The following is a 71,189-nucleotide window of genomic DNA, read 5'->3' as shown; positions in this document are numbered from 1 at the left end:
TTTGAAGTCACACTTTAAGAAGAGATGCTGCATCTAAGAGAAGAAATGGGGCTTGAAATAATAATGAAAATGAAAAAAATGATTGGTATCTGTTACATGTAGTATTTGCACTTCCCTGATATCCCAGTTCTGTAAAGTTATACAAGTATTCAAGAAATGTGCTGATGTGGCCCTGTGGCACTTAGGGACATGGTTTAGTGGTGGGCTTGGCAGTGCTGGGTTAATATTTGGAAATGATGATCTTAAAGGTCTTTTCCAACCTTAATGATTCTGTTTGATACAGACCTGACACTGGAGAGGCCCTGCACAACTGGGAGGGAGGAAACGGACAGATCTCTCCTCTTGCTGTCTGTAACAGCTTGGAAAGATGTCACTGGTCACGTCCTCATTGATCCCCACAGGGCTGCACTGTGTATGTAAAAGGGCAAAACAACCTCATGTGCTCTCCTGCCTGCCATCACACCATTGGCAGCAAAACACCTCCTCAGGCTTTCCTTCAGCTTTGACATCACACTCTGAAGGTGAGTCTATACCTCACCAGCTCCTTCATGTCTGGTTTTCACCTTTTCCTTCTTCTTCCTTAGACAGAGACACATCATTCACCACTGTCTGCTTTGGGGCAGCATGCCTGAAAAGCAGTGCTTTCCCCCAGTCCATGATGCACATGCACCTAGAAACCCCAAAGCCACAGGGACACACACTTCTCAATCAGACACTGCAAGTCCATCATCACCATGAGGAATTTTGGGGGACTTATGCCTTAATTGAGATGCAATGGTTTTCTTGTCACAGCTGAGCAGATAACATGACAAGGCTAGTGATTGTTTCTAGGAGGGAATGATTTAATAATACAATCTGCAGTGCTTGCAGAGGCTCCTTGATAAAGGGCCAGGCAGAGCTGGAGTGGTTTGGATCCATTTCCTCACCACTGCTGAGAATGAGCATTGCAATATGTGTCAGGAGGGTTGAATGGAAAATAATTGCCTTTATTATGCAAGTTCAATGTACAGACATATGTTCCTGGATAAAACACTTTTACAGCCAGCCAGGGCCATGTCGTTTATTTTCCATAAAATAGGAGGAGCAGCGTTTTCTACAGGTTTCAGTCAAGTATTTGAAGCAGGCACAAGCTGATTTGTCCTGCAAAGCACACACACGTTTCTGAGCTCACAGGCACGTAGGTTTATGGCTTTTTACAAGAGATGCACGTGTGGGAATAGGTCTTGTAGAGGATGTCTGAACATGCACCAGGACTTTGGCATGGCCAAGGCAGTGAGAAACTCGAGACATGGATTTTATAGGAGACATAGCACATTGTAAAGCAAGATATCTTGGGCTAAAATCCAGTTCCTCTTCTTTAGGTGAACTGAGCTCTTGATTTTGGTGGGGCTTCTCACTCAGAAAGGGTCAACAAACTCAGCTTTGGGCATTGACGGGAAGAATCAGAGAAGTGATTTCTTTGGTGTGATGCAATAGGAGTTTGTATTCCCATTAGCCCCAAGTGCGTGGAAATCTGGAATTCAAATGAAGCAAAACCTCACTACAAATAAAGATTTTCCTAAAGCCAGAGTAGTTTCCACCACTACTTTAAAAAGCAGAGTTGCCAGCTACTGAGAAAGTGAGTAAGTGATGCTCTGGCCTGGGAGGATTCCAGTAGGATTAGTCTGGCAGTCCTAACACAACCAAGACAGACTAATTTCTTCATTATTAGTTTTTGATTCTTCTAAGTCTGCTTTTCACAATGGTTTGGCACTGTCCACACTCATCACCCTCCAACTCTGAAGCTGGCAAGTGAACACATTTGCTTCTTTTATTACAGCACAGGGATGGGCTGATTTACTCCAGGAGCCCAGCGTGCTGGCAGAGCCAGGAGAAGCAGGAGGACAACATTCCCTCCTCCAGCTGCTGCAGGAGAGATGCTTCATCCATGAGCAGGAACAAATATTTATCAAATGGGCTTTCCAGTCATATGGTCCTAATCCTTGCAGTAATGTGAAACTCCCTGGATGAGGTCATGGTTGTTGAATCCCAGACTCTCCTGTTTTTTCTAGAGGCCAGTTCAGGTAGGTGGAAGATGGAGCACACTTATCCCTGCCTGGGGCTGGCCAGGAAAAAAAACCACAGGGGTTTAGGGACATGATGTGCAAATACACACCTATGAACACGCACAGGGACTTGCTCCAGAGCACATCAGGGCTGCCAACACTGAATTTCCAGCACCAACTCTGGGCACCTGTTGCTCTAACTTTCCAGAACTTGGCAAAATTCAATTGTCAATCTCCCTGAAAGCTCTTTTAAGCAAAAATTCTTTTCAAAAGTGAAGAGTATGATCAAAACATATGATAAAGCATTTTTTAAAGGTCATTTAAAGGCTCTCGGAGCTGATTACTGCTGGGAATATTTGCTTAGCTGGCTAAAGTATCTTTGTCTTGCTCACTAGATTTCACTGGCCTTTGGTGATTTACTTTAAACTGAAGAACCAGGGAATTCCCTGACCATTTTCCTCCAGTGACTCTTTGAATCCAAAATTGTCCAAATTAGGAATTGTATGTGAATCCTACTGAAGTCTGAGCTCATGGGTCCTGGACAGACCCTTATTATTTTAGCCTAGATGGTACTAAAAAAAGATCATCTCAAAACCATGAGACATCCAATGGTATATTTTTGGAATGCCATGCTTAAGATAATAGTCCAAATAATGTGTCATACTCCTAGAAACAAAATATGTTGCTCATCAGTACACAATGTATAGCAGCACCATGTCTAGGCACGAGGTTATCTTGAGCAGGACTGAACCAAGGGAAAGAACACAACCAACTTATTGTGGGTGGCAATTGCAGCTGGAAGTTTTCCCAAACCTCAGTCAAGATGAAATTTGAGTCACTCAGGAGGACCTGACAACCAAGTAGTCAAGGAGATTGTAAAGGCAGATCATGTCCCTTGTTTTGAATCAGATTTAGCTGTGCATTTTTCTGTAAGACTGGGTGATTTCTGAGCATGACTAACCCAGAGCAGCCCCTTCACCTGCAGCCAAGCTCAGGTCTCCCACAGAGGAGATCTGTCCCAGCCACCAGCCACCAGATTTGACTTTGGGAAATCTCTCTGCCAGTTTTTGCCATAACTCTTCTTTCTTACATCACAGGAAGATGGAACCAACAGTTAAAACCTCTGGGTCCCCGTGTCTCTCCCCCAGGTCTGCAGCAGTGGGAGGGCTCCCACGTTTGTCTCAGGTCAGCAGTGGGGTCTGCTGGGGTCAGCCTGCACAAAGGCAGGGCCACAGGCTGAGCCTCAAAACTACTCACCAAATCTGGGTGAGAGTTTGTAGCAGGAGGTGGCCTGGGGTGTAGCTCAAGCTCTGCTCACCTACTCTGTAGGGAAACATCACTGAGCCCCAAACACTGTCCAAGGGGGGAAGGTGGCTGGGGAGTCAGAGAGGGGGGAGTCCCTGAGCTCCACTACCCTGCAGAAACCCACACCCTGTGGGTCTGAGTGAGTTTTGCTTTTGGCACATTGTGGTTAACTCCAATAAATAACTGGGGGATGGAAAAGCAAGAGAAAGTGGTTGTTGCTGCAGGATGCTGTTGTTTACCCTCTTCCCTGAGCAGGTCCTTTATTTATTTCACATGTGGGAAGAATCAGCCCTTGGATCTTCAGTTTTCTCCTTCTACCTCATTCCCTTCAATCCATCAGCCAGGGAGATTAGCAGTGTCACAGGATCCAGACCTTTCTGCTAAATCCCTTCCAGATGTCCAGAGCCACAAACATGTCAGTCACTGACAGGAGCCTAATGACAAGTGGCTCCCTGTTCATTAGTGATGGCTACTGTTTCCTGGCAGAAAAGCTTTCTCTGCCCTGCCTCCAAAAGCAGGGAGGGGTTTGCAGGGAGGGTTTTTTTTCTTTCTTCCCCAGAAAGAGGGCTGTTGTCTGATGGGTCGTGAGGAGATCCCCATCCCAGCTGGTCTTGGGACCTGCCCTAGAGCTGCTGCTGGAGCACTGGCACAGGGCACCACATTGCACAGGCATTTTAGGGTCTGTAGAGAGGAAACAAGCAGCAGATCTGTCTCCAGCCACTGGGGTTTGACAGCCCCAGGCTGTGAGGTTCTCCAAAAGTTTGGTGGCATTAGACTTCTATGTTGGTAATGCCAGCCCCAGGGAGCCAGGGAGATTAGCAGTGTCACAGGATCCAGACCTTTCTGCTAAATCCCTTCCAGATGTCCAGAGCCACAAACATGTCAGTCACTGACAGGAGCCTAATGACAAGTGGCTCCCTGTTCATTAGTGATGGCTACTGTTTCCTGGCAGAAAAGCTTTCTCTGCCCTGCCTCCAAAAGCAGGGAGGGGTTTGCAGGGAGGGTTTTTTTCTTTCTTCCCCAGAAACAGGGTTGCTGTTTGATGGGTCATGAGGAGATCTCCATCCCAGCTGGTCTTGAGACCTGCCCTAGAGCTGCTGCTGGAGCACTGGCACAGGGCACCACATTGCACAGGCATTTTAGGGTCTGTAGAGAGGAAACAAGCAGCAGATCTGTCTCCAGCCACTGGGGTTTGACAGCCCCAGGCTGTGAGGTTCTCCAAAAGTTTGGTGGCATTAGACTTCTATGTTGGTAATGCCAGCCCCAGGGAGCCAGGTAGGAACTCAAGCAGGCACTGAGGTCAGGATGGCTTTGGAGAAAAGGAGCAGGTGGGAGGGCTGGCTGGGAGCAGTTCAGGACAGAAGAGAGGGGAATCTTCTCACTGTTCCTTCCACACAAGCAGGGACAGCCCTGTGGTGGGGTTCTTGTCTTGCTCAAGGAGAAGGCTGTGACTCTGTGACAAGGGGCTCTCTCAGGCACAGAACACAACAGGATTTTGTTTCCAATCCTGCCTGCCGCTTCTCACTGTTCCTTCCACACAAGCAGGGACAGCCCTGTGGTGGGGTTCTTGTCTTGCTGAAGGAGAAGGCTGTGACTCTCTCAGGCACAGAACACAACAGCATTTTGGTTCCAAGCCTGCCTGCCAGGTCCTTTTCTTTGCCCAAAGACATGTCCTGGTTTTCTTGACCTGTTGCAATGCATCAAATTTCATCCCTTTCTTCAGTTGCGTTTTGATCAGTTTGTGACTGCTGTGTTGGATTTGTCTTGTACCTCCATCTCCACACAAGCTCAAGACGTACTTTGTCAAGCTAAATTATCCTCAAAAAAAAAAAATCAATATTATCCATTGTGGAGATTTCTGAAGGTTTTATTTTCCCTTCCTTTCATTGCAGTTAATGGATAGAATTTTTGAAGTAGAGCTGGACAGGAAAGACTGTTTCTTCCATGGAAAGTGCCAGTCTCCTTACTGGGATGGGCAGGCAGGCAGGACTGATGCAACATCCTTTGCCATGCTCCCAACCACAGCACCACAAGGAAATGTAATTCAGCAGCCCATCCCACCTTGGCACAGAATCTGCAGTGAGATGCCAAGCCAGAACTTGGGCTGAAGTCTCTGAGAACTGTTCCTTTAGTGCAGCTGCTTATTAACATGACCCTACTTGGGGAGATTTCTTCCTTTATCCTTTGAATTACAAAAACCATTCCAAAACTTGATCCCCATGAAGGCTGGGCATTGTGTCAGCTCTAAGAAGCTGAAAATAGTGATGGGTTCTTTGCAGTGAACAGAAAAACCCACTTGGAGTCTGTCATTTGGATTTATGAATACGAAGTCTGCTCTTTTGACATAATCTTCTTGATTTAAGCTTGTGGTTTCTGCACACAGTTTCCATTAAAATTAATGTAAGTCATCTGAGCAAATCTCTCCCAGGTTGACAGGATGAAATGTTCAACTCCTGGAGATTTATTCCTTGTCCATGGGCTTCAACACTGTGCAGGACCCAGCCCACAGCCTGTGCTGGAACTCAACAGGACCCTCAGTGGCAGGGTACAAGGTGTCCAATGGGGACACACAAAGCACCAGGGAAGGTGGGCAAACACTTCTGAGTGTGTGAAACTGGGTGCAGCCTCAGAACAAGCACCAGACACTTGCTAGACAAACCAAGAAGTCAGCCCTTCCTCACCTCTTTGTGCTGCAGGCTGGTGTGAAACCAGCTTCACCACCAGCATCACTTCCACTGCAATGTATCATAAATGGGTGAAGCAGAAAATAGAGAACTCAGCAAAAATCCCAGACAACGAGGTTTGGTTGCAAAACAGCACAACCATGTGCTGTAAAAGAACACAGATACCTCCTCAGAGACATTAGTGCCTCATTTTAACTCAAATCCACTAATTTTGCAGAGGATAGCTCACATCACATCCATTTGAAAAGCAGCTGGAGGCTGAACCCTTCCCAGATTCACATCAGCCAGGGGAGCCCAGCATGGCCAACACTGCTTGGAACCAGTCCTCCAAATTTCCTGACATGAAACCACTGGAAGATGTGTCTGTGTGACCCTGAGCCCACAAGTGCTGACTCAGCTCATTGCCTCTCACACAGTTCCCAGTGATGATTTATTTCCTTTTTCCTCCACTGCTATCAGATCCTTGGCCCTAGGAGAAGACCACTGGCTCTCTCCAAAACAAGATCACAGAAGCTGGGTGCTTCAGGTTTTCCCTGAGGAAATTTGGGGAAACCTGTCTCCCAGAGCCCCATCCCTCCTCTTCCCACCTGGAAGGTGGGTTTGCTTTCCATCCCCCCACCCTTTCCCATGCTCCCTGTTCCCTTCCCCAGTGCCCTGGGGAGCTGCCTCATAGAAATTAAGTAAATGGAAATAAAGGAAATCTCACCAAAACCCCAGAAATCTGCAAAATTGAGGTCCCCTGTGCTAAATAACAGCATGTCTCCTTTTCCTTGAGCCCTGTGCATCCCCAAGGCTGCACCCAGCAGATGCCACCTGCTGGGCATCTGCACCCAGCAGATGCCACCTGCAGGCTGCCTCCACCTCCTCCCACAGCTCATCTGGGTGATGGAGACTCTGGAGCCTGACTGAAACTCTGCTGAGGTGCACACAGTGTGGTGAAAAGCACAAGTGCCACCTCATTCCTCCCCCATGAAGGACAAAACCAGGCAATTATTTTCCAGTGAGTGACGGGATTGGTCCAGAACACCCAGGACCCCCCAGGCACTGGCTCCAGCCTGGGAAGCAAGGTGGGATGGAAACAGAGACTTTGAGGGAAAAAGGAGATGGGTGAAAGTGGGGAGCAAAGCAAATGTTTAGTTTTGTCACTCATAACAGTGGTTATTCATTTTCCAGTAAGTCTATACTGCTCTCAGCCAAAATAGTCATTGCAAAAAAATGGCATTATGAGCCCTGGAGGATTTGTGTGAAGTGTTTATGGCAGAGCACTCATGTGTGGAGTGTCCTGCAGTGGCTGTGACTGCTCCATGGCCTGGGGACTGCCTGCAAATGGGGACACTGCCCCCAGGAATGGCAGCCCTGGGGGGAGCCTGACCACAGCCCCCCTGATTTGCACCACACCTCAACACTGAAAACAGGGCTGGTAACCTCCACCAGGCCTCCACAAGGTTTTGGATTGCTTGGTTGTGGTAAGAAGAGCTTGATGTTCCTATATATCCTGATCTGTGGATTAATGGTCAACTCCATTAAATTATTATTTTTTAAAGAATGATTAATTTAATATTTCCCTAAAGTTTGGAAGACTCTAAGTAAGATAAAGGAAGAAAGGAGGATGTGGAGCAATAGTGATTTTAGTAGAAGGATAGGTCCAATGCTATCTAAGTACTGAATTTAAACCAAAAATCAGAGAAGGAAGCAGGCTCCATACCTGCCATGGGCTATTTAGTTCTCATTGCCATGGGCTTTAGTTCTCATTTCTCTGGTTTCCCTGCTGTCCTTCGCTCCCTTGGCTTTTCCAGAGCACACACTGCACTACTGTCCCATAAAAGCCTTAGATCAGCAAACGAGAACTAGATTGCAGAGTCTGACACTATCACAGGCCGTGATCCACCCCATCCTGCTGCCTGCAGAAGGCTCCTCACTGCCATCGGGGCTCCTTGGCATTCCCAGCTGCCAGCAGAGGGGACCTGGGGCTGCAGCTCTGAGTGTCACCTGTGGGAAGATGAACTCACCAGCAGGAGCAGTGAAAGGAGCCAGGGGAAAACAGCACAGCTGCTTCTTGCTGTGCCACATCTGGAATTAACCTGTCTCATCAAGCTGTCACCTGCAAGCCTGGAGCTCTCCGTGCTCCCCAGGCTGTAAATCCCGGTGTAATCCCAGCACCAAGGAGCCAGGGATGTCTCACTGCTGCTCACAGATCCACACATCTAATAGCTGAGACCTGGCCCATGCACTGCATTAAGCCCTTGGGCATCTGCACTGAGGGTTTTTCATATTTTTCAAGTGAGAATTCGACTTTCCTGTTTTGTCTGCCCACAGGGAAATGTCTGGCACTAACGTTAGTCCCCAGTTCTATTGCCTCATTTCTGCTCAGTCTGTAAAAAGCAGAAAAGAAGGGATGTCTCACTGCTGCTCACAGATCCACACATCTAATAGCTGAGACCTGGCCCATGCACTGCATTAAGCCCTTGGGCATCTGCACTGAGGGTTTTTCATATTTTTCAAGTGAGAATTCGACTTTCCTGTTTTGTCTGCCCACAGGGAAATGTCTGGCACTAATGTTAGTCCCCAGTTCTATTGCCTCATGTCCTGCTCAGTCTGTAAAAAGCAGAAAAGAAAGAAGACAGAGTCCTTCCCATTTAAAGGAAAAAAGAAAAGAAAGGCAGAGTGGAAAGAAGAAAATACAAATCATTGAAAGAGTGAAATCTAGTCTGTAAAAAAAAATCATCAAGAAAATTTCCTGCCAAGTCATAGCTCCAATTTCTGCTTATCTAGAAAAAAAACCCTGTTTCTTTCTTTCAAAGGCTATCATATTTTTTCAGAATAAAAAGCCAATAAAGAGCCTAATGTGAGGAACTTAAGCTAATGTTATAAACCCTGTAAGCAATTAAACAATTAGAGACCTTCACTGGTATTACATGAAGATAAATGATTCCATACAATCCAAAGCTGAACCGTACTCCTGCTAAATACCTTAGTCTTAACTGCAGGAATATAGGAATATCATACATAAATCTCTCCATCATCTTTTCATGTGGAAAAATGAAGTGCAGTTGGTTTTGAAGATCAGTTGCTGTTTTCATTTTACTTTATTATGCAAGCATGCTATGTGGGAATTTTGGCAGCAAGTGATCCAATAAGCCTAAAAAATCCGTTTGTTGGCATTAGAGTAATAAGCAGGATTTTTGATCAGTGATAAGGTACTATTTGTTCATATATATACACACATGCATCTGCACATATATTTTCACCATGTTGCCATAAATCATGTGAAAACACAGAGCAGATGTGCTGTGCTCGTGGGGCTGTCGTGCCTTGGTTGTGCTTTCCTGGGAGCCGACCCACAGCAGGCTCAGCAGAACATGCCTGGTGGATAAAGTCATGGTGCTACTGGAAAAGAGCAGTTATACATGGGGCTAACCTGCTTTTGAAACAGGAGAGGTGGCTTGTCTGCTTCGTCAGCTCCTGGATGAGTCAGGCTGCACGCAGATGGTTTCATTAGAAGAGTGATTTCCAGTAACTGCTCATTTGTAATGGTCTGCACATCCAGAGGACAGGTTTCCTCAGACATTTCCTGGCCCATGCAGGGGCATGCAGCAAAGCATGGTCGTGTTTGAAACACTGCTGGACCCAAAAGGTGAGCAGCCAGAACAGAACGAATTAAAAATGACTGGTCAGAAAAACTGTTTACAGATTGTGAAGTCTTGAGGTTTCCATCTTTCTTTCTCATGGGGAACTGCACATGGGGTGGAAACCGGGTGTATTTATCTCCACTGTGCCCAAGCCAAAGGATTTGTGTATCCACATCCCAAATATGCAGCCTGAGGCAAGATCTAAATAACTGTTTTTCTGAATAAACTGTTTAAATTCTGCTTGGCTCACTGCCCGTATTTCTAAGGGCAACACAGTGACTGCTGCAGAGATACACTGCTTTGCCATCCCTGTTTCCCTACGCCAGAGGTTGTAGGGACTCAAATAATAATTCTCTCTATAGATACATAGCAGTTTATTGGAAACTGAGGATTAATGCAGCAAAATCCTCAGCAGCAGCAAATAAAATACAGAAACAAATGCATCTTTAAGCAGCATCAGAAAGACTGTAGCACAAAGCAATTCCAGAAGTATAGATACCTCATAATACACATTTCTTAGATTTTTCCAGTCTAATCTGCCAACACAGCTTCCATGTTTGAAAAAAACTATTAAAAAACCACCATAACAGGGTACTTGTGAGGAACTAGGCACAGCAGGAGACCAACAGAGAGGTCCAATATAAAGATTTATGTATAGGAAGAGGAGTGATGGGCAAATGAATAGGTCACACAGGGCCAGCTGATTGCCAGTTTGGTTCTTGGCAATATTTCCAGCAATGTTTCCCACATATCTGGGGACCTTCCCTCAGGACAGGTGACTCTGGGGACATCAAGAGCACATTCTTGCAGGGGGCAGGGGGACACCTCAGCCCAGAGCCCAGGGAGAGGCCAATCCAGCAAGGTGGGCAGGACCACAAGGGAAATGTGGCAGAATTTGCAATGCCCCTGCAAGCATTTTCCACTTCTCAGAGCAGGAAGTCAGCAGTGAATGAAAAATTAGAAATGTCACATGCGCAGAGGGGTTTTTTTTTAAAACCCAAACCCACCAGTTTCTGTGCTTGCCAAGGGGCAGCTCTAACCATCTCGGCTGAGTTTTCCTCTCTACAATTTGCCAAACAGTGGGATTTCCATGGTTACCACAGCTTGCTGTGGACAGCACTCAAACACACAGTGCATTTTTGCTGGGGTGCAGGCACCCAGAGCAGAGCAGTGGGTGCAGCTGAGTCCCCAGCGAGCCCTGCGAGGGCACAAAGGGGGTGCCAGGCACTGACCCAGGCCAGAGGTGATGGGCAGAAGCTGCTCTGTCCTTGCTTCTCCCTGCTCTGGGGGACAGACATGATGTGGCCACTTGCTGTGCCTTTAAACATCTGGCAAGGCCACAGGGCTGACCCTCAGGGCCCTGCTCTGGGATTACCCCTTGTGCATGCAGCACCTCCAGCCAAGGCATCAGCACAGCTCAGGGTGGCCAACTGCCAGCATCCAAATATTTTTCCCCATTTTTTTTTTTTTTTTTTTGGCATATGCCTACATAAACAAACACAGACATATTGCATCAGTGGAGGGTTCATAGGAAGGAATTGCTATGCTAAATTCAAATATTTTTTTTAAAACCAAACCAGTGCAATAATTATTTTCCACCAAGATCATATATTTTCCTACTTTTGATGTCTAATAAGCTAATTTCAATCAAAGGTGGTATAATTTCCTGCTTTTGAAGTCTAATGAGTAAATTGCATGGAAACCTCCATAAAACAGAGAACTCATTAATAAATGTATAGTCTCTTTGTCCAAGACTTCCAGCTTTAAATCAAACGCACAACAACCAGATGTTTTTCACATTACTGCATTTCAGGATTTTACTGGAAGTGATCTCATCATACATACTTAATGTAGGTATCCAACTGTGCGTGTTATTTGTATCACGAATCAGACCTTGCAGCTTTAGGACACTGTGTGGCAAACACAGCAATTGTTTAAAGTGGATAAAATTTATGCTAAGCTTGCCACAGGGAGATGAAGGAGCCCATACTGGATGCAATATGCTGATTTTGATAAGTGTCAGAAGTGAGGAAATTGTATCACTCAAATGTTTGAACTTATTTTTAGGAAACACTGAGCCACTGTTTCTGGAAAAGATATTGAATTTAGACAATCTAGTAAATCAAAGACATTTCTGTTTTTCTTTGAAGTAGAAAATTAACTGCAAATGCAAAAAAATTGAGACCAGGACAAAGCTGAAACAAGATGTACTTTTTTTCAAGAAGAGTGAAAATGAAGGCTCACTTGAAGGGGAGGGGAGGTGGAATAACTTTTCAGTAGGAAAATACTGCTTCATCAGTTCTGAAAACATATATACAGCTAGGTTACGATTTGAACGTTTTGCTAGGAAGCATGTCAAGCTGGGGGAACAGTTTCCTTCCCTGAAGGGATGCAGAGCACAGGATGCAGCTCAGCTCGCACACCATGGCTGCAGCTTGCTTTGGTCATTAGGGAAATGCCCTAATGGAGCAGGGAACTCAATACCCTGTTGGAAACACTATGGAATCATATTAATTGGTCACCTCTTAATTGCCAGCAAGAGCTGGCTGGAAGCTTTCCAGGAGTGTTTATCACCAGAACAGGGCAGTGGGCAGCTGTTTGCTCAGGCCAAGCTCACAAGTCCTGCTCATTGCAGAACAGCCTGAGCAACTCCCCTTATCTTCCCCTCAAGTCCAAGTAAGACTTTGAATTTACTCAAGAGTTTAAGAAATGCCACAGGAAGGTGTCTCAGGAGATCTGATTTTTTAATTCTTTTTTTTATTCCTTTTACTCCATTTTTATTCCTTTTATTCCATGCTTTGTTCCTTTTTTTTTTTCCATTGGAAATTTGCTGAAACAGAGCAGTTGAGTCCCTCACCCACCATGTCTCCAGCCTGTACCAAGGGGCCACTGGAGACAAGCAAGAAGGAAGACAAGGAGGAATAGCTTTGAACTGCCAGAAGGGAGGGTTAGATCAGATAATAGGAAGAAATTCTTCTCTGTGAGGGTGGTGAGGCACTGGCACAGGTTTCTCAGAGAAGCTGTGGCTGCCCCATCCCTGGAAATGTTTAAGGTTAGGTTGGATGGGTTGAAGCAACCTGATCTAGTGGAAGGTAGCAGGGATGTTGGAACAAGATGAGCTTTAAGGTTTCTTCTAACCCAAACCATTCCATGGTTTAATTTCAGAAATATGTGAAAGGATCTCATCTTGTCCTCCAAATCAATCCATCCCAACCTGCACTGACACCACCCTCCTGCAGAGAACTCTTCTGCTCTGCTACTGCATTCCAGGCCACCCGCAACAGCAAATGGGGGATCGCAGCCCTTCCACTGAGAAATTACCTCCAGAAATGAAAATGCTGACCTTCACATAGGTCAGCTTTGACCCACAGCACAAGTAATGGGGACATTGGAATCCTGACCAGCACCTGGGTGGTATCCACTTTGACAGATGTAGGAAGTTTACCCAATTTCTCAGACCATTCATTGGGATGGGGAATTTCTCATTTTCTCTTTCTACCAGGAGAACAGTGACAGGGAATTGCTGAATTTGTGCCTCTTACTTGCAGCTGAATCATCTGACCCTGCCACATCTGAACAGGTTCTGTGGAAACTTTCCAAGCCTGGTGTAAAAACAAGGATCATTTTGGCACACAGAAACACAAAGAAATGTCACATTTAAATGAGGGAATTTAGAGAAATAATAGGCTTTTCAAACAAATTAGCAAGCCCTTTAGTGATGCCTAGAGACAGCTCAGAATAAAGAGATCAATCAAAGAGCAGGAGGAGCATGTGGTCCCAGGCTGTACCCAGACCTGAGCTGAGCTGTCCATGGGAGCAGCAAGGCTGAATATGGAAGCTGAAGTGCTCAGTGTGGCTCCTGCAGGAATTAGATCACTCTTTGGCCCTCATTAGATCAATGCCCACGCTGCTGCAGCAGCCAGGCAGCGAGGGGGGCTCTGCCTGGGTGCACCAGCACAGCACTGTCGAGGCCTTGGCTCTCCCTGCCTTTGCAGGAGGAATAAATCTGGTGCATTGCTCACAACACACACACACTGATATCCCATCAATAATCTCTGTAAGATCTGTAGCTCATTATGAAGAGAATATAGACTTAAATGAGGAGGCTGAATCCAATTAGGCTGCATTGAGTTGCCATGTTCCAGGTCTTACAGAGACCACAAAAGCCCCACCCCACTGGAGATGTACAGTTTATATGCTGGGTGTTCAAAGAGCAGATTTTGCAATCCCACTGATCATTTCTGCAGCAGTCCTCATTATCCCCATGCCAATTCCTGTCAATCATAACTGGCACTGTGAAATAAATAAGCCCCCAGACCGCTGCAAAGAGGTTGGGAACCTTCTGGAGACTTGGCACTCATGTCACACTGCCCGCCAGTGGGGGAACTTGGCACAGAAGCTCCTTGCTATGAGAATATCAGGGCCTTGATCAACACAGCCTGCAGCCTCAAGCCCTGGTCTGTAATCCAGGGAAATGATCCTCTGCCCCCTCTCACCAGGCACCAGCACAGAGGCCGCAGCCCGCCAGGCAAGTGTGTGGTGAGGCTGCCCAGCCCTCACCATGGCTGCTCCCTCCTCACCAGGGCCAAAAGGCCTTCAGGCTCTTTGGAGGACCAGTGCTTGGAGATTTTTGTTCTTTTGTTCTTCTTCTTTGGTTTTTTTTCAATTTAAAAAAGCATATAACCAGACTTTGCTTTCTTTTTTTTTTTTTTTTTTTTTTTTTTTTTTTTTTTTCAATTTAAAAAAGCATGTAACCAGACTTTGCCGACCAAAACTGACCCCCAGCAGTTCTCTTAGCACAGCTTGGCTGACCCTTGTTGACAGAGGAATTATTCACAACTGGTTGATATAAGGATCATAACAAGCTGATGCCTTGGAGAGGCTACCTAGAACAGAGGCTAGACAAGATTAAGAGAATAAAGTGGGTATTTATTAAAGGCCTTCAATAGGTACACCTTGGGCAGTCAGAAACCTCCCAGAAGCTACACCAAAGATGGACAATGGTCATGAGTTTTTGAGACAATTATAAGTTTGGTCTATTTGCATTTCAGGGGTTAATCCTCCAAGTACAGCTTCAGGGGTTAAAGTCACATTCCCACAGTTCACTCCCCCCTAATTCACTTTTGTTTATACTTTTCAGGGCCTGAGGCTGTAGGGTGTCCTTGAGCTTCAGGACTAGAGGGATTGTTTCATCTGCCCAAAATGTGAAGACAGTAGCTAACACTCTATATGGAATTTAGAGTTATGCAATAATGCAGTACAGGATTTAAAAAAATATAAAAGCTAAAATCTTAAAGCATCAAAGTGACTTCTTTAATGAACCCAGTACCACAAGGGAGGGCTTCACACCGTGGTACAGGCTCCTGCTACCCAACTGTGCACAAAGCATGGACACTTTTTGAAACTTGCTATTCTGAGGGAAAAAGCTCACATCAGCCTATAGAGACACTGGAAGGAGCAGCTTTTGAGCACTGGGAGAGTTTTCATACTTGCTGAAAAGGAAAGCTAATTTTGCACAGCGTTTGCATTTTGGAAGCAAGAGTCTAAAGTTCAGATGATGCACAAGATAATGCTCTCCTGTGGCATCTGTGGTACTGGGAACTGGTAACATGAGGAAAGAAATATCCTGCCCTCACTACAGACACTGATCAGCGCATCCCAAAATGTATTACAAAATTGCAACAGCTGCAACACAATTTGATAAAGGCTTCATTAAAAAATGTAAGATTAAATATAAAAGGACTCATAAACCTCCCATCTGTTGCCTATTGACAAAAGTTTCAGACAGCTGGATATCAGTGTTTGCTGAATGGACTATAATACTGCTATATTTTTCTCTAAGATTAAGTAGAGATTGTTTTTATTATGGCCATTAGACAACTTCAGCTTTCAGGAAGCAAAAGGGCCTTGCAATCAAACAAAAAAGGATAAAGAGAAGTGAGGGAAGACAACCTTTCCTAAAAGCTGGCTTTGGAGACAGAAAAAGCCACTGCACCCTCTGCTGGAGCCTGGAGGGGACTCCTTGAGACACTTCAGGCAAGCTGCACACATTATGTGTTGTCCTGTACAAGATAAATCAATTTTCCCTGACTGTTTTTTTCCAGATGTACAGCACAGATGAAAGCACAGCATGGCCCACAGCAGCTCTCATCCCAGTTAGGGATGAACAGTGGTGCAAATTGGGCTCCAGCTAGCAGGAATTATAAATTCAGTGTCAGCCACACCTGCAAGGTAATAGGGCAGCAAACAAGTTTGCTTCCAGCAATAATAAAATGAAGCATCTTTTTAGCCTAAGTATCCACAATGCTCAGGGACAGACTTGCAGCAGCATCCAGGAGCAAATGGGGGAGATGCAACACTGCTGGTTTGGGAATAGCTGGGTCAGAAATGCTGGAGAAGGGCCAGGCAGCCCTTGCTGCTGGGGTGAAGAGCACCCACAAATCAGCTGAAACAGCTCAGGGCATACTCCGAACCCGAGCAGGTTTTGGGGATCCTCAGCCCCATGTGAGCCCCTGATCACATCCCACTGCTCTTGGAGGGGCATGGCCAAATTCTGAGGGGAAACAGAACAAACCAGAGGCATCATTGAGCTCCAGAGCTGGACAACCATGGCCTGAGACAGAGCACTCCTAGTTTCCATAACAAACCATTAGTCCATGAGGTTTTCTAGAGCCACAAGTCTTCCCCATTTCACAACACGATCAACTAATCCAAAGCTGTGTGTCCAAGAAGGACCTTGCAAAAATGTAGGAATTTCTTATGAGAGACACAGGAGCATGCAGACTACCTGCAGACAATTGATGTTTTCTTAAAAGGGAAAAAACCCCTGCCCTATTCCTCATTGCAGCAAAGCACCAGATCCTAGGGATGTTTTTATTAATCCTCACCCACCAGTGAAAGGAAACTCTTAGCTGGAAATACTGTTTTCAGAGAGAACTCATAGAGGAAAGTTATCAGCACAAAGGTAATAAAACCACAGGGAATGATCAATTAATTTAATGGCACAACAAGGAGTTATTTGCAAACCCTTTCTTCATGGTGAAATGCAGTTATCAAACCTGGAGCACGTGTTCAGCAGAAGGGAGCTGATACCACTGGAAGTGGCATTTAAGGTGTCACAAAGCAGCTGTGACCCCTCAGATGTATCAAGGGAGATCCTGCTCATGTCCTCCCCTCTGAGGGATTGTTGCCCACAAGAAAGACTTGCTGCTGGATACTCACTGGCAGGTTAAAATTAAATGGTATGTATTTTCTAGAATTTAATTTTAATTAAACCAGAATTTAGATTATTTCAATAATGCACTCTGGCCCCAGCATTTGTGGCTCTGCTGTAGAATATCTCCTCAGTCAGAGGAGCCAAGGCTCATTTTCTGGCTTGTCAGCATAACCACATCACTCTGTCTCTCCATGGCTCCCCTGTAATGTCAAACATGTCGATTCATCTTCATCTCACAGCTCTCAGCTCAGCCCGACACTGGTCTTCTCCCACGTGCTGTCAAACCATCAACTCCCACTGCAAGCTGCCAGCCCCACTCACCTCCACTGCCAAAGGCAACCTCCAGCCTGTCCCCTGCTTGGCTGCCTGCAGGAGAGCTCCTTTCCATCATCCAGCTGTTCTCCTCACCCCGGAGAGCTCTTCTCCTCCCCCCAGAAACCCTCCTCAGCTGTCCCCTGGGAGTTTCCTCCTGCATGGAGAAGCCAGCTGAGCCCTTCCCTTGGTGCTGGCCATTGTGGTGTCCCTGTGCTCTGTCCCTCCTGGGGTTCAGCCCTGTGAATCCCCTCTGGGTGTGGCTCTCACACATCCCTGCACGAGGGAGCAGAGGGACACGTGGGGACCACCAGCCATGGCCACTGGACACACAGACAGGGCCACAAATGCCAGGCAAGGCTCCAGCTTCTGCCTCTTGTCTTTGCTGTGTGAGTGACAGCTTAACAGCGCCTTCCCTCCATTGTCTTACCAAGAGACTTCTGTGCAAAACAAACAAACCCAAGCTCTTGAGCCAGCTGTGCTGCACAGCTGGATTCCTGAGCCCCAGACAGCCCCAGGCACTCAGTATGGAGGCAGCTCCTGCTGCTTGCCTCCACTCTGGGAAAATCTGGCATGAGCAATGGGAATAGGTAAGACAAATGACATTTAGACAGAGATCTAGATTTTAGCAGTATCAGGCTTTTTCTGCTTTGAATGCCAATGCAAGCTGATGTTTTCTCTTCATGCCTGCCATCCAGGCCCAGTCCCCTCCCACGGGAAGGCTTGGGCAGGGGCAGGGAGAGAGGCTTCACTAGAACAAACATTTAACCAAATCTTCCCTGAATCAGGACCATAGACCTTGGGAGGGATTACTTGACCTGGAGTCAGCAACTTTCTCCACCAGCACTAAAAATACCCCTGAATGAGCCATGGAAATGTGATATCTCAAACATTTAGCAGCACTGCAGGCTAGACAGTGGTTTATAATGATATGGTTTCTGTTCAGAGACCTGCCAGGAGGCCATGCCCACACAGTTTGTATTTTAGAGGGGGCAGGGCTCTGCCAGCCTGAAGGTGAGGGGCGAGGTGGTATCTGCCTCTGCCTATCAGCAGCACCAGCCCCACTGCACAGCCACATTTCTGTCTGCAGCTTTTCTAAATCCATCAACAGCTCCTCTTAAAGGGTAAAAGAAATCTGCTGAACACAAAAGAGTGGCAGTCACCACAATAGCTGCTTGGCTTATTTTTATAGTCTCCTTTATGTGTTTTCAAAATTAGATATCCAGTATATTGCAGTTCTCCACCCTGTTAATGCCAAAGCTCTGAGAAGTTGTTTGTGGACTGATCCCAGAAGCTGAGGCACCTGGACAGGGGAGATTTGGGATCCTGGGCAACACAAGGCCTATTTGAGGATTTTGATTTAAACTACTGAGCTGAGATAAATATCTCTTCCTTCTTCCAGATGAAAGCAAAGGTGCTAGAGCATGACTTTGGATGTCAGGAGATGCAGGGATAAACAGATGTTGAAATGAATGGGGGAAAAAGGCAATTTTTCCATTTTGCCCACAAATATCTGCTATTAGCAGCCACCAGGTCGTTATTTCATGTCAGAGAAAAGCAGAGGAGGCAAAGAGACTTCTGTACTACACAGCCCTTCAGCACACACAAAACATCCCCATAAACTCCAGCACTGGGGCTGAGCTCCTCTTAACCAGGGAAGGAGCAGGATAGGTGTCAAATATATACATATATATGTATATATATAGATATACACACATATATACTTTATATATACACTATATACACTATATACACGTACACACACACACACACACACACACCAGAGACATTTTATCTCTACCAAAACACAGACATGAGGGTCCAGGGAGGTTCCAGGGAGGTCAGGGGAGGCTGCTCAGTGGAACTGCCTTCACCTGCCTTCCATCAGAGGGCAGTGGCAGCCCTGCCACTTCCACTGTGCCCTGCACAGCCCAGTTCATCTCACCAACATCTTCCTGCTCTGGAGCTGCCTATCCCTGGCTCTGCAGTGCCCAAAGCCATGTCCTGGCTGGGACCAGGTTTCCACAGGCTTGTCCTGGATGAGCCCTGATGTGCCAAGGTGAGCTCTTGCTCAACAAGTTCTTTGGGAGAAAAAAACATCCAAAAATAGTCCCCAACCCAGCAGCAGGACAAGGGCAGAGACAAGAACACTGATGGGGACCACAGAGGGTGACCATTAACCTGGTGGGACACGAGGGACATCCTGGGGCTGTGCAGCTCATCCCTGCCACGCTGATGGGGACCCAGGAGCCCAAAGAAATTCCTTTGTGCAAGAACCAAGAGCCAGCTGTGCACAGAAACCTGCAGGACTTTAAACTGATAGTGGACTAAATCACCGATGTGCACTAATGGCCCCTTGGCTGGGCATCCCCTGGGACAGGCAGAGGCAGCTGTCCCTCAGCCAGGGCAGCACTGGGGGACAATGGCAATGCCAGGGTTGCACACAGCAATTCCGTTGCTCACATTAACTAATAAAAAACCACCATGTGTTTCTGCAGATTGAAGCAAGGCTTTTTGAAGAACCACAAACCCCTTCTTCTCCACAGGCAGAATGTTTCTAAACGATTTCCTGTGAAACTCTGCAGTAAAGTCTCTTTCTAAATTACACTCATTAGTTAAATTGGGTTTCATTACCATCCTTTCCCTCAGAGCCCATTACACAAGTTGGATGCTGCATTTCAGGAATCCATTACATGCTAACAACAATATTTCCTTTGAAAAAATAATTTTTAAAAGACTTTTTGATGTTAATCTATGTCCTATTTTTGAAGGTCCAAAATGTTTCCAGAGAAGGGAAGGCAAAAGCTGCCTTTGGACATCACAGTGCCCTCTAGAATGCCCTTCTAGTTCATCCAAATTATTCTTTTTATAAGCATAATCAACAGGAACAATAAGTTATTATCCCCATAAACAGCTCTTTTTTGCACTAATTCAGGCCCTCTTTTACGCAGCCTGCAGCATCTAGAAAATAGAAGTGACACAACTCAGAGGAAAAGTGTGCTGGCACATGGGATTGCAGCTTGTCATCTCATATGGTTCATGTGGCATTTATCACCAGCAAGAAAAAAATTGAAGAAAAATAAGATATTGCTAATAGACATCTGCAGGGCTGTGCCCCAGGGCTTATCTCCTGTAAGAAATTAAAATAGAACCTTGCAAAACCTGGATATTTCCAATCCTGACATTCAGGAAGGCAAATCACCCTCTCTCCCTCTCTGCCATCTACCCATACCCATGGATTTCTCTCTGCTTGGGTCTCTGTTCAAGCACATTGAGGTTTGTTAGGTTGTACTGACTGGTGAATGGAAGAAAACAAGGATCTAGTCTGTTGGGTCAAAGGCCAGAACAGGATGTGAGTTTTCAGACACCTGTCTTACCTAAAGAGCATTTTTAGCATAAATTGGGGATTCACATCCCTTAGAGCATTGCCAACCACTTTAGTCATGCCTTGGTACTTGGTAAAACAGAAAGGAAATTGTTATAGCTATTTGCATCCCTTCCATAACACGGGAAAACAACTCTCCTATTGCTAAGTGACAGACTGAGTCAAGCACTTCCTCTTCAGTGAAAACTTTATTAGATCTCAGCATGGTTACGATTTTGGAAATTGCTTTTAGAGAGTTTTATGAGTTTGAGAGCTAGAATTTAATGCCATTGTCTTTTAAATTTAATCTTACTTGAATTACATTTAATTTGATTGCTCTGTGGTGCTTCCTTGCACATGAGGAGTTAAGCATTTTGCTACTTCTTCACCCCTTTGCAAGCAAGGCACCCACCCTCCCTGCTGCAACCCCCAATACAGAGCAGTGGGCACTCCTGCCCACAGGGTGACCTGCAAAGCCTACAGAGCTGCAAAGTTTGGGTTTTTTATTATTTTTTCCCCTTCAGACATACACACTATGTAGGCTGTGCAGGCACAGCTAAAGAGAACTGCCTGTGCCTCACACCTTCCCCTTTGCCCAGTGTCTCCCAGCACTGTCTGAGATGAGGAAAATCCCATCCTGCCTCACCTCCCACACAATTCCCCCATCTCCTTCCCAGTGAGACCCTTCACTTTCTCCACCACACAACCCCTGCCCTTGCTTTGCTCCCCTTGTCCTGCTTCATCTCTTCCACACTCCTGCCATCAATGCAAAATTCAGTAATTGCCAATCTGCCACCTGTCTGCCAAACTTTTTTCTGGAAATTTAAAAAACCCACCTTTGGGCCCAGTCAGGAATAAGCAAAATGTGAAGAAATTGGTTGGTTATCTGCATTGTTCCAAGCCTTGGGATGTTGTTCATGTACACAATGAGGCCAAACCCCCATGAGATGCAGCATGGTGGGGGCAGAGGAGGTGAGCAAAGCATCCACAGCTCTCCCAAAACCTTCATGAATCACTCTTTACCTCCCTGATCTTTATCTCAGGGTATAATGCAAAATGTCAGCAAGTAATTTGGTCTTTTCTGTGTTTAATTCACTCAGTGTAAAACCTCTCATCTCAGTTAGCAAAATCAAAGCAAAGCCAACAATTGTCCCGGAGGGGTGCCAGGAGCCATGCCTTGCAGACCCTCACCATCTTCTCTTCTCCCACACTGGGGGAAGACAGGCAGAAGTTTAATTAAAGACCCCAGACAAACCCATCTGCAGATGGAAATCCAGATTTCCCCAGAGCTCTTAACCTAAATTTCCCAGTGTGGCACAAGAGCTGGAGCACATTTTAGTGCTGTCCAGTGTGTTGGTGACCCCCTCTCTGGGGACAGAGCAGAATTCACCTGTGGTGGCTCTCTCCTGTGGGTCAGAGGAGCATCAGAGATGTCATGGGCTGGTGTCCTTGCTGTTGTGTTTGAAGGATGCCCTTGAAGCTGCTGGGTTTCCCTGTGGCCTCTCACCATCATGCATTCACCTCCACTGCTCTGAACTGAGTGTGCAACAAGAAACTGAGAGGATTTAGCCCTCATGATGTTAGAAGAATTAGGAAAAAAAACCTACTCATTTTCTGAGGAAACATAACATTACTTCACTCATTCTTTTCTCCTCTTTGATCTCTCAAACAAAATTGGTAATTAACAAAATTAATTTAGGATGGAGCAATGTTATCTGGCCTGGTTTAGCTGAGCCCTGAGCATGGGAAGCAGTGCACAGAGGTATCTACTACATTTTTTTTTTTGCCTATATAGTGTGTCTAAACATGTTTTTCCAAAATTTTACTGCCGAATAGATTTTCCCCTCTCTAGGTATGACATCTGACAAGCAGGAAAACTGTACACCAAGAGAGTTTCTTCTTGAGGAAAAAATCACTCAGGGATCCAAATGGGAGAGTAGGGAGTGGGGGGGCTTAAAACCCCTCATGTAACAGGACCAGCACGATGCCCCCTCTCACCTTGCTGATCTCAGGGGGATGTCTGGAGCTCAATCAGACTCTGAAGCCAACTCCAGCCCATCAGCAGCTGGCCAAGGGTTGCAGAAAAATTTTCTTGAAGAAATAATATTGATTGAATAAGCAAGAATCGGCTGAGGGATATTGATTACTGCCAGCATGCCTGACTTCTTAAAAGCCTTTTACTTGACAATCAGTACAGAGCATGTCCAGAGATGTTTCTGTCTTTAGTGCAAGCACCTTTGACTTCACGAAGAATACACAATTCATAAAATAAATTAAGACTGCCTAGGACCTGGGCTCTTTTACTTAAGGAAGGCATTAGAGATTTCCTGCACTCTTTTAGGTCAGACCTCCAGTGCCAGCATGTAATTTTCCCTTCCTTTTCCCAGAGCCCAAAGGGGATGGTCCCTGCTGAGCTCTTCCCATACACAAATGTCAACTCTTTGCTTCTTAAAGCATTGCTGCTAAATCTCGTATCATTTTATTGCCATTTGTATTTTGCTACTGAATGTTACAACTTTGGCAGGCTTTGAAACCATTTCATGGGAGGAAGTTTCTCCCTGCATCTCTCCTGTGTTGACAGGATTCTGTGTGAAGAGGTTTTACATCAAACCCATTGAGCACAGCGGCCCCATAGAAAGGGAGTGAAAATCAGTGTCCTGGTGCCTATGCAGAGGGTGACTGAGGAGTTATATTCCATGGGTATATGGATATTCCATATCCAGAACCGTGCCTCAAGAGATCCTGTCCCAACCTGTGAGCAGGAGGTGCACATCAGGCTCAAACCTCCAGCCCCCACTGTGGGGCACTGCTTGGGCACAGGCAGTCACTCCAGCAGAGGGAAACCACTGAGCCTCAAGCACTTGTTCCACCTCAGAAGTATCCATGAACAAAATCCTGGTGCTTATCTGAGCAAGAGCAGACTCAGAGTAAAGTACAACACCTGCCTTAAAGCTGTTATTGTGTCTAGTCCATCATTGTTCTTGCAGTGGGGACAGAGGATGGTGGGAGTGGATGGATCCTCAGTGCCCTGCTGCAGCTCACTCCTCTTGGATTTCACTGCTTTCTTTCAGCCAAGAGTGAAGATTTCTTTAATAAGCTAGAAATTTCACTTGTGCTTAAACATGGAAAATCACATTATTAAAGGGCTGCCTCACTACAAATTGCTTTGAATTTCTTTGGTGCTGTCATAGAGTTTGGGCTAGGTTCTGCTTTTTTAAGGCAGCTGGGGAGAAAAAACCTGTATAAAGCTGAAACCCAAATCTTCCCTGGGGCCCATCACCAGAGCCATAAAACAACACTGATGAAGTAACTCATTCCTTTTCCCCAGACTCCTGCCTCAGGATTGCCTTGGCACACTCAGGTTTCTTTTTGTCCAAGTGAGGCATTTCTTTCCATTAGTAAATCAGCTGAAGACTTTCCTGGGACAACAAGCTCTTGTTAACAGGACAGGGCTTCCCAGGCCAAGGCTGCCAACATGCTACTGGGAGTGTCAAGGGCTCAAGTGCTCTGCAATGCTGCAGGCTCACATATTTCCTAGCACAGTAGGAAGGTGCTTCTGTGGGGGCTGTGTATGTCCTGGCAGCATGTTTATTTCTTCTGACTACAGAAGGGTGTTTGCTGCGCCTGTGAGAGGTGCTTAACCTTATTCACCTCCCCAGGAACCACTTTAATTTTGCTATGAATGAAAAATCAGCATGTCCAGATAAATATTCAGCCCCACTTGCAGATAGTGACTAGACATTGAAGACAATTGAGTTGTGAACATTTGTTGTGAAAAAAACCCAGCATTTTTCCTTTTTATCCTTTTTTTTTTCTTATGTTTCAGCAGAAGTCTCCCATGTTATCCAGGTTGACAAATATTTTAAAATTTATATCAGAAATTTGGTTGCCCTTATGAAAGAAAGACTCCCACCTACGATTCACTTGTTTAAAATTCCATGTTCTTACACAGTTATCAACTTATATTTGAAGAGAAGAGCCCACTCAAACCCCCACCTTTCCATGCAAACCCTAATGAGACCTGAGATGACTTTTGTGACTGAGCAGGGCTCTGAGCCTGCAGCAACCCCTGTTTTGCCCCTCCCAGAGTAACATTTTCACCATTAATGACCACCATTAAAGCTCAGCACTTTTCCAGTGTGTCCCACAGACTGGTTTCCCAAGCATTTTCAGGGATTCATTATTTAATTAGAGTTCTTCCAGCAGCACATGGATGCTCCTACATAAAACCTTACAGTTTTAACAGGGGCTGCCACCCAGTAGCAGAGAACAAATAAATATCACTTTCAGGTTACAGACCAGCTGGGGCAAACAGTATAAGGAAATCCAGTATTCTCTTCTCAGGCTATTAAAAATTAACTGGGTCTAGAGGAAGGGAAAATACAATGTGCAACTGACTCTGGGAGGGAAATAAAGAGCTGGTAAAATACACAGTTCTAGAAATATTTAAGGTGAGGGGAAGGAACAGGGACAATCAGGCTTTTGAGTAGAGAGCTAACAAACTCAGCCATGCAGATTTGCTTTGTTTCTGCACAGGTTCTGCAGAGATTAATTTCCTTCTATCCCTTTTGTATTGATATAAGTTTGTATCACAAGGTCCCAGATCAACTGCCTAAAGCTGCAACCCAAATCTAAGCTATGCCCTTCCATTTCCTCAAGCCTTAAAGGACTTTTGGCAGGTTCAGCTAAAAGTTTGTCCTCCCCAGGAGATAGAACACAGGTAGCAAAAAGATATTTTGTGTTCTTTAGTCCACCCTCCTGAAACCAGCCTACCTCAGGCTGAGGTGTGTTTGTTAATGAGGGAAAATAAATTTGAGATGGAGCCTTCAAGCAGAATTGTGCAGTAGCACAACTTCAGCTTTGCCTTCAGCTCATACTGGGCAGAAAGGGCAGGATGCATCTGCCGCAGCCCGAGAGCTGCTTGGCACGGCAGGCCAGCCCTGTCCTTTGCTGGTCAACGAGCACAACCTGCTGATATTCCACCAGAACTGCAGCCTCGCCGTCTGCACGGGGTTTAGCTAATCGCTGGGGAAAATTCCTCTCATTTCAACCACCAGAAGCTGGAATTATTAGCCAGTGCAATTTGTTTTAGGTTGTGCCCACTGGATTTTCACCACAAAAGCCTGTGCTGCGAGTGGCAGGAGTAAATTCTTCTACAGTAATTTTGGAAATATATTCATTTCATAATGATTAGCACGTAGAATATGGTTAATTTTTTAGAGAAACAGCTTTTAGGGATTTTTAATAACCTATTTCTCACAGCTCAGCTGGGAGGTGAATGCTCAGCACACGTGAAACACTGGGCTAGCCAAGAAGGACCAAACCAAAGGTAAGATATAGGAAGAGGATTTACCTTTTCAATCACCTGCCAACAAACCTGGCAAGCCTACAGCTGTGAGACTGTAAAAGGACCAAGAAATAAAATGCTCAGCACTCATTTATCCAGTTCACTGGGGAACAGACCTTCAGAGGTAGCAAGGACGAAGAACTTTACCAGTTTTTGGAGGTTGTTTGAATCCAACTGTGTAAAGGAAACAATGGATAAACCAGCCCCCATTTGTGGGCAAGCAGAAGTGGGAGGCAGCATGGCTGGAAGGAAACCACGGGGTTTGGTGTGGGGGTAGATTTGCTCTGGCTCAGTTTGGCCCTGGCTTTGCTGATGTTTCTGCCCAAACTATCATTGCCCAGGCATATCTCAGTGTTCTGGGTTTTTTTCCTCCAAAAATCTTATTTCATTCTTCTACTATGCACCTTTATTTATTAAGAGATTATATTAATTAATGCAACTTTAATTTATTAACTTTATTAATTATGCAACTTTATTTATTAAGAGATAATTAATAATTAACTTATTACTTATCTTAACATTTTAACATAATTAATAAGTTAAGGGGGACTAGTCTAATATTTGCAAGGTTTATGGACCCATTCATGGCAGGTACCACCCAAAAGCCCTGGTAACTGGCAGTTTACACTCCCAAAATATGACATCATTTACATGGCAGAATCAGGGTATCTTGGGAAGGCTGAACAGGAAAGGAGGGATTTCTTCAGGACAGCATCAGGTTTAACTCCTTCTCTGCCTGTTGGGGTTCTTAATACCAGAAAGATGTGGACTTGCTGGAGCAAGACCAGAGGAGGCCCTGGAGATGCTCTGAGGGCTGGAGCCCCCCTGCTCTGGAGCTGGGCTGGAGAGCTGGGGGTGCTCACCTGGAGAAGAGAAGGCTCCAGGGAAAGCTCAGAGCCCCTTCCTAAAGGGACTCCAAGAGAGCTGGGGAGGGAATTTGAACAGGGGTCTGGAGTGGCAGGACAAAGGAGAATGGCTTCCACTGCCAGAGGGCAGGGTTAGATGGGATATTGGGAAGGAATTCTTCCCTGTGAGGGTGGAGAGGCCCTGGCACAGGGTGCCCAGAGAAGCTGTGGGCGCCCCCTCCCCAGAAGTGCCCAAGGCAAGGCTAGATGGGGCTTGGACAACCTGGGACAGTGGAAGGTGTCCCTGTACATGGCAGGGGGGTGGAATGAGATGGTTTCTGAGTTCCATTCCAACCCAGACCAGTCTATTATTCTGTGATTCAGTGATACCAGCCCAAACACTCCCATTTGCCTGCTGAGCAATTGCTTAGTCCATCTGAAGACCTTGAAGGGTTTTCTTAGCCACTTAAGTTACTACTGACACTAAAGAGGAAAATGGGGACCTCACACCCCATGCAAAAGAAGGGAATCAGCATTTCCCAATTTAACCCTCCTGGCTCCCCTCCATCTTCATGCCTGCTTGCCACCACAGGGAAGGAAATGGTGCAACTGCAGCTCCCAGGACTGTGTAATGCCAGGGGTTGTTCCATATCCTTCTGTTACTGGGTGCTAGGTGGCAAATTCATGTCTTTCACAACTGCACCTACCAACTGTTAAATTAACATCCCCAACACAAGAATCCCTCCAACTTCGGTTCTGAGCTTCCTCATCCCCAGGTGAGAGGTGTGCACCTGCCAGCTCACCCAGTGAAGATGGGGAAGGCTCTGAGACATCCCAAATGCATCATCCTTCACTTGAAAGCTGTCTTATTAAGAGTACTTTACCACAAGTGCATTAGATATATTGCAGTAGCAATGGCATTTTGATGTGTTTTTGAAAGAGCGGAGCAAGATACAATGCTGTTAGGATCACTTACAGAGAAGAAATAAAAATAAATGTGCACAGTTATGAGCAATTTGGAGTCAGCCCTGCACACAGGAGATGGGGAAAAAATTGCAAAGAGCAAGTAGCTTAGAGCCATTTTACAAAGCACCAGACTGCAAAACAGGAGTCAAGGAAAACCTTCTTCAGTGTTTGTGCACCCGTAACACCTCCCCTTCCTGTGCCTACCAGCTTGGCTGCCTTTACACTGAGCCTTTCCTTCACAAGATTTTGTAGAGCAGATTGGAGTGCTGCAATTCTTTCCTTGATAAAATTAGGAGCATGTGAGTTCACGGGAGTCTATAAAAATCAGTAGTTTTTTACCCTGGTCTGCCCCAGGCTAAAGTTATCTAATGAGGTATTTAAAACTCTCCCACTGCAAAATGAAATAAATCAGAAATAAAATCTAGTTGAGAGAGATCATTATTGCTGAAATCCCACTGGAAACCCCTCAACTTGAATTGGCCAGGCATCCCCTGAAAAAAATCTTTATTTTTAAATGGTTTTGATTGCAGTAGGGAAAAAGCTTCCAGCAGCCAGTACAGAGCTGGCCAAGCTCAGAAACACTTTACAACCTCTCTGCTATGAAATCCTCATTGAAAATGCCACCCATACCACCTCCCCTGCTGACTCCTGCTGTTAAGGAGAGCTGAGAGGGTTTGCAGAGAGCTTGTGTCAAATGAAGGAGAATAAGCAATGAATGTTGTTTCTGGCAAGGATCATACCAAGCCACACATCCCATCTTTCAGTTCAGGGATAAGCAGCATTCCCAAACCCTGGATACCCACTGAGAGCCCTTACCAGCACATTGTGTCATTTAGCAGCCAAGACTCCTTTATGTGAAGCAAATTACAACCAAAAGCCCCATCCAAACTGGACTGAAGGGACATAACTTTTACATAAATATCTGTTTGGTGGTTATGAGTGTGGAAACCAGCAGCTCTTCCTGGCAGCATGGAGGAGAAAGCAGCAGGGATAAAACCAGCCAAACCACTTGTCATAACCCCAGGGAGGGCTAAAAGATTGTTTGGGGATTAAATATTGGCTGTAAAGAAAATCTTGGAAACACAAGTGAAAAATTTGTCTCCAACTGCTTGTTTCATGGAGGTTTTCAGAAAACACAATGTACAGATGCTTTTGCAAACTTGAGGTGGGGAAGAGACATATCTGTTTCTTCTCTGAATAAAATCTGTGGGACTTCCAGAGGTTTCTGTAACTTGAAATATCAAATCATTTATGTGAAAGCACCATGAGCCATTTAAATTTCATATTATCTAAGACATGTCTGTGAAGAAAATCTATTGCTTTTCTGAAGGATTACCAGAGACACAAAGTACAATTAGTTTATTATTTATAGTACAATAGCTGAAACCAAGAAGGTACTGAAGGCATCACTTTAAAGCCTAGAATTGTTGAACTTCAGGTCAGTTTTGCCTTTGCAATGTGGGTTTGCAATTGTTGTTTCAGAACTTGAAGATGTTTTAATAAGTATTACACTGTTAAAAACCCAGGGTTTCAGTGTACAGACTTCATGGGTTTAAGTGAAATAAATGACAATTTCAGCTGAACCAGAAAAAAGAAATGTTTCAATACAAAAACATCTATTTTTCTTTGCATAAGTGAATACTCATTAACGACAAACACTTCCTGTGTTCTCAGTCACAAAGCTCTGGTGGGCACAAACACCCAGGGAGAAATGAGCAGCAAAGGACAAATTGGTGACATCCACTCTGGAGCTTTGGCCCTTTTCCCTCCAGCTCAATCCTCCGAACCACATTTGTGGCTCCTACCATTTTTGGCCTAAATATGACCTTACTCCAGGAAGGGGAAGAAAAGGTGTTAAGAAACAGCTCAACCAGAGTTTCCTGAAATGTGGGGTCATTTCCACCTCTTGCTGTTAAGAGCCCAGTTATTTTATCCATCTTTCCCAACCAGCTTTAACAACTGTCAGAGCCTGCAGACCACCAGAGTGCCCAATATGGCAACACCACCTGCCTGGAGCTGTAATACTCTGCTCAAGACTGATTGGCCAAGACAACAGACTTGGGCTTTCAAAAGCACATAAATACCTCAGGCAGCAGCTGTTCAGTGTCTTTGACTGGATCAAAGAACACGGGTGACACGGCCCCAACATGCCAGCCCTCAGTCTGGTCACTCTGGTCAGCTTGGTGTCCACTGGTGAGTTGAGATTGCTGTCATGCAGCTGGGCTTCACTGGGTTTAGGCAGACAATAATGAATTATTAAAATTCACTTGAACATAAATAATGCTGAGGTTTTTTTCCCCTCTAGTTTTATGAGGAATGATGGTAATGTGGACAGTTATGACTATTATAAAATATTGAAGTAGTTGAAGCTTTCAGAAAGAATCATAAAATCATTATGGTTTGAAAAGACCTCTAAGATAATCAAGTCCAACCATCAACCCAGTACCATTAGAAAGTAAAAATAATTTATTTCACTAACTGTTTTAAAACATCTTTACCTATAGCTTTGCTTTCTTTTTGGTGTATATATCTTAAAGCAAGACATCAGGAAAAAATAGATCAAGGCTATACAGCAGGTTTAATAATGTCTTTTTACCTACAGTTTCTGAAATGACAAACTCCTTGGAGCTCATGTCTTTCCTTTTAAACACCCTATTTTGTACCTGGACATTTTCTGTTGCACTGGACCAAGAACATGGTTGATTTTTTCCTGTTTTTCCTCTCTTCCATGTGAAGTTTTCACCAAGCAGCTGGACGCCCACCCGCCCCAACAGCAGCACCAGCACTGGGCACAGATCTGCAGCGGGAACCCCACCAACCGCGTCCGCGGCTGCGACAGATACGGCTGCGGGAATTTCGGCGCTGACAGGTAACACAGCTGCCTGGCCACCAGGGCCACCTCGCTTTCCTAAATTAAATGTGCAGGCACGAGAAAGATTGCAGTTACATAGGGCTGACACTCAGAAGGAGAGAATACTGCTGTCTGCAGGACCTCTTGCTGATTTTTGGGATATTCCTTGGCCATCTTACAGAAGCACAGTGATACGCTGCTGACAACAGATGCAGGGGTGAAGGAGCAGGGTTGGTACATGAATCACAGACAGAGTAAAGGAAATGGAAGTATTTCAAGGATTTGTGTCATTTACCCTTGTTTATACTCCAGAAATTTAACCAACACTCAGCAACAGCTTACAGGAAGCTGAGTAGATTCAATTACATAAAATCTGTCAGCATCACTGTCTTTAAGTAGGGACCTCATACAACAACAGGTTATATTTCTCTGAAAAATGCTTTTATATGTAGAATGACTCCCACATTTTCTTGTCATTTCCTCTCCTCAGGCTCTAAAAGTGTCCACCTTCATCATGCAGTTTCCAAATTTCTAAGCGAGAAAATGCCAGCCAAGATTCTATTTTACATGGCACAGATTTTTTTGGGATAAAACGGTACTTTTCTCTAACAGTTTGAAATGCCTCATTAACTTGGGAAAATAAAAAATAAGCTTAAATTTGAAATTTCATCCCACTCTGAAGAAGTTTTGAGTAATGTGAACACTTTGGTACACACAAAAAAAAAGATGCTTCAAACCTGCTACTTCTATTCAATTTCATTGCAGGTAAAAAACCTTTGTTAGACGAGCTTCAGTTATCAACCTGCATCAAGTGATCAATTGAAACATAACATTAACCTTGAGAGATGTCCCTGATTATGTATTTCTGCCTCCAGGCACAGTGGCAAAGAAAAGCATGCGGGTGTGGATGTCATCTGCTCTGACGGAGCCACGGTGTACGCTCCCTTCAGCGGGCAGCTCTCGGGACCCATCCGCTTCTTCCATAATGGAAATGCCATTGATGATGGGGTCCAAATCAGGGGATCAGGCAAGTAATTAACAGCAGGTGTGCTGTGAGATGTGCACAAGTAATCACTTCATTTACTTGAGCAAGGTTTCTGTGGTTCTTCAATTCAAGCATAGTGTTGATTAATCTTACATCCTCTCTAGTATGTTGAAATATTGAAAGACAGCACCAGCAGGATGTAGTCCTTTCCTATGCTTTTCTTGCAGAGGAGGGAAGAAAGGAGTTGAACAACAGGTAGCAGGAAAATAACAACCCCAAATCAAAAAATAGGAAACAGTAAAAATAAAGCACCGGAAGTATATCCTCAGTTTTGCTGAGAGGATGTTTTCCTGTCTCTATTTTCCAACACCCTTTTTTCCTTTTTGCCCTGGCAAATATAGTAATTTTGATTTCACCATTGTTGGTACCTTGACTACATTTCTGCTTCATCCTAACAGTCTCCAGTAAGAGCTGGCAGGGAATGCTGCTTGCTCACCCCAGGAGAATTGCAGCTGATGTTTCCTGACCCTGTTTCCTCTCCTGTCTCTCCCAGGTTACTGTGTGAAGCTCGTCTGCATTCACCCCATCCGCTACCACGGCCACATCCGCAGAGGGGAACGACTGGGGAAAATGCTGCCAATGCAGAAAGTATATCCTGGCATTATTTCTCATATCCACGTTGAGAACTGCGACCACTCTGATCCTACTCATCTGCTTACACCTGGTAAAAAAACCTTTAACAGCATAAAATGTAACTCAGAACACGAGTAGATTTTCACTCCAGGAACTGTGATACACTTTTTGAATTTTTGTATTTAAAGTATTTTCTTCTGTGAAATAACCCTAATCTAGAAATATTACCATCCAGCTTAGGTCTACATTCCATTTACATTTCCTGAAGGATTATAAATTTTATGGGGAGATATCCAACTAGAAGCATGGGATGTAATATCAGCATGTTAATTAACTGTAAATCATAGTAGTTGCAAATATGCAAGTGATAAAACAATCTAGAGGTTAACTTTGATGTGCTGTGTTCCTGTGTTTCAAAGATGTCCCACCACTGCCACAACAGGACGGGCGCTGGGCTGCAGTGTGTTCTGGGAACCCTACCAATGAGATAAGAGGCTGTGATAAGTACGGCTGTGGATACTATGGAGCCCCAAGGTAATATAATAATTGGAACACATGGGGTTTTGCTGTATTTCCCCTGAACTAAGAGTTGCACTTTGTTTAAGTCACATAAAAATTACAGCTTTGAAGGCTTGGATTGGACTTGAGAAACTTTTAGGCTGCCCACATTGTTCATGACACCTCTCTGCTGGGAGCTTTTCATCAGACTAAGCCATGCCTGACCTGACCTAGTGCTGGGAGCACTCCTGACTCAAGTGGAGGGTTGGACTTGATGTCCTTCACACAACCAAACTTTCTGTGCCTCTATGGTTTCATTAGACTCCATGGTCTTTATCTGAAGACCTGGAAGAAAGGCATTTTTCTCCAACAGGTCTCCACCCTTACATGACACTACCTCACCTACACCTTTGCAGATCCTTCAGCCAGTTTGCTGACACTGTTTCTGCCCCAAAAACCCCTTTCCAGATCTCACCAGGTGCTGCCTAACCTCTCTCTGCAGCACTGGGCCTGAGCAGAGGTTTCTGTAAAGGTGTGTTTGTTTTCAGACGCAACGGCAAAGGGAAGCACCGGGCAGTGGATGTCATCTGTGCTGACGGGGCCACCGTGTACGCTCCCTTCTCTGGCCAGCTCTCTGGGCCTATTAAATTCTTCCACAATGGAAATGCCATTGATGATGGAGTCCAAATCAGGGGACCAGGTAAATAGCTATCTGTCATTTAACATTTATTTGTCTTGAGCTCATATAGGATGCGTTATCTTGCAGTTAGCCACGTAGTTTAGCCACGTTTTCTTCTATCCACTTACATTCAGAACTTTTTGCTCCTGCTACAATGCAAATAACTGAGTTCTGCAGAATGTCTTCCAGCTTTTCCCTTTCCTACAGCACAAATTCCCAACTTCTCCTTGCCTTCCCTCTTCTACCAAGTCAACGACTCCAACCACTACCTAATTTTTATGACCACAGTATTTCTGCTATTTTGGTATTTCCACTATTGCTATCTCAGTGGAAAGGACAAGACAGACATTGTTAATATTTCTGAAATATAGTACAGAGGAACAAATGCTTCATCAGTCATCTGAGGTTTTCCCTCTTGTTTTTTCACCAGAGTTCTGTGTAAAACTACTCTGCATCCATCCCATAAGATACAGTGGTGCAATTTCCAAGGGACAAGTCCTTGGGAGAATGTTGCCAATGCAAAGAGTATTTCCTGGGATCACGTCTCATATTCACATTGAGAACTGCGACCACTCGGACCCTACAAGCAATCTTGAAAGGGGGAAAGGGCAAAGAGAATGAAATGGAAACACCGTAAATTTGAAATAAATCTATCTCAGCATCCAAAAGTTGTTCTTCTTCTCATGCACAACTATATATATACTATCAATACCTATTCAATACTTTGGGCCTTACGCAAGCAGTGTCTGTTGGATGGCAACAGGGACTCACAAAACAAACAAAGATTTGAGTTTTTGTTGGAATTTGCATTTACCAGAGAATCAGGAAATTAGCAATGACCAGTTATAAGCTTTCTCAAAGTCTGAAAAATCAGCTAAAATGCGAAGTGCTCACTCCCTCCTGTGGCAGAGAAGATGCATTCCTGTCAGCTTCTCCCCCAAGCACCCGCTGGCCTCACTTATTCAGACCAGGGAGAACAAATGCTCTGGAAAACCAGTGCATCAAAAATCCCAACATTCACCAATGCAGGCCTATTTAACTGGAAGCTTGGAGCTGGAGCAAGCTGACATTAAACAGACATTCGATTACCTTAAAGGTCTTTTCCAACTTCAGTGATTCTGTGATTCGTGGCTTCACAGAAACACTGCCTTTGCAACAGGGACTGAGACAGGGACAATATTCAAAGCAGCCTTTTAAGAACTTCCTCCTGAAGTGTAACTCTGTCCCCAGTGTTTATAAACACACTAACATTGTTCTGTTGGCTAGAGGGAGGACTCCAGGACTTCCCAACAACTCACACAGGTCCACAGTCCATTTTACGGTCTGCATCAGAAATCAGGTTTCAGTCACAAACATGAAATGATAATGACTAATTTGCCATTCTCCAGTCTCTCCCAAGGCTTGTCCCATGCACTGCTTCTAGCAGGAGAGAACCCCAAGAGGACAGAGTGCAACAGATGCATGAGTCCAGTGCATGGATTAAACCACTTTATTACATTTCCATTTGAAGCAAACCACACATCTTGAACCAAATACTGTTTGGAAATATTTCAGTTTGGTGTTTAAATGATAATCCCCTGGATTATGGAAGTGCTGAGCTCACAGCCTCTACTAACCAGAGTCAGATAAATGCTTAACTGTGCAACAGGCAATGAAGCATTACTGACTCAGGTCTGTGTTACCTTGAATCCTTGGGCATCCAGCTGGGAACAAGTGTGTCCAAGAAGTGTGGTTTAACCCTTTAGCTGCTGTTTTGTGGAAGTGGGGAAGAAACTAATTTATTCTGCTGTGAATACACTGATTCTAGCTGGGGTAGTCCATTTGCTTCAGAGGAGCTGGAATGGAGCTGTGGATTTGTACTGGAAACAGCACTGGTAACACGGGGATGGTTTTTGCTGTAGCTGAGCAGCAACTACAGAGCCCAGCCCTGCTCAGGAGGCTGAGGGGGCACAGCCTGGGAGGTGACAGGGACAGGACAGCTGAGCCCAGCTGAGCCCAGGGACATTCCACACTGCATGACATCAGGCTCAGCATATAAAGCTGGGGGAAGGTGGAGGAAGGGTTTATGGGTGATGGAGCCCTGCTTTCCTGGACATGGCTGAGGGAAGTGGTGAATGGATTCCCCTTTTGGGGGGTGCCTGCCCATGTGGCTCTGGTTTATTATTAAATTCCTGATGTCCAGCCATCAGTTTTCTCACTTTTACCTTATGATTCTCTCCCCCACCCCTCTGGCTGTGAGGGGCTCAGCTGACAGCCAGGGATAAGCCATGATAGTGACAATACCCACCAGCAAATTCTTGTAGACTTCTCATTATCAACAGGAAGATGCAATAAGTGTGGCACCAAAATCATTACAGCAAAAATTTATATACAATGCATTTAAGTTTACAGTGTGCAAAATGTTAACACAAAAATACATCCTCTAATTTACATCAACTCACCATACCTTTCCCTTTTTAAGAAAATAAATATAATACAATCTGTCTCAAAAAACAATTAATAGCAACAAGTATTAAACAGTCCTGAAATAAATATTTCAGGATTACTTTCAGCAAGCCTTTCTCTAGAAATCAGGGCTTACACAAAGCTCTGGAAGAAACAGGTGAGATTACTACAGTCCATTTAGTCCTGTAAGTGACAATTTTAAGGGCTATAAATTCTTGATTTCAAATAGAAATGGATCAAAGACAATTGTACTGCATTTGGTATTTCCTTCTTACTAGCTACATTTATGAAATCCTTACTTCTTAGCAATGAAAGCATGGCAGCATTCAGACATTAGTCTTTGATTACAAAGACTTGACCCCAAATCCAAAGCTATTCCTTATTGTCCCGACAGTTTCCAAAGTGCTTTATTACTCACTCAAGCAATCAATCTAGAACCAAACCTATAATCAGTACTTTTAACAAAATCTCTTTCTCATCCTTTTAACGCATAAGACAAAAACAACATACTGTACAATGTATTCCCTAGTTTCTGCAATCTGACAAAATTACTTAAAGTGCAATTTAAAGCTGGAAATTTTTTTGTAAGCATAAGCTTATTAACATTTTATTATACTGCCATGAATTTAAGCTAGATTATATCTGATTAACCTGGGATAGTGTATTTTAATATACAAGCTTTTACAATTAAAACATGAATTTTTTAAAAAATAGCTATGTAAAACATCATGACAAATAATACTGTGCTCAAAGTTCTATCCAGCTTTCCACAGATAGATTTTCTAAAGGAAAATAGTTTCTCTTCTGACTAGACCAGAAAGAGTAAACAAAGAAATTAAAAAAAAACCCAAAAACCCAAACCCACTTTAAAGTAAATGGAATGTTTAAACTGAAGCTTAGAGAAGCCCAAATTCACTGAAGTTTGAAGCACCTGTAAACCACAGACATACTTTCAGAACCTTTAAGTACACTTAAAACTATTTTCTATTTCAATATATAATTAATATTTTAGTGTTTTGCTGTTAGTCTAATAGAGGTTTTCTCAAGGAAGAAAAACTCAAAATCTGGAAGAAAGTTTTCACATTTGATTTTTAAATTTTTTATTTGCATAGAAAGCAACAACCCAATCCCACCATTTTATCCACAGAAAGAATTTACCACGTCGGCATCATATCAGGAAACCACATTCTTCCAAGGTGTTTGGAGACTTCCAGATGAAGCCGATCTAAGCTGTAATCACTGTCGGGAATCAGCACCTCCTCCATGATGGAAAGCTGAGTAAGCCTGCCCCCACACATCTTTACAAACTCAATAAAACCTCTGCAGGTGACCTCACACTCGCCCAGCCCCATGGCCGTTAAGTTCTTACAGCGCTCGGCGATCTGGATCAGTTCATCATCCAGGGGCTGCAGGCCATTGGCGCACACCACCAGCTCGATCAGCCTGGGGCAGTTCATGCCAATGCGACCCAGCATGGCCTTGCTCACCGCACGGCCGAAGTACAGGTGTGTGACGGGGGTTTCCTCTCTGAAGAAAGCATCGAATTCATCTTCGTACAAGAAGAAATACATCACAATGTTGACTTTGGGGGAGTGTTTAACAAGAGCATCCCAGCTTTGTTTTTTAATGGTGTGGAATTGAACTTGTCCGGGATTTTCACTCACGACGTCAATGCGAAGGTGTTCGAGATCAACGTGTTTTTCACTTGAAAGAGCCAGCAGCAGTTCATCACTTAATATGTAGTAGTTCAAAGCCAGCTCCTTAAGTCCATGACACTGATCAGCCACACAAAGAATGCCTGAGGAACAAAAAAAATTCACTCTTTAAAATGTAAGCACAGCTGTTCTCTGTAAAGTTGGCTTGAGTTTTCATGCTTTTATCCAAACCCCATGAAATTCCCAAATTCTAGGTATCCACAACCTTTTACAGAGTTCTGACCACTAACACTTCACAGTAAAAGACAGAAGTCACATTCATCTTGGATCTGCATATCTCCTCTTTCCCCCTCCCTATGCAGAATTTGCTCAGCTTTGAAGAAGCAACTGAAATCAAGTCAGATTCAGCTGAAGTTGCTGCCATTCCCTTCCCTAATACTCATTCCTCCAACTTTCAAATACTTAAATCACCACCACCCAGTTTAACAGCCACAACCTTCTGTGAATTAAGACCTAAATAATGTTAATTCCTCCTAATCTGTTGGAATATGAGGAACACAGATTAAGTCATCTTTTGTGAACTCCAGAAAAGAATACAGGAATAGACCAGACCCAGACTCCCTTTTCCCAGCACTAAGGTTTCAGGAGAAAGGAAAGTGAGAAGAGACCCCGAAGCCCTCTGAACTTTCAGCAAGGGTATATTTTGAAGGGAGTGAGTCCTTCACCAATCAATGAGGAAGTCACCAGTCCCAGATCTGAACACATGAGGGCACTCTGGAAGCTGGAAACAGTCTAACACACCACCGGTTTCTGAAATGTGTACACACTCTCAGCACCTTGCAAAACAATTACTGACAACTGTTATAATCTCCTTTATCCCACCAAGCAGTGGCTGATTCATGGATCAGGGATTCTATGGTGTTCCCACAGAACACTGGTTAGTTAAGTTTACAAATCTGCACACACATTAAAGAGCCATTAGGTTACCCTCAAATGGTAAAGCAATGAACATCACATCCTTTGAGCATGTCTGAAAGGCTTGCACTCATTTTGAAGGCTTTTCCTCCTCAAGGCCTATCATCACAGGCAGCAAAGCAGCTGGAGAAAATGAAAAAATATCCCCAGGATTCCAGAAGATGCAGTCAAGTGAGTAGCATCCCCACCTTCATCAACCCAACTCATTCACTAAGAACCACCTTCTTCTTCACCTTCCAACTGTCCACACTCAAGACTAAGTCAATTATGCTACTTTACGACTCCATTTTTCACATACATTCAGTACTCACCAGCAGGTGAAACATGAGGACAGCTGCTCATTTTTAGTAGTTTTAGAGTATCACTGTTGTTAGCAACAAGAACCTTCAAGGAAGGATCATCAAGGGGTGTGTCATCTATCTTGATTGATGATAATGACTTGGAGTTCACAAAAACTACTGTCAGTGCTGACGCAAAATGAGCCTATTTAGAGAAATTGCAAGAGGGAAAAAAATCTTATGAAAAGATGAGCAAAACTTCAGGGCTTTGACCTCACATTCTACACAGGCAGAAAGTATAAAAATAAACACTTCCCATGGATGCTCTTTTTCACATAACAAAGGATTATTTGAACATAAACAGAGGGGACCTTTGTTTAGAAACATGCTGCCACATGTGACAAAATTAACCTTACACTCAATATTTATCTACTCTGATTTATCATTTCACTGTAATACATTGATAACTACAGGGATAACTGGACACAGTGATGAGCCTGAAGTATCTGGAGTTTTTCTGCAGAAAAATAGAAACGGCCTTTATTTTCCAGTAAGTAATTCTTCTGTTACTTCAAAGTAACTAGAGACTGTTTCATGAAAATTACCATCAACTTAAGAAGAGAACATTAAGAAAGCTGAAGTGGTTTAAGAAGGAATTAAAATATGTTAGTTACAATTTCTAGAAGTTTACCTTAGAGACATTCATGAAGCTTGGTTTTGCTGTAGAGATCAAACCCAGTGTCTTGATAGAGCAGTTCACCAACTGAGAAAGGATGTCACAAGCTGCTTCTGCTGACTCAGTACTACTGTCAACCTATAAAAGCAATTTAAAAAGAGTGAAGTCATTCTGCAATATTATTTAGAAATCATCATGGACACCCAAGACTGCAGGTTCTACATCTACTCAGCTCCTGACTGCAATCATCACAGGCACAAAGTGCAACATCGACTGAAAATTTCAAGACCAGAAAAAGTTCAGGCAAGTTCCTATTAGAAAATTTTCCTGAGTGTGACTGCTGGGTAATTCCAGTATGAACACACACCTTAAATCTAAGTCTTGTCTTCAAATAACCTCATGCTACTGCAATACTGTAACAGTACTGGTGCTACAATACACAGTGATATGCATCCATTTTTTTAAATGCCATCTTTTAGAGCCCAGAAAAGACTTGACAAAGTCCTTGCTCCAGCAAATCAATTAATTTTATCTACATGGACAACACCTTTGCATCTTAAATAATGAACTCATTCAAAATTCATAAGCCTGAAGAATAACTTTGAACAAATGTCTTATTTTGCCTCACCTTCCACCTCTGTTTTACACCACACTCACTATTTCTATACTCTGCAGAGGTTAGAGTATATAAAATTGTATGAAACTGTCTGCACATGTGGAAATGAAATGTTGCAGTAGTTGCATTTTTAAACATAAGACTTGCAAGGCACAACCCTTAAGGCAGCTGACACAGAACAGCTGCATCCCTTGTGCTCAGTGACGTGACACTGACCCACAGCTCATCCACAGCTTACCTTGAAGCTGACATACTGCAGATGGTCAGCGTGCCTCTTGATAATCTGCTGAATGAGATCTGGATGTGTAGACTTTAAATAAGAAGTGGCTGGCTGGCTAAGTTCAAATTCAAATCTCCTCCAGAGATCTGGGATGTGAAAAACTTCATTCCACCTTCGACAAACAGAAGATGCCCTGGCCCGATCCACTAAAGTCAGGAACTGGAAAACGCGCAGGATCACGTGGTGTGGAAGGCTGCCCCAGTCCATCGAGGTGCACGGCTCAGATTCCCCAAAACCTGAGCCATATAAACTAGTTTTCTGTTTTTTGCTTGTCTGTGATGTTCCAGGAGCTTCAGTTCCAGCCACCACCTTCTGCCCAGCTCTCTTCATGGTGAAAGTTTCAGAATGTAACAGTCCAACGTATGCAAACTGCACAGGCTCCTGAAAGGTCTCACGTACAACAGGTCTCTAAAAAAACACAGAAGATCAGGGGAGGAAGGGAGAAAGGCCAGTGAAGCACACGTAAGCAATAACAAGTTAAAAAAATTTAAATACAGCACGATATTTTGAAAAGAAGCATATCCATATGTCAATATCCAGTGCACAGATACTGTCAAGGACCTTCTCCCTCAGTACCTTTTAGTTTGTACAACTTGGATTGAATCTGGAGAACTTGGACTTGATTTACCAAGTGTAGTTTCATATAGTAGCATTTCACAGTACATAAAGCATTTTGTAGGCATCAAGAAGTATTTAACAGCAATTTAATTTAGAAGTAGAAAATTGATTGTTTAAATTTAAATTCAGTTGACAAACTATGGAATCTACTCATAATCTCTAAAAAAGGTTTATCAACTAAAAAACGTAATTCACAAACTCCTTTGTGAAACACAGACAGACCTGGAACAGACATGTTCAGAAGAGTCAGATTGAAAAGTTTTGCCCACCTTCCTCAGTTTGCTTTTTTTTCCAAATAATGCCAAGCAGAGGAAAGTGTTTGTACAACTAACAGTAAAAAACTTCAGAGGCCACTTATCAAAGCAGGGCAAAGTAACTGAGGTTCACATGCTGTTTTTCAGCAGTAAAAGCACAGTGACCTTGGAAATCAGCAAACTGCACAGATCTGCTTCAGCAAGGGACGTCTGCCTCACGAGCCAGAGCTCAGAAGAGCAGCATAAGAAAAAAGCTCTGGTTTCACAGGCTGAAGCAGTGCAACCTAACAAAGTCCATTCTAGACTGAATGCTGTTGTTCAGTCAGTTTTCAACAACTGGCTTTGCCATTCATTTTAGTAGAGGTTGAAGCCCCTTCTCAAATCTCCCACTACCCAGATGTAAATCCAGACCTTCTCTCTTCCCAGCATGTGTGAAGTATTTTCAAAGCAACAATGCATTTTTCAAGAAAGAACAGAGCATATTATCTATTTTTACTGAACAAACTTCCATGGCAACCCCCACAGCTTGCTTTTTCTGGACTGAAAATTTTCCATAATATCTTTATTATGGAGGGGAGGTGGGAAGGAAGGAAAAAAATTTATGTATTGCACAAACACAAATGTGTGTACTGCAATATCAGCTGCCAAAATACATACTATCCTCTCAAAAAATTACCTGGCATTTTCCTCAACCTATAAACCTGATCCGTTTGGCTCATGAGTGTCTGATAAGCTCCATTTTTATGAAAAGAAAGCATGTGCATTCTTTGAGAAGGTGGAAAGAAAAATGCAGCCAATTTACTAAGGGCTGTTCATACGACCAGCTTCACTACTGCTTGACCTCCTGACAAAGTATCTCAATCACCAAGGAATTTATTTTAGCAGTTCTTATACATCATCACCCAGTCTATTTAAATTTCCATCAGCAATATATGCAGACAGATAAGCCAGCAATACTCTTTAAATTATATTAAATAATAGTTCTTCTTCCCTGAGTAGACACATGGCTTACACTAACAGTGTTACTAATGTAATGAAGATGCAGGCTCGGCATGAACAAACATTATTAGACCATCAAGTTATCAACTCCACAACCATGTTTTATGACTTTAGACTACTTTAAGTCACACAACAAATGAGCATCCCAAACCATTAAGTGTAGATGTAGTAATTAACCATTACAAAACTCTCTCTTACAGTTGATCATAGCCTTGCTAAATTTAGCAAAGGCTAAATACCTTGTGAGTCAAATATACCTGTTGCTTGTTTTTCTTCTTCCCTACTTGAAAAGAATTACAGACTTGGCTGTTTACTAAAACAAAAGTCCAGAACAAAAAAATGAAACTGAACACATGCTATTGTTTGAGACACTTCTCCTTGCTATTGCTACTCTCAGGCAGATCAGCAACATCTTGGTTAAAGATAGGTTTCTGATAAAAATGGAAATTTCTGCTATCTTACTTGAACTTCATGGGTGCTGATTTGGCTCCCACAAGGAAGCTCTGACATCTGAGAAGAACCAGAAAGGGCATTTCCCTAAACCACAGGTCAAGCTTCAGACCAGAGTCAGCACTCCAGATGCAGGAAGAGATGCAGCATGGTATTGCTGGCACACACAGCATCTATGCTCTGCCTGCTGCAATTTGGCCAGAACTTGTTCTTGTTGCTACAGCCTTTAGAAACTGCTGTGTCCAGAATGTCTATGTTTAGTATTCTACACTACAGTCCTTTATATCTAGCAAAATGAATTCCTATTATTCAGTGTGGGATGCAGAGCCAGAAAAAAGGTTCCATTGGTTATGCATTGTAATATTTTTAACAAACATGAAGCCCCTATATTTACTGCAAAAATAAGAATCCTTATTTCATTCTAAATCCTTATGAACAGTATACATTTTAAAGCACAACTGAAGTGGTTAAGTGACAGTCCCATGTGATATAACCCAGGCAGCATTCAAATGAGAGGTTTACACTCACACACACACAGCCCTACCTCCAAAGAATGTGGAGGTTCCTGTCAAGTCACCAGCACCTTTCTGGTATCTGAACATCCATCCCACTGTTGAGTCATCCTGTATGTGCACATGGATTCCTTAACCAGAAGGCAGGGAAGGGTCCCAGAAGATGAACCAACCTGTGAAGCCACCAACCAAAGAAAAACTGTTCTGCAAAGTCTGGGAAACCCACAGAAAGGACTAACATCAATCCTGGAACAGAGACTGGGACGAACAGAACCCACTGCTCTGAGGCAGATGTGGAAGCAGAGCAGAATGTAACAAGCACATTAGTTTTACCAAACATTATCTGAAAAATACTATTTAACTAAGGGGAAGGTGTAATTGTTAGCAAAAAAATAGCTTTTGCATTATCTACAGTTTTAGTCACATAATCACTCTTGCAACACAGATACACCTCTGAATGCTTGAGTATCACCCAAAGAAAACTACTAACCCTGATAACAAATGTTTATTTTTTTTCAGCCTACTCTATAACAAAACCATGTGAATCAAAAGATATACTTAAAGACAGGACCTCTAATATTCTGACATTTAAAGACTCTTGACTTTAAATTTACTCACTTTTACTCCAAAAGTATGCTTACTGCACCATGATAATCTTGACAGTAAAACAAACAATTCTGGCTAATTAAACTGTATCTGGAAAAAAATATATCAATAATGTACAAATATCCTCCCACATACTAATGAAAAAACTATCCTGTGTCTTAGTATGACACAGGTGTCATACTTGAGTATCTTGGTGCACTATAAGAAAAAAGACTCAAGCCCTCCATACTCACCTACCAATTTTACATTATCTGAAGATGCTTTAATGGAAAGCTACAAGAACAGCAACACCCACCTCACTAAACCATGACAGATTGTAGAAACAGAATTGTTTACCAGGTATTGTGTTACACCAGTAATAACATCCATAGAAATCTTCCAATACTGAATTTCTCTATTTTTCTTTAAAAACTGGACAAGACTTTGGATTCTCCAAGATCATATCATCATCTTTAGAAAAACTACCAAGTTAATATCAGCTTTATAGATGCCAAGCTTAACAAAGGTGTGGTATACATTATTTATGAATACATGAGAAGTAGCCCCCATCCTCCACACAAAATCAAACTCAAGTACTGCAATCTGTGCAAGTAATGCTGCTGCTCAGCTCACACACCAGAAAATTTAGAGCTGAGTAGTCATGCTTGTCTATAAAGAGAAAGCTGATACTCATTAGTAACTCTGTTTGTGGGTGGCACCTGAAGAAATCTGTCATTTATGGTGGCCTTGTATTGCACACTCTGCAAGTATCACATGTTCTCTCTCCTGTGAAGTGAGCAGAGTCTGTACAGCTTAGAATTCATTTTAGTAACTACTGCCAGTGTCTAACAGATAAAAGGTTTATAATGCCCCATATAAACAGCATGCATAAATAAAATTATAACTGAAAGCACAAAACACTGAGATGCAATTTAAAGATTCAACAGAGAAGTGTATGAAGTTTATAAACCACATATTTTGAAGCAACTTTCTTACCTAAAGAATGCTTCCAAGTTACAATAGGCAATAAATGAGTGAACTGAGGCAGCTGCAGCCATGGGCCACTCACATGCATCTGTCTGCTTTCCCCTCCTGCCCAGATAAAATGCCACAAAAACATGTGTTAGTTTTGAAAAAAAAAAAAATTCATATTACATCCAATGCAAAAATGATAGGGAAATACACTGACATCAATTTATAAATTTTCTTGCTTTTGTAAAGGAGCTTGAGGGGATCATCTTAACACAAGGTAGCTTATCCCACAATGCAAATATTATCACTGAAAGAAACATGAGGTCAGATTAAGTACAAAAGTGATGGGAAACAAATGTTGCAACTGCATTTACATTTACTGGTCAACAGTACAATGTAAACAGCAAGTTATTCAGTATTTGCATTATCACTACTAGCGAATCTTGGTAAACAACACTGTAGCTACTAAAGTAATCTAAGAGTCATGAAAAACAGAGGAAAAAAACCCACCCAAATGTTTTTTCCTGCCTCCTTCCCTCGTGTGGCAAGGCCATCTAATGGGCTGTGTGATGAACACACAGAGCCACATGGCCCAGCTCCCCAGCACAAACGTGCCTGGCTGCAGTCGCAGGCAGGAGCTGCTCCCACAACAACAGCGCCCAGCCCGCAGCACCTCCCTGGTTACGGGCCTGCAGGTGACAGCCCGGGCCACCCGGGGAGCTGCATCACAAGGCACTGCATCACGGGCTTCACATCAAAACTCTCCTGCCTCCCTCCACGTTATTTTCTTTTAATATGACATTACAGGAAGGTTTATGTTTCAGTCTTCTATCACAAGTAATCATTCAAAGCTTTACCCCCAGGAACATCACAAAGAAATTTATTTTATAAAAACACAACAAAAGCCTGAAATCTTTGTTGTGATAAGCTTTACATTGTTTTTACACACCCCATCATGGGGGTGGGGGGATGAGTACCCTTCCACCTCTTCTGAACTCAGGATTTCAGTATTCTTCCCAACACCCCTCATGTGGCCACAGCCAAAAGTAATTACTAACAGCAAACTGACATCTGAAAATCAAGGAAAGAACAGTAATATCCTTTCATAGTAATAATTGTATCAATATATGTAGTCAATAAAGACTACCTACAGTGCTCAGCAGGCTTCTGAATTTCACAGAGATGGGACCTGTAAAAGCCAAATAACCAAGAGAACCCCTGAGGAAGAGAGCTTCTCTTGAACAGACCTGTCCCCAAGACCCCTCAGAAGAGAAGGAGGTTCATACTTTTACACTGCAGATAAGAACTAGCAGAATTTCAGATAATACATTTAAAAAAAAAATTACTGGAAGTGACTATTAGCAATAAAAACATGATCAGGTGTACATCCAATGTACATCTGAGTGTCTAAGGCCAAAAGGACCATCCAAAGCAATGTAAATGTTAGCTTATGTAAGCAGAAATATATAGAATAAAATATTAGTTATCAGAAATGCAATCAAATACAAGCTTGTTATGCAAACAACAGAGAATTGTTATCTAAGGCAGTTATCCAAATGATTATCAAAGATAAACAGCAGCAACACAGTAACTGAAATGAAACACTTTGATAACTGCTGAGGCTCACCAAATCTATTCATATCCTCATCGGTGCAAGCAAAGTAGCAAAAAATGGTGCACACCCCCCATACAGCTCTACCTGCGATCCAGGATTTTGACAGCTGCACATTATCCTACTCAAACTACCTCAAATGCACTAAAGCCAACAGGATTCAGAAAAAATCAAGTTAATTAACAGTTTCTGCAACTTATTCTGCCAACAGAGCTGTGAACTTCTGCTAAAATTAAGACATTAAAACCTCTCTGGTGGCATGAGGGCTTGTGGGGGATTTGAAAAGTGGTCAGCAGTGGCTCTGTTAAACAAGCCTTCAGTAGCTGTTCATTATCTTCCAGGCTACATCCGTTCAAAAAAAGGTTTCATTACTGTAACCAAGCATATCACAGATTCAAGCCACAAAAAAGTCACTGCTTCCTTTAATTTCTAGATGTCCCTTCCAGTTCTTAACACTGGGACTCAAGAGGAATTAATAAAACACAATAAGATCAGGTTTCTAGTAGAAACAGCAGCAACCAAACATAAATACAGCAAAAAATGAGTTCCTGAAAAATAAAAACCCTACCAAATAACCAAGCTTGGAAATATCCTGGGATAAAGCCGGCATCTTTATAAATAAGCTTTAACTTTCTAACACCTAAATCGATGTTTACGGACCTGCCTTACACGGCTGAAATACCGGTCCCATTAATCACAGTGTCTTTAAAGAAATCGCAGCTCAGTGACAGCAGCCGAGGCCACCCCCTCACCGCGTTAGGGAGCTCGGAATTCAGAGTCTGTCTGGGACCAGAGCAGCACAGGGCAGGCAGCCCTGGGAACTGCTGCCACCACAAATTCAACCACTGCGCATGCTGCAAAACATAGGTAAAAATCACATTTTAAGCCTAATTCTCAGAAGATCCAGTCCTTCAGGATGATGAGCTCAGTGATTAAGCTTTTTCTTCATCTAGGGCATATCAGACTTTTAATGGGTGGCATTTTTGCTTCTGAAGAGGATTATTTCATTTTTTTTTACTCAATCCTTATTTTTCTCAAAACTGAGCCTCTGAGTCAGGGGATTTACTACATTTTTAGTACGTTTATGAGAAACCCTCAGAGTTCTAAAAATAACCATATTCAGCTGAACATCTTAATGCTTGCATTAATTTCAACTGAAATAAACAAATGCACTGACACATTTAGCACTATTTTGGTGGTGAAATTTAGATAGTGGACTTCTAGTGATGCATTATTTTCAGAAGGAAGCCAGCCCAACGCCCAAGACCCCTCGTTTTCCTTCAACAGCACATCTGAAGCTGCACAGCTCTTTAGAAAAGCTCTCTGGACGGCTCACCCACACGCCCACGGCAGGAATGAAAAGCAATCATTACTTCCACAGGTTTTCTTGAAACCTTCCTAGCCGACTTTAACGAGCCCCTGAAGCTCCTTTACATGGGAAAATCGGCTCCCAGGCACCGCGCTGCCGCAGCTCGGCGACAGCTCCGGGGATGGCACAAACCCAGGGCACCGCACACCGAGCCCCTCACGAGGTTTGGCACTCAGGGAGAATTTAAGTCTCCAGGCGCGGAGTGCGCCTGTCTGTCTATCTGTCCGCCCGTCTGTCTCCGCAACCCGGGCCGGCCCCGCGGCCTGTCCCCCACCCCCCCGGCCGCCGCGCACGGGCCGCTCCCCGCCCCGCCGCCCCAGCGCAGGCGCCGGGCGAGGCCGCGGGCGGCGGGCACGTGACGGCGGCGCCATTTCGCGCCCGCCGCCCTCGGCCCGTGGCAAAATGGGCGGGCCGAGGTGTCGGCTTGGGCCGGGAGTGACCGCCGGTGGCCCCACAGGGATGGGGTCTGCTCCTGGCCCTGCCCGCAGGGCAGGAGGCTGTTGGTTCTCCCTCACTAGCCCTCAGAGTCTCACAGTCACTTAGGTTGGAAAAGACCTCTGCGATCATCGAGTCCAACCTGTGACCGAACACCAATTTGTCAAACAGACACTAATACGAAGGATGTGTGCTCATGTCTTTCCAAGGGTGAGGGTATGGGTGCCAACATCTTTGAAACAGGTCTTAATGTTGCTACCCACTTCAAGCCGTGGGTTTGTTACAGAACCCAGATGGTTTGACTCCTGAAACAGGCAAATGCACAAGTCTGAGTTTCTGAACTTTGGGGTAAAATGACAGCTTCAGGGCGGGATATGGGGTAGGCGACTGGGGAAGGCTGTACCTTCCTAGTGCCTCAGCTGATGGGGAAAGGAAGAGGGCAACGTGCAGCTGGGAATTTAGGATAAAAGGAGACTGTGCCCTCTGAAAGCTCAAGAGAGCAAAGATCCCATGGGCCTGTGCCCCAGAGGCCTCTCCTCCTTTATTGGAATGAAGTTTCAGGGCTCTTCTGTCTCCTTCCTAGACGCTGGCTTTTCCTAGCATGGTTTTCCGTACAGCACTGAGTGTCATGTCTAGTTTTTCCTTTAACGCCGCCAGGAATGGTGACTCAACTGCCTCCCTGGGCAGCCCATTTCAATGTCTGATGACATTTTTTGGGAAGAAATTCTTCCTAATGCTCAACCTAAACCTCCCCTGGTCCAGCTTCAGACCATGTCCTCTTGTCCTGTTGCTGGTTGCCTGGTCACTGACTCCCACCTGGCTGCACCCTCCTGTCAGGGACTTGTAGAGAGCAGGAAGGTCCCCCTGAGTCCCCTTATGCCCAGGCTGAGCCCCACAGCCCCCTCAACTGCTCCTGCCCAGATTTGTGCTCCAGACCCTGCCCCAGCTCTGTTTCTGTTCTCTGGACCCGCTGCAGTCCTGCAGTGTTTGTGAAGTGAGGGCACCACAACTGGACACAGCCCTGGAGGTGTGACCCACCACTGCCAGGTACAGGGGTCAATCCCTTCTCTGCTCCCAGTCCACACTGTTGCTGATACAGACCAGGACCCATTGTCCTTCTTGGCCACCTGGGCACACACTGGCTCGCATTCATTTCCTGCCACATGTATTTTCCATCATTTCCTGACATGAAGTGCCTGTAAGCCCTCATCGTCCTTGAGCTAAGGCAGCCCTAGCTGGAAACTGTCCCACGAGCCTCTTCCAGGGGCTGCTCCCTCCAGGCAGAGCCATCCCCTTCCCGTGGGAGCTAGGCTAGGCTCATAGATATAGAATCATAGAGGAGGGTGGCATACAAGCAGCTGTTACTGATTTTCTAGCAATCTTTTGGCCCTATCCTGTACAGCAAAACTTTCCCTGCTTGCTGTGTGTATCCTCTCTGGGGCATCTCCAAAGCACCCCACTGAGAGAGGGCTGAGCACTGCATCACATCCAAACTGCAGATGCCCAAAGTATGCCTTTCAATGTGTTGTCTAAAGCATAATTTTAAAAAAGCCTTGCAGATTTACTCCGTGCAGAGATACTGCCTAAAAGTTCATTGCTAATCAGCACTGCTTTATTATTGTAGTTATATCTTGCTGTATCTGAACAATGGAGCTTTTATTACCAACTGCAAAACATTTGCAGCCACAAGTTTCCTGGCTCTTGCATATAGCAATTATTTACCAATAATAAGCCTTTAAATAATTGTTTTTATGAAGAGGTAATGCCAAACCTGTGCAGCATTTCCATGGTAGATTATATCTGCCCTACATAAAACCAAAGCTGGCAAAAGTTAACTGACTATTCGTGTGACCTCAAAATACAGTTTATTCCCACACATCTAAAAGCCTAGAAAATTAGCATGTTGAAAGGCTAATGAAACAAACTGAAAGGAATATTTGTCATACAGTCACTGTGATATCTTCAAATTCCTCAATTCCTCAAGTCATCTTCAATTTCCTCAAACAGAGAGACAAAATGCACCACACTCTTAAAATCAATATAGTTTTGAAAATCTACCAAAATTACTCTTACCTATATGTTTCTTGACTGCTTTATTCAGAATTTACAGGAAGTAGGAGATTAGGTTCCAGATAATTTTTTCAAGTATTTTGTCCCTAGTAGATTAAACTGATTTTTTTTCAGTGTATGCTGCTATGAAAGCCATCTTCAGCTTAGTAGTTACTCTCTGTAGACAGTAGTAGAGGATAGATTGTAAACACAGATTAGTGCAGATTTGCAGCTACTATCTAAATCCCCTAGTCATGGGTTTCTCTGGTGCATTGCCAGTAACCTTTGGGCTGCTGTGCAGGAACAGGTTCAAATGCACCTTAGACAGATTCATATAGGTTAATCTCTGAGGCTTTCTGTATAGGAGAGTTTCCTGTTTTGATCTGATCTAGCAGAAACACATTTTATACCTAACTTAAAATGGGCAAGTATAAAATAGTGTAGAAGAATTCTGTGCATTTTATAGCTGTAGTGATTATTGCTCAAATGCTTACAGGTAAATATGAATTAAAACAAAAAAATCAGCTATAGATTTGTCAGTACTGGAAGGAAATAGGCACAAACATGAGCCCACCCAGGAGATTCTGTCTTCTACTCATACCCCAGAGGTCTGACACCAGAGCTTGGCATCTCCAAATCCTTCATGTCATACACAAGATGCAAACATGAAGGGAAGCTGCATCACTGGCTCATAGAACCACAGAATTATTTGGGTTGGAAAGGACCTTAAAGGTCAAGCTTCTCCAAGCCCTTGCAGGGACACCTTCCCCTAGAGCAGCACCATCCAGCCTGGCCCTGACGCAGGCAGCTACTCTGGATACAGACCCTACTTTCCTAAGCCCTTACTGCCCACGTCAGAGCCACTCAAAGTCAGGCTTAGCCTCCCTCCTGTGGTTGTCTCTCCTCAAACCAGATTTACAGAAAGATGCAGTCTACTCACTTCTCATGTTTATGGTGATTACAGGAATGTTTTGTGTAGTAATTCACACTGGTTTCATAATACATACTCTTTCTGCACTTTGATCAAGAGTGATATTCAATTTTTTTTTATCACTGGGCTTTGAAGTAGTAATCAAGAAAAACAGTTTGAATAAAACCATGAGTTAATTAGTATAAGAAAGCATTCAGGAAATCAAAATTTCCCTGAGACCAAGATTGAATGTGTGTCAATTCAGAATCAGTATGCCATGAACTTGAAAACTTTACAAGGACTGTGTGAAAAGTCTAGAAATTATTGGCCATTTCTTAACTAGTTTTTAACAGACAGACTGCAGAAGTGAGAAGAGAGAGTTCAGAAAAAAAAATGAAGGAGATTAGGATGTTTATTGTAAAATCAGGCAGGAAGCCATGCAGTACATTGTGCTGTACAAAGCCAGTTCATACAGAGAGGTCTCAAAAAGAACTCACCACCAGCTTTTTTGACACCCATACTTTGGCATAGCTGAGCTTCATTGCAAGACTTACACATTTTAATGCAAGCTCTGCTTCATTTTCATTGTGGTCATGATTCTGACAAATCCTCACAACCAAAGGACACAACTCTTGGTTGAGTGCTGTCTTCAACTCTTGGAAGATCACAGAGCAGGCCGTGGTGCTGGGCTTTGGCTGGAATTCACACAGGCCCCATCATTTCCATGCTGAAGGGTATTCAGGGTCAGTCTTAGCTTGGCCCTGAAAGCAGTTGCATTTGTATCAGTGTGCTAAGCCAAATAAGTCCTATATTGTAGCCATTCCTTTTAAAAGTTTAATTATAATTCTTAATTTTAAACCCAAATTCTTAAACTTTGTGATCAGACTCGGCAACTTTTACAATTTAAAGCTAACACTGCAGACTGGAGCAGTGAATGAGGCTCCTGCCCAGAAAGTGGGTTAGTATGTCGTGTTTGCTGGAGGCTCATGAGCTGCTCTGCCAGACACCAGCTGCTGCACAGGCGGGCAGCAAGAAACAGCCTGTCTTGGGAATAGAAAGCACCCAAGTTATTTTGTAGAAGTTTCTAGTGTACACACTGAACCTGAAATACAATTAGGGAAACAATGGCTTATCTATATGCCTCTTTGCAAAAGCCTTCCTTTATAATTATGAGGTAAAACATGGGTTTATATGAGCAAATCTTTATGAGATGCACTTTTAGAAATGCAACAGCAGTCTAATATTGTCTCTCCAGAAATAAGAATGAATCACTGAAGGGAGTAACTCTAGGTGTGTTGCAATCCAATCCCATTGTTTAATTCTGTGATTCTATAAGATGTTATATTACAGTTCTTATATATGTTTATGCTAGACATACATTTTAGACAAAATTGTTAATAGGTACAGTTGACAGTGCCCATCAAACTGCAAAGCAAGATAAGAAAATTCTTGATAGAGGTGCTGTTATCCCTTTCTGTGGAAAGAGCCATCACAAAGGTGTATTAATGGTTTATAAGTTGTCTGAAAATAAACTGTGTGGAGAAACTGCTGTATTTCTGTGGTGTACTGTAGGCTTGGTGTTCAAACCGCATTGGGCCAATGTGTTTTATTCTTTAATTTAAATATATATATATATATTTATAACCTCTATCTAGCAAAACCCCAGTTTTTCAATCATTAACTTTTTGAGGAAGGTTCCAGTATGACGAGGGCTGGCTGGGGGTCTGGCAGCCAGCTGGGCAGGGGTCCCCACCCAGCTCAGCAGGGCAGGCCCACAGGTGACAGCCAGCTCCACATCATGGAGCAGGGCCCTGGGGGAGCGGCAGGGCCTCCAGCCGGGTCAGGATTCCTGGCCAGGCTCAGGGGTGCCAGTGGCTCCAGCACAAGCTCCTGCTTTGCTCAGGGAGGGATTGACAGGCCAGGGCTGAGCTTAAATGGGGGGCAAGGCTGGGGTGAGGCCTGGGCTGCTCAGGGCTGGTAGTGCCCATTAGGTTATTAATGTGTTAGTGCTGTGACACTTTCAATGAGTAACTGCCCACTAATCTGTAAAGCACAGGTTATTTGATCCTCTGACTCAATATTGTCTAAGCAGAGTTAAAAATAACCTGCCAGCTGATTCAGCTTCTGTTTATTGGTCTTGGTATAGAGATCTCAGTGTGTGACCTGAAATCCTCTGAAATGGCCATATCCACTGAGGTTCTGATAAATATGATTCAGTTGAGCACACAAAACATTGTCTTTAAGATGTCATCTTTAATAGTTTTGGTTCTGATTACTTTCTTTAATAAATAGATGCCCTTTACACTGCGAAAACACAGGACTTAGAGAACTAAGGCTGTCCATAGCAGGCAGCTGAAGATTTTATTTGATCAGAAAAATAGCTGATAAAAGAAATACCTGATAAGTCAGCACCTGTTGTAGTGGCAAACATTTTAAGCTTTAATACCAGAAAAAGCTTTGTAGTTTTATAGCTGAGTTACAGCTTGGCAAAGCTGATTATGAAGCCTCCAGAGCCCTCTTTAGAAAATCTCAGAGCAGGTAAGAAAATTTTGGGTAAGGATGGTGTAGATGTACAAATCCATACTTCAGATCAGAGGAAGGGATTCAACAACTGTGCAAGTTCCCCTTCAATCCTATATTGTGATCATTTATGCTCTCTTTATGTCCTTATCTTTGTCTTCTTCTGCCATTGCCAAGTGCTGGGGTTTTTTCGCAGATTTGAGAAAATCTGTTCACCCAGTTGAGAGGAGGAGGAAGTGGGTTTGTTGCAGTTCCTGTGCCAGGAAGGGAAATTCTAACAATAAAGGTTATTGAAGGGGTATCAACCATTTTCCTCCACCTTATTTGGATTTTATCTGTGGGGCCTAGGATTCATGCATAGATAAAATAATTTAGTTTCAGCGTCCTCATCTTGCTTTTTAATTCATTTTACTGACAGTCTCTTCACAGACATAATCCTGTTCATTCTTTTCTGTGCTATGCACAGATGGTGGGGTTTTTAAATTTCTTTTTAATGTTAGAGCAATGGCTGGTGAACAAAAAAAAGGCAAAACTGATGGATTCTCTGCAATTTGCATTGTTTATTTTCTCTCTTAATGTGTTTTAAAAAAACTCATTCTGTGTGTACTTTCAGGTGTTGCTATAACATCACTTGGTCACAAGAGGGAACTCGCATATCAGTCTCTGGGATTTATTTTTATATTAGAACTTCGAGGATTCTGCAGACTGATAAAGAGATAGGAGGATATGCATGTGTGCCAGGGGAGTAAATATGTGCATATACATCTACATTTATTTATATATCCATGCCTTTTAGTTACCAAAGAAGGGAAACTGCTCATAGAAATAAGGAACAATGCCTTACCAACATACCCTGGAAGGTATGGCAGAGAAAAGAGCCTTAGAGTGACCCAGAAATAGATTTTTTATGCACATGGGTATATATTTACACTCATAGATGTGCTCATGGGTTATGGCTTATCTCTGTTCCCATTGTGCATTCTGTAAATCTCAAAACCAGTACTAATTGTATGAGGATGGAGCAGAACATGCTCTGTCCATCAGAGCCTGACCAGCAGGGATTGTTCCCACCAAAAGGTTTGAGCAGCCCTTTATTTGAGCTATCTGCTCTTGATCTCTTCAGAGAGTCATTTGCTAGCCAAAACTTGACAGTACCTGGGCTCTTTTCCAGAATTTATAGTATTTAATGTATATGAATATAATTTTATTGTTAAATGTGTTTGCTAAAAGAGAAGACTCAAATACTAATTAATTTCTAATTTCTGCTAGGTGCCAGTGATAACATGATGGATTGTTATCCAGTCTACTCAAGGTTCATATTTCTAAAATAAACTGTTATAAATCCAGAGCTTTCTAACCTGACAGCTAATGTTGTCCTCAGAACTTGGTGTCTACATCTTCCTACGCTGATGTTCCCAACCAAGAAATTGCCCAATAATCCTGCTATTGTATTTGCAGGTTCCTCAAGAAAAGCACATGTTTAATCTCCCTAATAAACGGAGCACAGTATGGGAACTTTTCTTTGAACCTTGCTGCTGTTTCTGCCCAGCTCCTGGAGAAGACAGCCCATGCACAGCTTGCAGTTGAGGATCTGGGTTTGCTGCTGTTTGAGCTGTAGATGCTCAGGGTGGCTGGTTTCCTGGGAATAGGAGGTCTGTGAACATGGACCCCCTTGTCTCACCCCTGGGGTGTGTCTGGTCCCTCACACATATTTGTTAAGCACTGCTGTCAGACTGTAGTGGCCCTTTGGCTTATCACGTGGCAGTGAAGCACTGCAGTCCCACTGGGGCAGGGGATAGACCATCAGGTGGCACTTGCAGCACTCAAGCAAACTGCTTGGCTTGTCTGTCAGGTGCATCATGTCCTTTTTGCACATTTTCCATTTTGTCCTGTGACTGCATGAGTTCCATAGCTCCCTTCAAGTGTTATTTCGGTACAAGTGCTACCCTTCAGCTCCAGCCTTGAGGAGAACATCCCCACCATGGCTGGAGACACTGCAGACAAAGGGGGTGCTGGGCTGCACCTCACTCATGGGGCCCTTTGGGGAAAAAGGTGTCCTGCACCAAAGAGGGATTATTAGAAGAACTATTATTAGAAGAACTAATATTTTGAGATCTGGGAGAAGATGTTGGGATTCAAGAAGCTCAGGGTTGTTTCTGTTAAACTGGTTCTTGTTTATTCAATGAAAGCCACTAAAAGGATAGAAGTGAGCTTTCCTAACCTGAAGTTGCCTTCTGATCTATGAATCACAGTTGATATCTGTCAGTTTTGATAGATAATACAGCTCCTGGTCCTGAAACTTCTAAGAGAAGATGATGCATAAGTAATCATTATCTATAATCTCTACATCTGATTTATTAAACAGTCTAATTATTATACAACTGCACCACACCTGCATGCCATTATCCTGTTAGTTTGACTTTGTGGGATAACAAAGTTTGCACAATCTAATTTTGAAAATCGTGAAAGACTGGGATTAGTCCAGAAAAACTCCAAATAATGTTAGACCTCAAGCCAGGTGTAGCAGCCAAGAACATGTCTCATGCTGTGAGAACTTATCACATCCTTTGAGAGGAGGAGGCTCTGGGGGGACCTCACCACTCTCTACAACTGCTGAAAGGGGCATGTAGCCTGGTGGGGGTCAGCCTCTTTCCCCAGGCAACCTGCTGATGAGAGGACACTATCTTAAGTTGCTTCAGGGGAGGCTTAGGTTGGACATTAGAAAGAATTTCTTCCCAGAAAATGTGATTCGACATTGGAATGGACTGCCCAGGGAGGCAGTGGAGTCACTGTCCCTGGAGGTGTTAAAGGAAAGACTGAACATGGCACTCAGTGCCATGGTCTGGTGACATGGTCGTGTTCAATCACAGGTTGGACTCTGTGATTTCAGAGATCTTTTCTAACTTAAATGATTCTGGGATTCTGCAATTCTGTGTGTGGTACCACAACCTGGATGTGGGCACAAACACTGCTAGAAGAGGAAAGAAAGACCCTCTCAAGGCTGCATCTTTTAACTGCAGTATTTTTTGTGTGCTGCTGATTCTGGAGTTGGTTTGTGTCGTGATATACTTTTAGATGCCCTTTACTGGTATGTCTTTTTGTAATATATACAGCCAAATTACAAGCCTGGATGGTCCTCCTTGGAAAAGAGTGTGTGTTATTTTTGAGTCTGGGCTCCAGCTAATCTAATGCTTGTGGCTTAATCTGCTATAACTGGTTTTCCAGCTTGATCAGGAACTTCAGTAGGGATGACTGCAAATTTGTCGTGTGAAGTATAACAGCAACAACTGAGCTTCATTTCAAAAAGCAGCCAGAGGAGTGCCAGCTCTAGAACCACGTGACAGGTTTGCTTGATTCCAAGAAATTTCGAGGAAGAATTGAGTGGGAACAAAAAGCTTGTACTCTTCATTATTAATTCTCCTAAGGTTTTCTGAGAACACCTCATTGAAAAATAGGAGTTTTTCCTTAGTTTTCAGTTGCTGAAAATGAACAACATTTCTGAAAGTTTTCAGTAAGAACATAGTTTTCCAGTAGGAACAGATAGGTGTTGCTTGAAAATAGTTTTGTTTTGAGACACAGATATTTAGGATGAAAGGATTCATCAAAGATCCATCCATCTTACCTGTGTCAGATAAGACCTGTAAGGAGTGATAATTTTGGCAGATTTCCTTTTGTTACTGATAAATCTGAATGGATAAAACTTGCTGCCACAAGTACTTACCCGGGTGTTGATTGAAAAGATAACTTTAGTGAATGTACATGGACTTGGTCTTTGTGAACAGAAAAACTGACAACTAGTCCAAGTATAATTTAATGATATGCCTAATCTAATTTCAAAATATGCTTACTTAACTGAGGACACCCAGTGAGGGTGCAGTCTCATTCTTCTTTGCCCTCTTCCTCCCGTGTGAAAAGTTGGATGGAAAGTGAACAATTTTTTTTGGGTGGGACAGTTTTCCATCCCACATAGCCACATTTCCTGCATACAAAACTGTTTAGGTACAGCCACCTTGTTCCAAAGTCCCAGGCATTTTGTAGTCATCCCATCACCTCCTGGGGTCAGTAGTAGCAAAGGTGTCACTTGCTGGTCAGTATCTTCTAATCACTGCTTCCCTGGAGAATTTTTGGAGCTTCTGTTTTGATATTATAGTCAGTCTACTTGCCAATACCTTCAGATACTTTGTTTATAGCAGGAATTCTGTCTGTATTTTGACGGAGTACATTCTAAATCACTTCATAACGTATTTGTATTGAAAAGCACAACCATTCCTAGGACGTGTGATTTGATAAATATTTCTAGTATCAAACCAGTACCAGACTAGGCTTCTGTATGCCTCCACTGGCTACTGTCTGATGCTTCTCTCATCTGCATACCCAGACAGAGGTTTTGTTTGTGAACTTGGTAATAGTCCTTCTTCCTTATGTTAAATAAGTATAAAATGAGAGTAATATAACATTCTCTGTTCGTTTCTGTAGCTGGTATTGCCTTGCTGTCAGCAGTCGTGGGGTTGGCAGCAGAGCATTCCTGCACCTCTTGTTTCTGCTTCATCCACAGTGCTCCACTGCCCTCGTGGGTTTCCCTTCATGCAAGGGGAATTCTCAGAGCCTGGGAATCTCTGATTACAAATCCCTGTAATCAGTTTGTTCCAGTGCCCAAGCTTTTTCTACCTACTGGACCTCTGCAGGAGGTAATCAGCAAAGAACAAAGTTTTCAGCAGCCATTGGAATGGTCTGGCCTTCCAGCCTGACCCAGGGTTTGGCACAGCTAAGCAGGGGCAGAGTGGTAACACCAGCAACATTCCAACAGCAGCATGGAATGGCAGCTCCCACGTAACCCAAGAAGTGTGTTTGAATTCATCAAAATCAAGCAGATCTGATGAATCTGAGGTGTTCAGGGCCAGGCTGGACAGGAGCCAGGTTGGACTCATGGAAGGTGTCCCTGCCCATGGCAGGGGGTTGGAACGAGATGAGCTCTAGTTCCCTATCAACCCAAACAGTTCTCTGATTCCCTGATTCTTGCCACTCCTTTTTTTCCCTCATCTTTATGCTCTGTGTTAATGAGGGCATTATATTGATATATGCAGAATATGTGCTGTGCTCAGATCTCTTCTTAATTCCACAGAGATCAGTAAGAGGATTATTGGAATGGTGAAACTGAATTAAATTATCCTTCACTTGCACATCTTACCCTCATTATCAGAGTGTGTGAGGAGCAGGGACTTTTTTGTACTTTAAAACTGATTTATCCTTCACTTGCACATCTTACCCTCATTATCAGAGTGTGTGAGGAGCAGGGAGACTGTACTTTAAAACTGACAAATTTCTCTTCCCTGTTCCTCAAAACTGTTGCACAACTTTTGCTGCTTCAGTCAGCCATCAGTGAAGGGTTCATTGTGCCCTAAATGCCTGTTCTCTTAAACTCTCGTGAGATGTGTTAAAGCAAATGGTCTATAGGGCACTTGCTTCTGAGTAGGTGACAACAATTAAATCTATGTTTGCACTTTTCCTTTTCTTTGAATGCCACAGCCTCTATTTCTAAGTGCACTGTGATTGCTGAAAATCCCTTGTGGTCGGTAGGGATCTTCAGTTTCATGCTTTCCATTCTATTCCGTTTTACTTAATTGCATGATGTCAGGCATATGGAAGTATGGCAAAATGAGAGTGAGAAACTTTGTGCCACTGCGGAACAATCTTATATCTCAGTGACTGATTTATATCCTGCCTGAAGTCAATGTTAGACAAAATATGTCTTTTCTCTCCCACAGGCTGTTTGCAAAGTCAGAACTAGGCAGATCACTATCTTCAGCTCTTAAGTCATGATTTCCCTCTTCTTTTGCTCTTTTACAACTCCAGTTTGTGGGGAGTCAGGGGGAACTCCCCTCACTCCTGGGCTTTTTGTTGACTTATTGGGAAATACTTATTTAGTCTGAAATTTATCAAATTAAAAATAAGCAATATGAACAAAATAAAAAAAAATCAAGGGCATCTGTTTTCTTGTGAAGTATCTTGATGATGCTGTTTCTAACATGAGTAAAAAGAAATATCACTGGTATTACACACGGAAAATTATCTTTAAGGTAGTTTTGTACTTACTGATTTTACTTATTGATTGATTTTACTTATTGATTGATATAGATTTTACTTATTGCTTGTTTCTTCACTACTAGATTAAAGATAGCAGAAGCGATTTAGACACATTCCTCATTCATGATAAGCATCATTGATTTTTTGTGTGTGATTCACAAAAAAAAAAGGCTTTTTGCCTTCTCTTTTCAGTTCTTTCACTCCTTTGTTACCTGAACTATATCTGTATCCCAATAGGAAGAAGACAGCATTTATCTTGTATCTCATAACAGTGGTGAAAAAATTCAAGATTATTTACAGCAGTTCATGGCAGATGACAAAAGATTTATTCTTTGAACATGTGCAGCTTGTGCTATGGAGTGTGTCCATGAAGATGCTGCAATTTATAGATTACCATGGTTGCTTCCATGACAGATACCCTCAGAAGTCCTGAAGAATCTTTAGTGTTCACTACTGGAGATTTTTCAATTGATTGAATCAAAAGTGGGAGGCCAATAGAGGAGATGGGAAGGGAGCTGCAAGCAGCTGTGATCAGGCAGAGGTTTATCTGGGACTGGGAACTGTAGTTCCTTTGGCTTTAGTCTTCCCAGTACCACCACCTGATGGTATTATTATGATGTAACTTATATGATATTGAGTCTTGACAATGTTAAACCCTAGTGTGTGTGGAACTTTATGAGCAAACCTTACCAGTCTTCAGAAAATTGTGAAATGCAGAGAAATGACTTCCCCGTCTTAACAAATTAATTTCCTTACTTTTCTGTAAACTACAACAGTGAGGCTTGTCCACATGCCTCAAGAGGGTGTTGTGAGGATAACCCAGATAAGATCAGCTTTCTTTTACAAGTATGCAAAGCTGCTTTTATATACCAAGTGTGATTAATGGCTAGGAGCATTTCAACAGCAGCCTCTGCCTCTCCTTCCCATAGCTTGGCATATACCAGACTTGTTCTTACAGGGATGCAGGAGATTAAGGGAAGAACAACAACATGCCAAATGCACTGGGGCAGTTCTAGTGCCTCCAGAAAAATCTTCAAAAGCAGTTTTCATTTATTTGTTGTTGGAGACAGATTCATATTAGACCATTGGCACTGCTCAGGGCTTGGGCTTGTCCTGCAGCAGGTCATGGAGTCAGATAAAATCAGGGATAACAGACTGCAGCACAAGAGTTTTGGCTCTGCTGCTGTGCTTCTGCCCTGGTAAATGTCCTAGCAGAGACTCCAGCACATAAAGCTGTTCTAGCAGGGTTTCTAAAGACAACACTCCAAGTTTTGCAATGTCCATGCATCTATGTGGATGCCTGAACTAAGAAAATTCTACTGTGCAACTGCAGATTTTGTGAGTGGGTTTCTGGCTGACTTCAAAGAAAGAGTTATGTGCTGGCTGCTGTAGCAGGATTAGGAGAATTCCTCATTGCTGAAGAGCAAAGTAGCTTTTCAAGTGCCTTTGGGTCACTCTCAGCATACAATTTTGCATTACTTCATGCTAAGGAGGAAAATACTACAGTTGTGGTGGTACGTGGTATGGAACTGGTCTGTGTATGCCCAACACTGAACTCTCCTGAGCAGGCATTCCTGAAGAAAGAGGTGCTTTGAACACAGATAATGGTGTTACTTCCCAGTTTGCAGAAAATAGCCACTCCTATCCTGCATCCTCAGTTACCAAGTGTTTCTGTCTCTGAAATCATAAAGCAAATTGTCCACCTTGTCTCCGAGTTTCCTGTATCCAATGTGAGGTGTAGAAACAAGGCAAGTGTGGAGCTGTGCACTCTTGAAAACAAGCATGCACCCTACCATGGGCTCCTGGGCAGGTTGGAAGTGCTGGAATAAGGGCTCTTTCCCAAAGTCACTGTTGATTGACAATTAAGAATTGTCAATCTATTCCACAATATAATTGACTTGTGCAGACAAGTTATCTTGCACACGGAATATCTGACCTTCTTCACCTCCCCTGTCCCCCCTGCCCTAGGCCACATCCTCTCTATCAGAGCATGATATGACACATCCCGCTAGAGAGCTGCAACACAGAGATAACTGAGATAACAGAAGAAGGTACTTGTTACGGTAATTAAGTAACTCAATGGATTAGTTGCCTTTTGTTTTCATCTGTCAGTTTCTAATCCTATTGAGAGTCAAACACGAGAGCGAGAGGAGGACCATGAGTGTCTGCTGGGTCCCAAATCCCCCAGGAGCCAGCCCAGGGTCAGCTGAAGGGATGTTCTGGCTTGCCCAGAGACGTCCAGCCCTGCCCACTGCCTGCCCTGGGGCTTGCAAAGACTTGCAGGGTGTAAGAGCCCTGGGGAGAAGATCTGAATACACCTGTGGGGAGGCAGGCAGTGAAAGTATTTCAGGATGAAGGACTGCCCCATTCCTGGACTCACAGGAGCTTGGGGAGGTCACCAGTGCAATCAAACACTTTGCAGCAGCTCACAGGGGCTCCGTGGCAGTCAGCAGTGCAGCTCTTATTTCAGGTTGCACAATCCTGCACTCAATGGTTTAAGCACACAGTGATCACTTCTGTCACGCAAATGCAAACTGAGGCATCAGATAATAGATATTTTGCAGATGTATTTTCTGCAGTTTAAAAGTTGGGGGTTTTTTTTCAAATTCTGGGCAAGAGTTTTCTATTATTGTCTCTTGACTGGAAATTGACTGACTATATTCCACTCTTGCCAACTTATGCTGGACAAAGCTGAATTTATTATGTATCTTTGCTTGTGTCACAATTTCACCATTCCTGTATTTTATAAATTTAATAAAGTAAATTTGGGAATAAAAAGTATTAGACAAAGAATTGTATTTTTCCTTGCAGTCCTATGACTTGGGAAGTGTTTTGCTCATCTATAAAAATGAATCAACTTCTTTCAGATTTTTCTCTTGCCACATAATATGTCTAGACACAGTGCAGGTGAGTTGTACACACAAAGCAAAACATCAGCAAAACAGGAAGACTGGAATAGCTCTTGGATTTGCACTTGGGAAATATTAACAAGACTGAATATCAGTTTGGTGGAGATGATTCTTAGAATTTTGGGATCTAGCATCATAGATTCAATATGGATGTTAATGAACCTTTTTCTTCTGCTTAGGGCCAGGAGCAGACACAAGAATTGTGCTGATTTGTGAGATGGATATTTTGGGATTGAATCGTTGTGCTGATTCAATCATGGAAGATTTTTCTTTGCACTAGAATGCAAAAAAAACCAATTGGTTATTTAGGGGAGAGCTCTTTGAACTGAATGGTATAAGAAATGTAGGAAGATATGAAAATGTGAGTGAGATGAAATAGTTGTTTTATTTCTTTTTTTCATCTTTGTAGGTGTTAACAGAGAATAGTCTTTTATATCTTAACGTTTGTTATTTCTTTATAATTTTTGAAACAGCTGGCAGAAACAGATCAGAAAATGCTTCTGATATGTTACATAAGTTTACCTCCTTTTATATAGTTGTATCAGATGCATTTTCTATAACCCAGTTCTGTCTTTGCCTGAAGCCCATACAAATGGGAGGCTTCAGAACAGCTTTTGATCCCAGAAACATGTCCATCCCATCAATGAAATAAAGAAAGGAAATTATATGCTTTTTGTCTCTTTCTGGAGGTTCTGAAAAATCCACCCCACTGCATTGGAGGTGGTGAGGATATGAGTCCTTGGAGATATTTAAGATATTCCATCTCAAAGGCCCTGTTACAATGCTTTTGCTTCTCTCTGAGCCACAACAGAGATGGAAATTTAGGATTTTCCCTACTGTGCAGTGTTAGTTTTCTTTTTCTCGGGCCAGGTCTTATAAACCCTCAAAAGGAAACCTAACACACCTAAGGACAGCTTAGCTATTACCTTTTGGAGGCAAATAATAAGCTTCTGCTGCAGTGTTAGAAGCAAAAGGTTTAATAAAAGGCAAAATAACAAACAGAAAAACTCGAGCCAGGTACAGAGGTCTGCCCTGGTATAAACACCTCACAAAAGCCCCTTAGTTCTTTTGTTCTCTTCTTTTCTACCTGATGGGCCAGGCGGGACTTTTTGGCTTCTGTCCAATTAGATGACCCCGATTTTTTGGTGAAGTCTCTGAGGTCCTATGAGGTGGCTTTTCATCTAATCTTTGAGAGAAACTTCTGGGCTTCTTTCCTTTTTTGGGGGACAAAGGCTAGCTTTGCCCCTCTGTCATTAGGGGGCACACTCCTACAGTGCAGTGATCTAAGATGTTGGTAAGACTGCAATAATTGGCTGAGATAAGCAGCTTCTCTTACACAATGGCTGGTTTCTTTTTCCAACAAAGCTCCATTTTTGATTCTTCTGTTGAGCTGAGTAGAGAAGTGATAGAGAAGCATTGCTGAGCTCATGGCTCTATAGAAAAAAAGCCAGCATTAAATACTGAGAAAGAAACAGTTGTCCACAACACATTCCAAATGCACAACCCCATTAAGAGCTGGTAATTAACACTGGGTTTGGTCTTGTCTTTGTAAGTTAAGATGTTCATGAGTTGTCTACTACTGACTATTTAGAAGAAAAAAAAATGTGGCTATAGGCAGAAAAACTTGCAGCTTTGCAAGGAAGAAATTAAGTGACTTGTTCATGTGTGTAGGTATTATTAAAAAATAAGTGATGCAGAAAGAAAACACAGAATTTTTGTTTCCATCTCAAGTCCTGAAATATTTCTTGTCCTATACAGTGGGCAGAGTGTGAATTTTGCTGGAGCATCTCATATTGGGGAAATTGTTGGGCTGGAGCTTTGCAAAAGCATTTTGACACCTACAGATATGATAACAGGATGTTCCAACCTTTCACCAAGTACAGAACTTAAAATGAAGACTCAAATGCATTTTGTGGCCAAATAAATTTTAATTTTATTGGTCTATTAATGATTTTTTTCTACCTTCTATATTTCTGGTGGAAAATAAATACAATAAATAACTCTTCTGTTCCCTGTTCTTTTCAAAGACTTTGGATTTTTTAAAAATCTTTTAAAAAAACCAAAAAACCAAAACATTAAGCATTGAATTTATCGATTTCTTGATAGGTTGTCAGGATTTTTTCCAGAAATTCCTTCACATTTCCCTTGGTCTCATACTGACATTGATCACCATTTGCCAGTTTCTGTGAAAGAAAGAACAAAGATTGGGTTAGCAAAGATTTAAAAATTAAATAAATAATTTAGATGAACCAGTGAAAATATACATTATGTGGAACTACACAAGGATTTCAAAATCATTTCCCAGAGAGTTGTTCCTTGAGCAGTGAGTGTAAGAGTGGCTTTTCATGGTGGCTAAGAAGGTGGCAGGTGGATTGTCATGTAATTCTGTATATTCAGTTCATATATTCATTATAGCTGAGGTCATTTAAACTAGGCTGTTTAGAAAACAGTGTGGATACCACGTGGAGCTGGGTGAGATTGGGACAAGGGGTCAGTGTCTCAAGGCCACCCTAACTATTCCTCCTTGCAAGTCTGAAGGCAGCTTTAAGAGCTGGAGACACTGCAGTGTCAGCATCTTCTGAGTCTCATTGAATCACACGGGAGCTTTGCTCAGTCTGTAAATAAAGGATGTTTCACTGCCTCGGAAAAAGCACCTGAGGCATCCAAGAGCCTTCCCGAGCATCAGCACGAGCTGCAAGATGCTGCAGGTCACAGCTGTATTTCACAGCCAAGAATCAGTGAAGACTCTGCTGCTTAGGTGGAATTACAGCTGCAGAGGAGAAGGATGCTCTGCCCACCTGGCTCCAGCCATGCAACTCCTGCACATCCACTCCCCACTGTTGGGTTATTATTATTTAATGCCAAAACACATTTTGAGAAAGGAGAATAAGAAAGCAGTTTAAATAAAGCTCCTCTCCCAGAGATCTGTGTTCAAAGGGTTTGGAGAAGAGAAAAGGCACAGTGGACCAGACCCCATCCCCCTTCTTCCTCTGCCAACTTAAAAAACTTCACTGCCTCACACATGTTGCAGTTTTATCTGGCTCCTCCACAATATGAATATTTAAAACACATCTGAAATTAAGGAAATACTTATCTGCAAATGTTTAAATTATTTTTAAAATACTTTCTTTTGTAAAAGATAAAGATCTGTAGAAAAGTAAGAAAGTCTTACTTTACAGAGGTTTCTATCCAGTAGAGCCTGGAAGGTCCAGTAAAGCCTTGTAATTACTGGGTTGGAAGGTGCGTTGTCTTCCATCAGGTGTTTGGTTCCATCCACAAAGCATGCCAGTTCGTGGCCACGCTGTTCAACAAAGAAGGCATTAGAAGAACCCAGAATGCATTTTGTGTTTATCCACAGAAAGAAGAAATTTGTATTCCTAAATGTGGCAGCATGTCACAGTAAAATGCAACGTATTTTGCAATATATTGAAAACTGATAGAAGACCTTTGGGGAAACAGTAAAACAGTACAATCTCATGTATGCCACAAGAAACAACTGTCCCATCTCTCAGAAAACCTCAAACTGTAAAAGTTACCTCTTTGAGGCATAGTTTCAGCCAATGCTGGGGCTTCACCTCATCTGAGGAGGTTTAAAACAATGAAATAGTGCTGGATACACCTAGAGCTAAAGTCAGAGGCCTGACATCTGTAGCCCAGGTTCACTTAGTATTTATGCCATAACACAAAGCCTTGCAGAGATTTTCAAAGCAAGAGCCTGTATCTCTTGATATGCAAGTCAAGCCTACAGAGGAGTTTTGCCTGAATCTGGGCTTGACTCTGATTGCTCTGTAGAGGGAAGGTTTCTGCTTCCCTCCCCACAACTATTCATCAAGCTCAGTTTTGCTGCTATTGGTGTATTAAAATCTTCTTTATAACTGAAAGCAAAAGTTACATAAGGAGCAAAGTGAACAAACTTAAACTCACTTAATACCCAACTTCTTTAACATCTACAAGAGCTTGGAAAGAAATATACTTACTTCAGGAATGGGGAGACACGAACATGACTGAAAACAAGAAAGAATGAGTGTTAACATCCAGCATTCAAGGTACAAGAGCAGATTTTTTTAGTCTCATTATATTCTCAAAAGCCATGTACTCACACTGGTAGCTGTCTGCCTACATGGGCAACTCACAGAACTATCATCCTGGAAGAAGAGCAAGTGAGAAGTCAGTATTTACTATCATCTCCTGCACAAGCCTGCGTTTTTCAGAATTAAGGTGCTAACAGCCACTTACAAGTAGGCGCTGTGTATAGCGGATAATTTCCCGGACACCACAATACTCTGCTTGCACAGAGAGCAGCAGACAAGAGAAGAGTATGTATGACAGCATGCTGGCATTCATGTCAGCTCAGTCTGATGGGTGACAGAAGAACCGGAGGACACTCCTTTTAATTGAGTCTTCGCAAAATTCCCATTCTAGTATGGAAAAACCCAATTATAAAACCGATACCAGGTGCCCACTATTTTTTCCCATAGCTTGGACAGCATTTTAAAGAAATCAAACATGGAATTGAGTCACCTACTTCAGTGACTTTAGTACTACGGAAATTCACAAATGCTCCTCAGGAGTGATTAATTTGAACATTATGATATCGCACCCCAGCAGGAAACAATGGTTAAAAAATCTATGAAAGCTTTTTTTTTTTTTTTCACATGCCGGGTTTGCCTCCTGCACTTATGTAAATTATAGTTACATGAAAGCAAAGAGATTATAACGTTTCAGCATTGCCAAATCTCCTGAGAAAGCAAACTGATGTGCTGCAGGGTGGCTTCCCCCAGATTCAGAGCAGGACCTTGCTCAGAGAAAGCTGGTGACTCTGCAGGGGTCTGTGGAGCAGACAGACAGACGGATGAAGTCGTGGAGCACTGCCTGGACAAGCTGTCACACTGAGTTACAGCTGCTGCATGCAGAGAGCCATCGCAGAGTCCTTGGCCATGATCTCACCTCTGCTGAGCGCAGGTGCAGCGGTGTGCGGCTGAGCGTGGGGCCCTCAGGGTGCAAACAGCCTTGCATCCCACCATTGCCTTCTGAGCTGGAAGGACTGGATGCAAAAGTAGTCCTAGGAAACACAGATGCTATTATCTTGGAAATTCTCTTAGAAATTTGGTGGCCTCTCCAAATACAGCTGAGTGTTGGTGAGAGCCCTCCCTGGCCACGGAAGTTTCCTTTTTGCAAGTTGCACACCTTGGCAGAGCAAATGGTAGCCCTTCAGATTTCTTTTAAATCCCCAGGGTTGACTTCCAAGCATCCCTTCTGTTTGCCATAAGTCTCATTATGCCTTAAAGTTCTCCTCCAAAAGCTTGAGACTTCTTCAGGTCAGTCTGGCTGAAGGATAAGTGTGATCCCTCTGGAAACTGTCCTGGAAAGAGAAAACACTGAGCTACAATTAGCTGGTTTTCTCTGGCAGTTGCCAACCAGCAATGGGTTCACCTGGCTGAGTGTGGCTCCACTACCATCAAGGGGAGCAGAGGAGGACCTGCCTGCTGCTCCTGCCCCTGCCCTCCTGCCTGCCCTCTGGCCTGGTCTGGATGCTTCCTGCCTTTTCACTGCAATTTGTTCTTAGGTGATCCAGTGTAGAAGGTGGGCAGAGCCACCTTTCCATACACAAGGTGTAATTATGGACATTGGGCAGTGAGCAGAACTTGTTCTCAGGCCTACAGCCCAAAAGGCAAGGTCTGTATTTTTGTTCCTCTGTGCAAATGAGAATGGCAGAGCTTCCAGAGCTGCTTCTGATCTGTTCCCATGCCCGTGGTTCCTCCTTGCCCACAGTCACTCTGCCAGCTGTGCCAGCACTATCTCTACATCTTAGCTTGTCTGTTTGATTGCTTAGTGAGATCTGTCTCACACTGTTCTTGCTCCAGGCTAAATGAGTTGTCAGAGAAGCTGCTTTCAATTTACAGTGAAAGAGAGATCACCAGAAGTCAAACTGGCACTGAAAGATCTTTCCATGTATTGGTTAGAGCCCAGGTGGATGAGGCGCAGGAGTGAGTGGCACCAGCTGCAGCTTCTCTCTAGAGAGTTTAGATTATTTTCTGGCATTTAAAGGCTGATCCAAGGCTGTAGAAATTAATATCTGATGCCATTCCAGCAAAAAGACTAACTTTTTTATAGAATCTTCAAGCATTTAGCTTTGATATTTTAAAAATATTCATTATGATGACAAGCTGCGGCAACATATTTTCATAAATAGGTTGTCATTTGCCAGGTAATTTTCTGTCCTCATGTCTAGGTAGCTGATCATCTACTCTTCTCCCTTAATCTCTCTTTCAGCAACACAAACCAAAATGTGGAGGAGAGGAAATAAAAGTTTTTCATCCATTGCTCAAAAAAATGAAATTAAGATCAACAGCCTTAAAGGTACTGTGAGCAGTAGCTTGTGGAAACATCCCCTATATGACCATGGGGACACCTGAGTAGGGAAACTCTCTGTGCTCAGTCTGGGGCAGAGCCACACAGCAGCAGATGGAGTGTCCCCATGTCCTGCCACTTCCCTACACACTGAGGGATGCAGGGTGCAGTGGAGGAGCAGAGTAAGGAGAGGGTACAGAGCTCCATCACCAGGGGTACTGCCAGCACCAGGGCAACCCATCGACTTTTAAGTGATGGGATATTAAGATTCCAACCCTGAACAGATTATTTGGAAAAGGTGAATATATAAAACTCTCCAATGTATTTCTGTGGCATCTTACAGGCAGTTTGTTCTGGTTCCTTTGGAGACTCTAATGTCCTGATATCTGGCACATTTTTGGTTTATGTGTAAATACTTTGGGATATATATTTTCTTATAATGCCTTTACTTTGGTGCTAGGTTGAATGGCCAAAAATGCTGCACAAAACATCAAATTTCCAGATTGGTATTTTAATCTGGTTTGCATAAACCTCCAGAGTTTATGAGTTCTCGTGAGAGGATTTGCATTCCAGTGTAGAGTTTCTAAGAATCTCTACACATTTTGGGTTTTCTAATGTGGAAAAAACCCAATTCCCTGTAGAGGAAAAACACCCAGGTAACAAAGCAGTTTGTTTTGCATTTGCTGCGTGCACTGATCAAGATAGAAGAGATGCAAAGACCGCAAATGAAGAGATGCTATTCATAGTTTCATTTTCCAGAGATAAGGTGGCTTGGAGTATTTTTTTCTCTTTCTCTTAGATAAAGATGACATATGCTAATGTAGAGATCAAGGAAAATAGGGGCATTCTAATCCCTTTGTGAAAGGGTAAACCATAGCATAGTAATAGCAAGATTACTTGTAACAGAAAGGCATGAAATCCTGATGAACATTTCAGATTCAATCCAGTCCAAGAGGGTAGTGCTCTGCTCTGCCCTAGCAGGTGGACCACAGGGTGTCCTCAGGACTCACATTAGCTTCTGTAGGCAATAGAGCTCTCATTACTTTCAGAAGAGTTTTAATTAATTTGAAACCATTTAAGCTTATTAACAAACACCAGTGGAGCTGGTGAGAGGGGAGAACACATCAGAGAGACCTTCAGGACTGCAAGTCCTGCTTGTTTCATGCAATAATACAGTCAGCAGAGCTGGCCTGGGTTGAGCCAAGCTTTCCAGCTTGCGATGATATTTAGCAAGAGCAAAGACATCTAAAAGAAAAAAGCCCTGACAGCAACAGGCCAGACATAATGTGTGTCACGCATATTGAAAATGCTTCCCACAACCAGCCATCTCTAAAAGCAGGCAGAAGGCAGCAGGAATTGATCATAGAGGTCACCATTCTCTTGTATTTTAATATTTTTTCCTAATGTCCTCTTCCAGTGTCTTCTTTTGTGGCCTTTCATACCAGGAAAGGGACACATTGAGGGCCCTCACATCAGAAGTCCACTCACCCTTCCTTGCTTGTCCCACTGTGCGATGACCCTGTGTGCTGGATTTCCCACTCAGCACAGCATGCAGAGGGAGGCTGAGCATGCAGGACACACAGACAGCACAAGGCATTCACTCCATGGCTGTGTTAGAGCTCTTCACCAGCCAGCCCCAGCTGTGCTAGAGCTCTTCACCACCGCAGCTGACTTTTCATGCTGGAAGCGTTGAAAATCCACCTGCAGGCTGCTTGATGGAAACACAGCAATAGTAATTTGACAGCAAAGGATATTGGTTCCCACCTGGTTGCATAAGTAAGAACAAGCTGGCCCTTATCCATGAGAACTGGCAGGATTTCTATGCCATGTGTTTCTATACTGTGTGTGAAGTAGGCTACACTAATGATAAAATGTTTTGAAACATGGCAGAATAGAGCAGTCCATGAAGATGAGCTAAGTCTGGGTGCTTTCACAGAGGTGAGGCCATGCAGGTGCCAGTTTGATGCAGCAGGTGTTGGTGGCAGGGCACCTTAACATGTTTTTTCCCCACTTGCAAGTTTCTGCTTTCTCCAGATTTTTCTCCTCATGACTCAAGGTTATCCATTGCTTTCTCCATCACTCAAAGAGGACCTTTGTATTCTCTTCAGAGACTGGGTGTTGTACAGCCCAGTAGCCTTAGAATTTCACCCTTACTAAGCAAGGATTTCTTGATGTGTCCAGCACTTTATATCTTACAGTGGAATTGCACATGGGACCTCTAAAATCCCTTTAAAAATACACTTCTGCTGCACAAGTGGCTCCTAAAAGGTTGGTTG

General features: G+C 43.3%; 3 protein-coding genes across 4 annotated transcripts; 1 reads left to right on the top strand and 2 right to left on the bottom strand.

Annotated features, from left to right (window-relative positions):
• The first annotated feature begins 29,818 nt into the window (after window positions 1-29,818).
• On the top strand, window positions 29,819-34,027 carry LECT2 (leukocyte cell derived chemotaxin 2). Its single transcript, XM_039701599.1, has 7 exons — window positions 29,819-29,906; window positions 30,450-30,582; window positions 31,440-31,591; window positions 32,103-32,273; window positions 32,602-32,716; window positions 33,229-33,380; window positions 33,790-34,027. The coding sequence occupies exons 1-7, from the start codon at window positions 29,861-29,863 to the stop codon at window positions 33,978-33,980; spliced, it is 960 nt and encodes a 319-aa protein (XP_039557533.1). The 5' UTR covers window positions 29,819-29,860; the 3' UTR covers window positions 33,981-34,027.
• Window positions 34,028-36,887: 2,860 nt separating this feature from the next.
• LOC120498638 (F-box/LRR-repeat protein 3-like) lies at window positions 36,888-47,108 on the bottom strand. 2 transcript variants are annotated; one of them, XM_039701621.1, is made up of 7 exons: window positions 46,947-47,108; window positions 44,699-44,794; window positions 43,150-43,290; window positions 40,243-40,692; window positions 39,404-39,526; window positions 38,746-38,917; window positions 36,888-37,602 (listed from the first exon to the last, which is right to left on the bottom strand). In XM_039701621.1, the coding sequence occupies exons 4-7, from the start codon at window positions 40,612-40,614 to the stop codon at window positions 36,959-36,961; spliced, it is 1,311 nt and encodes a 436-aa protein (XP_039557555.1). In that variant the 5' UTR covers window positions 40,615-40,692; window positions 43,150-43,290; window positions 44,699-44,794; window positions 46,947-47,108; the 3' UTR covers window positions 36,888-36,958. The 2 variants fall into 2 exon arrangements, with proteins under 2 accessions (XP_039557555.1, XP_039557554.1); XM_039701620.1 differs by lacking the exon at window positions 46,947-47,108 and adding an exon at window positions 45,826-45,848.
• A 17,529-nt stretch (window positions 47,109-64,637) lies between these two features.
• Window positions 64,638-67,202, bottom strand: LOC120498628. The gene is made up of 5 exons (XM_039701607.1): window positions 66,799-67,202; window positions 66,663-66,707; window positions 66,540-66,566; window positions 65,792-65,863; window positions 64,638-64,745 (listed from the first exon to the last, which is right to left on the bottom strand). Exons 1-5 carry the CDS (start codon window positions 66,904-66,906, stop codon window positions 64,638-64,640), a joined length of 360 nt encoding a protein of 119 aa, XP_039557541.1. The 5' UTR covers window positions 66,907-67,202.
• Between the last annotated feature and the right edge of the window lie 3,987 nt (window positions 67,203-71,189).

This window comes from Passer montanus, unplaced genomic scaffold (genome assembly GCF_014805655.1).
Source record: "Passer montanus isolate IOZ18808 unplaced genomic scaffold, ASM1480565v1 scaffold15, whole genome shotgun sequence".
Taxonomy (NCBI): Eukaryota; Metazoa; Chordata; class Aves; order Passeriformes; family Passeridae; genus Passer; species Passer montanus.
This window is presented reverse-complemented; position numbering and strand designations above follow the sequence as displayed.

Excerpts from the sequence above, each read along its gene's own strand:
- LOC120498638 (XM_039701621.1), bottom strand. The coding sequence starts at position 40,614 with ATGAAGAGAGCTGGGCAGAAGGTGGTGGCTGGAACTGAAGCTCCTGGA. Across the intron at positions 39,527-40,242 it reads TGCAGTATGTCAGCTTCAAG|GTTGACAGTAGTACTGAGTC; the intron begins GTAAGCTGTGGA and ends TTGCTTTTATAG. Across the intron at positions 38,918-39,403 it reads GCTTCATGAATGTCTCTAAG|GCTCATTTTGCGTCAGCACT; the intron begins GTAAACTTCTAG and ends TTCTCTAAATAG.
- LOC120498628 (XM_039701607.1), bottom strand. The coding sequence starts at position 66,906 with ATGAATGCCAGCATGCTGTCATACATACTCTTCTCTTGTCTGCTGCTC. Across the intron at positions 65,864-66,539 it reads CGTGTCTCCCCATTCCTGAA|CGTGGCCACGAACTGGCATG; the intron begins GTAAGTATATTT and ends TTTGTTGAACAG. Across the intron at positions 64,746-65,791 it reads ACAACGCACCTTCCAACCCA|AAACTGGCAAATGGTGATCA; the intron begins GTAATTACAAGG and ends TTTCTTTCACAG.
- LECT2 (XM_039701599.1), top strand. The coding sequence starts at position 29,861 with ATGCCAGCCCTCAGTCTGGTCACTCTGGTCAGCTTGGTGTCCACTG. Across the intron at positions 29,907-30,449 it reads GGTCAGCTTGGTGTCCACTG|TTTTCACCAAGCAGCTGGAC; the intron begins GTGAGTTGAGAT and ends TTCCATGTGAAG. Across the intron at positions 33,381-33,789 it reads AGTCCAAATCAGGGGACCAG|AGTTCTGTGTAAAACTACTC; the intron begins GTAAATAGCTAT and ends TTTTTTCACCAG.